General features: G+C 40.0%; 1 long non-coding RNA gene across 2 annotated transcripts; it reads left to right on the top strand.

Moving 5' to 3' along the window:
• Nucleotides 1-27,334: 27,334 nt before the first annotated feature.
• Nucleotides 27,335-54,741, top strand: LOC135180802 (uncharacterized). Of its 2 annotated transcripts, XR_010304564.1 has the most exons (5): nt 27,335-27,500; nt 35,609-35,708; nt 45,755-45,861; nt 51,062-51,103; nt 54,557-54,741. It is a non-coding gene; the product is annotated as an uncharacterized LOC135180802 (long non-coding RNA). The 2 variants fall into 2 exon arrangements; XR_010304563.1 differs by lacking the exon at nt 51,062-51,103.
• Nucleotides 54,742-72,089: the final 17,348 nt, after the last annotated feature.

The raw sequence follows: 72,089 nt of genomic DNA on the forward strand, positions 1-72,089 counted from the left end.
TAGAGCATCACAATTTAGATATAGTTCCATTTCATCACACTTCTCACCAAATTCTTTTAAAGCAACTTCACAACAGTACTGTCTGTTAAATAAAAGCAGTTCTAAAAAGGGTGTGTTTGTCAGAGTACAAGCATCTGAAATAAACTGGAAGTGTTTTCCAACATTTTGTTTTCCAGATAGCACAAATTGATGTGGTACCAAAAAAACTACCATCTGAAAGTCACTAGTCTGTATTGTCCCTACGGTGGTTTAAAAAGAATTCTGAGAAAAACTGCTTATTTTTCCTATTGATCTATTAGTCCAGGTAAAAGAACAGAGGTAATAGTGGGATTCAAATATTCTGAGCCTGCTTTTGTTGTCCTCCATGGGCTGTGATCATTAATGACTGCAATAAATTCTTATCCAGAAAGGAAGTGTTTTGTCAATGCTGTGATGCAAGTCCAACGTTCACAGGCACTGTTTGAACAGGATTGAGCAGAACTGAATAGTCTGAGAAAATAAGGAGAGTAGGCTGAGTAACTGAACAGACTTAGGTCATTCTGATAAGGAGGCACAGCTGCAGAAAAGTGGCCTTGGGAGGCTAGCAGAGAAGCTGCTACTTGTAGCTGAGCTGTGCGAGGAGGGCAGGCTGGTCAGCCCTGGGAACAAGCAATGTTGTGGCTAAGCTGCTGCAAAGGGGGATTAAGGGGGGTAGTTGGACAGCTCTGCCTCTGCGCATGCGGACAGCCCATTTCTGCCTATGTAAGCCTTTCAAAGTACACACCCCTGTACTGAACTCCACTATGGAGGTACCACGCTCAGCTTCAATACATGGATTGAGCATTACGCATCACATTGGTGTAAGCTCAGTGTCTCTCCCTCTCCCACATGGCCTAGAAGAGAGGCCAACTCGACAGGGAAGCTAACTTTTCTGTCTGGAACAAATACCCTTTTTGTTAAGTTCTTTCTGATGCTTCCTGAAAAAAAACTCTAGAGTATGTGTACAAGCTTATGGCCCCTAATAAAGATGAGAAATGTATTAGTAATAGTTGGAAATTACAAAAGGGAATTATTTACCAATTTATTATTATATTTTGGTACAAAACAGCACAAGTCTCTAGTTTTGAGCTCCCTCATTCAAGTGAGACAGGGATCTGCTGAAAAGTCCAACACAGAGCTACAAGGATGACTGTAGGACTGGAACATCTCTCCTGTGAAGGGAGACTGAGAGAGCTGAGGCTGTTTTCTCTGAAGAAAAGAATGACTGTAAATATTTGTGGGGTGGGTGTCAAGATGAAGGTGCCAGGCTCTTCTCAGCAGTGCCTTCTAACTCCTAACATTCTGTGTCTCTGTGAATAAGGTCAAAATCAGCACTTAAACCTGCAAGTATTGCTTAAAAGAAATTGATAAACACAGAATTTCTCAAGACTATTATGTCATTACCCATCTGTGCTAGTTTGAGCCTGGCTGGGACATTTTAGTGAGAGAAACAATGGTGATACCTACTTCACTCATAGGTTTGCTGAGATGTACAAAAACAAGAACACAAAGAGATTACAGAGTTGCTCTTTGGCTTTGGCTGCCTCCCTTCTCTCTCTAACCGGCTAACTAATCCGTCTGCTTCCTAACCCCCCTGGCCAATTCTCCAAACTCACCTTGAATGTAAGGCAAAGCCTGGGATAAGGTAGAGGGGTAGAAAGGAGGTGGAAGGGTGGTTGAGAGCCCCTCCTGAGGACTCTGGTTTGTGGGAGGGGTGGTGTGTTTCTGTATTACTTTTTAATTTGCATATTTCTGTATATATTGTAAATATCTGCTTGTATATCATGGTAAGCTGTAAATATAAAGATCCATTCTAATTTCCATCTCAGCTGAGTCTAGTCTGGGTGATATTCTTAAGGGGGGGGGGGGGTAACACCCAAACCATCACATCATCGCAACAAGTATAAAGTAGTTTATCTAGAAGTATGAAATACTGAAGTGCATCTTGCACTAATATAAACATAAAATACTGTATTATTTTTCTGAGCATTAACATGCAGCTTTACATTAAATATAGAGCTTTGTTGCATCTGAAGTGATAGGAGTGGGGACAAAATTTAGCTACTGATATCAGCGGCTATTGAGTGGCTCATAGTCCTATATCACATCCTATGTTTATGCTGTGAAGCATCCCCATGAAGGTTAGCATGTGAAGTATTTTGGACAGGTCAAGAAAATTGATTCACCCCCTCTACTCTGGTCTCTTAAAATCCCTGGAATATGCATCCAGTTATAGGGTTTCCAGCACAAAACAGACATGGACCTGTAAGAACAGGCCACAAAGATAATGAGAATGCTGGAAAATCTTTCCTATGACAAGAAGTTGAGAGTTTGCATTGTTTGGCCTGGAGAAGACTCAAATCAGACCTTATTGAAGACTTGCAATATACATAGGGGGCTCATAAGACAGAGAAAGACTTTTACCAAAACCTTTTGTGATGGTTTGGGCTCTCACCCGCCCCCACACACTTTTGGAATTGCCCCAGCTAACTCAGACAGCCTCTGGGAATATAAATGAAGCTATTTATTTTACAGCAGCAAATATACAGGCAGCTATTTACAATATATACAGTTATATACAGAAATATACAAAGGATAAACAATACAGAAGCACAACTCCCCTCCCAGAAACCTGAGTCCCCAGGAGGGGCTCTCAAACCACCCCAACACCTCCCCCCGGCCCTCTCAACCTTACCCCAGTTCTCAGAAAGAAGAGAGGTGCAGCCAAGAGGTTAGGGAGCAAGGTTAGTGGGAGCAGGGTTAATGAGATGTGACCAGGTCTGAAGGCAAAGGCAGAATGAAAGACAAAATGAAGAATGTTTACTTCTTCTTCCCAGAGCTCTCAGCGTGACTGTGAGTGAAGGAGACACAATTGTTTTCATTTCACTCCCCATTATCTAGTTCTTTTACCAAAACATTCTAGCTTGCTTCAAACTAGCACACCTTTAATGACAGGACAAGGGGTTACAATTTTGAAGTGAAAGAGAGCAGACTTATCAGATACAAGGAAGACATTTTTTTTACCATGAGGGTGTTGAGCCACTGGGATAGGTTGCCCAAAGAAGCTGTGCATGGCTCATCTCTTGAAGAGTTCAAGGTCAGGTTGGATGGGGATTTTACCTTACTTAGTGAAAGATCTTCCTGCCCACAGCAGGGAGGATTGGAATTAACAGACCTTTAAGGTCCCTTCCAACCCAAATCATTTTATGATTCTACAAATATTGTGTCTGTGTCCTCTGATTCTATGTTTTATTGAAGTGCTCACTGATACTATGATTATTAAAAATATTTTAGATATCATTTTAAAATTATGTTTATTTAAACAAAACAAACCTTAGCATTGCTTACTCATGAACAAAAGCAATAGGCTGGATAGGGCAAACATTGCTCCTTACTCAAATATTTACCTTCGTAAACCCACACATTTGCACTGGCAGTATTTTCAGTGTTATCTAGTCAATTTCTGCTGATAATGAAGTCATTAGCAAAAAATATTTGTACAGAAGAGAGAATAAGTATTGTTCAGAAGAAAATTACCTTTCATCCCCATCTCAATAACAAAATGTTCAAATATGCAATCAAAATTGAAGCACAGTATTATGTGAACAAAGTGCACAATGCAAGCTATGGAGCCACTTAGTTTCAGCATGCTGAAATCTCACTGGAACCTTTTCACTGAAGCTGCTTCTTGTTGGAACATTAGATTGGGGGTTGGGTTTTCTAAATAACTGTACCTGTTTATAATATCTTTTTTTTTTTTTAACATGCAAAACCTTTTTTGAGAAAGGCATTGAAAGTTGAATCAGAATGGAGTTTTGTCATCAGTGCTGTTACACTGTATTTTAGACATCTAATTAAATCCAGTCATCTGCTGGGTGAAGATCTGTATATCCAGTTCCTGAAAAAAAAAACAGAAATTATTACTACCTCACAGGAAATATAGGTAAAGAGAGGCTACTGCAACAGAGAATTGATCACAGAATCACATCATTAACCAGGTTGGAAAAGACCTTCAAGATCATCGAGTCAAATGTAACACCTAATTAACTAAACCATGGCACTAAGTGCCTCATCCAGCGATGGTGACTCCAACTCAGTGAGCAACCCACTCCAACTCAGTGAGCAACCCACTCCAACTCAGTGAGCAACCCACTCCAACTCAGTGAGCAACCCACTCCAACTCAGTGAGCAACCCACTCCAACTCAGTGAGCAACCCACTCCAACTCAGTGAGCAACCCACTCCAACTCAGTGAGCAACCCACTCCAACTCAGTGAGCAACCCACTCCAACTCAGTGAGCAACCCACTCCAACTCAGTGAGCAACCCACTCCAACTCAGTGAGCAACCCACTCCAACTCAGTGAGCAACCCACTCCAATCCCAACCACTCTTTCTGTGACAAACTACCTCCTAACATCCAGCCTAAATGTGCCCTGATGCAGCTTGAGACTGTGTCCTTTTGCTCTGTCACTGGTTGCCTGGAAGAAGAGACCAACCTCCGCCTGGCTACAATCTCCTTTGAGGTAGTTGTAGAGAGCAATATGGTCTGCCCTGATACAGGGGACAGATAAGCAGCGATTAGGAACTCTACTTAATTGCAGGCAATTTTAATCTGGCAAGAAATGCAGCTACTCAGATGAGTATAATGAGTTAAATAGAATTTTACTGTAAAACACAGACTAGGCAGGATTCTGTATTTTAACCCTTTATCCTAAGAATTCAGCTGTTAAGATTTTATTTGGAGAACATTTTTATCAGTTTCACTAACAGCAAATAACTTACTAGGAGGACTCCAGAAAGAAAATCTGAAGCTTTTTCTTCAGAGCAAATTAAGAAAGATAAACAAAGACTTCCAGTAATTAAAATCAGTGACAACAAAACTGATACCAGCATCTATGAACACTCAGCAAAATTTGTTTTCATAATATTAAAGTATAATGACACTAAATTCACTGAAAAGTTTACAACTCTGCCCTGATGAGACCACACCTGGATTACTGTGTCCAGTTTTGGGCACCCCAGGAGAGACAGGAATCTGATGGAGTGTTCAACACAGTTACAAGGATGATTGTGGGACTGGAACATATGTCCTGTGAAGGAAGACTGAGAGACCTGAGGCTGTTTAGTCTGGAGAAGGCAGAGAGGATCTTATCAATCTCTGCAAATATTTCACAGGTGTGTGCCAAGAAGAAATACTAAAGTTATGATCAAATCTATATACAGGAAGAAAAAGCAAGTGCTCCATCAGGAGCAGAGAGGTGATTGTCCCCTTGTACGCTGGTCTGGCCACAACTTGAGTACTGTTTTCAGCTTTGGGCACCTCATTACCGGAAGGATGTTGAGGTGCTGGACCAAGTGCAGAGGAGGACAAAAAGGCTAGAGAGTAAATCCTATAAAGGAGCAACTGAAGGAGGTAGGGATAGTTAGACTGAAACAGAGGCAGCTGAGGGGAGACCTCATTGCTGTCTACAGCTACCTGAAATCACATTGTGAAGATGATAGTGCTGGGCTCTTCTCACAGGTGAATAAAACGAGAGGGAATGGCCCCAAGCTGGGACTGGGTGGGGTTAAGAATGGGGAGTAGGAAAAGAATTTTCACAGCAAGAGCAGTCAGGCATTGGAATGGGCTGCGCAGAGGTGGTTGAGTCATCAACCCTGGATGTGTTTAGGAGGTCACTTGGATGTGGTGCTCAAGTACACAGCTTAAGGTGAACATTGTAGAGCAGGGATCTCGGTTGGACTTGGTGATACAGTGGGTCTTCTTCAACCACAATGTTTCTGTGATTCTTTCAGAATATTAAGTCATAATCCTCTGAATCTTACGGGGTGCATAGGAGTGCTGAAAGACAAAGATAAAGACTCTGGAATAACCTGTGTAGTAGCTTTATACCATCATACACCTGGAAACAAATCAATGTTTCCCAACGAACCCACAGAGCATCTGAAGAATTGCAGCTTGCAGTCACAGTTGTGTGAAATGAGATAGCCTAGGCAATGTGAAAATTGCTCAGTACAGTTTGGAGCAGAATAGCTTGACATAACAATGCCTAAAAACCTCTGGCTGTCAAGCAGCTTAATAAAGTAAAATCTTGAACTGCAGCACAGTCATCTGGTGCCCTGACCTGGCTTAACACAGTCAGGATTTCACCTCGTACTGAATAAAGCAAGTTTTAACTTACCTACAAAACAAGACAGAGCCTTAGCCACTCTGACATAAAAGAGTGTCAAGGAGATTTGAGTTTCAGTCCATTTTCCTTATTAGGGAGTCTCAGATGTTTCCTCCATGCTAATTCAGAGCTCCGCAAAACACTTCACAGATTCACTCCTGGCAATTTTAACATGTCTACAAGTCAGCAGAAAGAAGCAACCAAACAGAGAGGAGCTCAGCCAACACCCATAGGTGACATTAGAACAAGTGATCATGAAACCTAGTCCTATGGAACCGGGGGGCCACCAGGCCCCCCGGCCTTTTTGTCCCACTCCCATACACCCAGTGCACACCACTGCGGGGACTCACCAGAGTGACGAGAGAAGGATCCCTCTGCCCAGTTGGGCAAGCTTGAGGCTTCAGCCTTTCCTGGAGTGGCTTAAATAGGGGAGTGGGCAGGGAGGGTAAAGTGGTCACACCTGGGGTGGGAGGAGACTCCAATAGAACTCAGGTGCTCTGGGTTTGGGGGAAAAGGGATAAATGCTGTGTGGGGTGGGAAAGGGAGCAGGTATGGTAGAAAAGGGGAGGTGCTGCTGAAAGGATGAAGATGGGGAGGAAAAGAATGGTGATGGACATGAAAAGAGAAAGATGGGGTAAATAGGAGACGGAGAAAAAAAGGAGTGAGATGGGGGAGAAGGGTGATAGATAGTCAGTAATGAAAGCAATAACTAGCCTGTAGTGTTTGCATTGAAAACATTTTTTGCATGACCATCTTTTGTCATTTCTGCTTGGAGTGCTAACCAGATATCTTCACTGACTCGCTGAAGAAGAGAGAGTCACATCTAAGAGGAAAAAAATGAGGAGATAAAGTGGTCAATGGCATCCTGGGGTGCATCAAGAAAACTGTAGCTAGGAGGTCTAGGGAGGTTCTTCTCTCCCTCTGCTATGCTCTGCTGACACCATACCTGCAATACTGTGTCTAGTTTTGGGCTTCCCAATATGAAAGAGACAGTGACCTGCTGGAGAAAGTCCAATGGAGAGCTACAAGGATGATTATGAGTCTTGAGCATCTTCCCTATGAAGAGAGACTGAGAGTCCTAGGGCTCTTTGGAGAAGACTGAGAGGGGATCTCATTAATGTCTATAAATATCTGAAGGGTGAGTGTCAAGTGGATGGGGCCAATCTGTTTCCAGTGGTTTGCAGTAATAAGACAAGGAACAATGGATACAAACTCGGTCATAGAAAGTTTTACCTTAATATAAGGGGAAACTTCTTTCCAGTAAGAGTGATGAAGCACTGAAGCAGGCTACCCAGTGAGGTTGTGGATTCTCCTTCTTTGGGGACTTTCAAAACCCACCTGGATGCATTTCTGTGCAGACTTCCCTAGGTGATCCTGCTTTTGCTAGAGTGGGTTGGCCTCGATGATCTCTGGAGGTCCCTTCCGTTTTTGTGAGTTGTTCCATTCATCTAACAGGAAAGAAACTACTTCAAGCATTTGCATTATGCAAGAGGTAATAATAGCATATGTTAAGTAACATGCAAAAGTTAGTGAATAGACTTGGATATCAAAAGTACATGTCTCTAAAGTAGTACTGGAAAAAGTTTCCTTGCAAATCAAGTCAAGGTCAAAGCATGCCAGCTGTAGAAAATCAAAATGCACCAGCTGAGTGAACTCAAGTAATGCTTTCATTCTTGATCCTCTTTCACAGTGAAAGTAATGTAGTTATGGAAGTTTTTAAAAACACCTGTATGGTTTTAATTCCACAAAAAGCCAAAAGAATTTATATTTCTAATATTCATACATCACAAAAGCAAGATTTTGTGCAAGTATAGCTATTTTAGTAGAGAGTGATTCAGTGACATTTCTTTTTTGACTAAAACCATACAGCACTGGTGTAACTCTATTGTTCTAAGGTCACCTCTCACCACATAATTTTTATTCAGTCTCCACATACATGTTAGAGGAAGGCTGTCACCATTCTCACATCACACATATAACAGAAAAAAAGGCTCATCTGTGAATTATAGATAAGGTAGTTTGACTTTCTAAGTGTTTGTTACACTTGATAGTTTCATATGTAGTGAAAAACAACAAATTAAGGATGGTTCAACTGTCTGCTATTTCTTACCCACTTGTGCTAGTTTGAAGCAGGGTAGAATGTTTTGGTGAGAAAAATTAGATTATAGGCTGTGAAAGGAGAACAATGGTGATGTCTACTCCCCTCAGAGTCTTGCTGAAGAAGAAATGAAAACATTAGATAACACTCTTGCCATTTTGTCTCACTCTCTGCCTTGGGCTTCTGACTGAGCTACATCTCTCTAACACACCCTCCACTCACCTTTGCTTCTTAACCTCTTGGCTGAACCTCTTTTCTTTCCTTGGGACTGGGGTAAAGTTGAGAGGGGTAGGGGGAAGGTGCAGGGGTGGTTGAGAGCCCCTCCTGGGGACTCAGGTTTCTTGGAGGGGAGTTGTGCTTCTGTATTACCTTTTACCTTGTATATTTCTGTATATAACTGTATATACTGTAAATATCTGCTTGTATATTGTGCTAGCTGCAAATAAATAGCTTCATTTATATTCCCAGAGCTGGCTGAGCCTAGTCTGGGTAACTTCTAAAGTGTGGGGGGGTGGTGAACACTCAAACCATCACACCACTAAAAAAATAGCCTCTTCAAAGAACCATGATCTGTCATGGGACAGAAAAAAATATATTTCTAGCTATGGGCAAAGAACCAATAAGAAACAGAAAAGTAACACAGCAAATCTCACATGTTATTGTGGTAATTTGGAGGACTTAACTTCTGGGAGCCAATGAAAGGAAACAAAAAACAGAGCAGAATAATAACAAAGTAAAGGTGTCACTTCCTGCTAATTGGCTAAGATGATTAGAGAGGAAATAATTATCTAGCATTGTACCTACTGTCCTTTATATTCTATAGTAATACATTGAAAATATGCATTAGAACTGGTTAAAAAAAAAAGCAAGATAGAAAGTCAGTACAATGAGCTGTTGTTATAATAATGCAGGATTTCACTTCAAAATATTTGGTTTGTTGTGCATGGAATATTTCCATTAAAAAATAATTCATTAAAGGCAAGGTGATGGAACAGGTCATCTTGAGTGCCCTCACAAAGCACCTACAGGATGGCCAAGGGATCAGGCCCAGCCAGCATGGGTTTAGGAAGGGCAGGTCCTGCCTGACCAAACTGATCTCCTTTTATGATCAGGTTACCTGCCTGGTGAATGTGGGGCAGGCTGTGGATATAGTCTACCTGGACTTCAGCAAGGCCTTTGACACAGTCTGCTACAAGAAGAAGCTGGCAGCTCATGGCTTGTACAGATTCAGTCTGAAATGGGTCAAGGATTGAGGTCCAGGCCCAGACAATGGTGTTGAATGGTGCCACATCCAGTTGGCAGTCAGGCACTAGTGGTGTCATCCAAGGATATTACAGGCTGGAAGTATAGGCTGGATGTTAGGAGGAAGTTCTTCACAGAGAGAGTGATTTGCCATTGGAATGGGCTGCCCAGGGAGGTGGTGGAGTCTCTGTCCCTGGAAGTGTTCAAGATAGTGTTCCCATTTTGGACCATCCCCACTTTGGATGGCTCCCATTTTTGCATCATCCCTGCTTTTGGACAGTCCCCCACTTCTGCACCATTCTGTGCAAGTCTGCATGCTTGGCAAGTCCTTAGCTCCTGAGAGAGCTGCCAGTGGCACCAGGACCTGGCTTCTCTCAGATCAGCAACAGAACAAGGGGACACAGTCTCCAGTTGTGCCGGGATAGGTATAGGCTGGATGTTAGGAGGAAGTTCTTCACAGAGAGAGTGATTTCCCATTGGAATGGGCTGCCCAGGGAGGTGGTGGAGTCGCTGTCCCTGGAGGTGTTCAAGAAAAGACTGGATGAGACACTTAGTGCCATGGTCTAGTTGACTGGATAGGGCTGGGTGACAGGTTGGCCTGGATGATCTTGGAGGTCTCTTCCAACCTGGTTGATTCTATGATTCTATGAAAAAGCATTACTACAATTGAAAAATATTTTGTTTTCTTATTGCTATGAGATATTCCATCACTTATCTCACCCAGTGAAATATTCTATTAATTAATTTTAGAAGTTCATAAGTTCCAGAGAAAATATTTTGAAATACAGGATGTAGCAATAAATTCAGCCACTTAGCACAGAAATGCAAGAGCAAAAACAGCACAAAACTGTGTAAGAACTAAAATCACAAGACAGCTCAGGCCATGAAGTCTTCTTGAATAGGATAACTAGTACTAATCAGTATGAGTGAAAGTAGAATGGCTTAGCCAACATCAGAATTAAAAACTAATTAATTTTCATCTAACTGTGCTGCAAACATTTTGCACCTCTTAAAATTCTTTGTCAGCCACTCTTGATGCCATACATGCCACAGTGATCTACACCAAAGAATATTTGCTTTAGGGGAATACAAGGTTTTACATATTTGCTAGCCAATCATCAGGCAGATTTTACTTCCTTCACAAGAGTCTTTTTGTTAAAATCAAAGTTATCATTCCTGCTTCCCTACTCCTGCTTGCTGGTCAAGATGCACTTCTCTTATTAGCAAGGCATCCTCCAGTGATTTCACTGAGTCATGCTCACTTAGGTCTATGCTGAATTATTTCTGAACACCCCTTTTGTACACAGACTGAAAATAAAGCAAGATTGAACTCAGAGACGCATGAGCTGGCACTTCCAGTGAAATTAAGGATGAAAAACAACTTTACTGGGAAAAAAACAGCAGTGATGAAAGGACATTTAGAGTGTGACATGGGAAAGCAAGTTCAGGTGCAGGATGAAACACCAGATCAGAAATGGTGAGTGAAAATTGCCTATGGATATTAGAGTTTCTGTGTGGCAAGGTTTACCTCAGCCTGCAATCGTATTCCTGTCTGGAGCACCATGACACATTACTAGTATGCACAGAAAGAAAAGACAGAAGGAAATACTACTATTAGGTAATGGAAAAAACTAACTTTTGAGAGGAGAATAAATGAAATAAATTCTCATAGCTTTGATGAGTGATTACTAAGAAGGCAAAATACCATACCTACATATTGTAGATGGATATGAGCAGCTAAAGGAAAGGAACTATTTCAAGAGGCATGACAGATCATAATTACCTAAAGAAGTAATGGCTGACATTAAGGAAAAGATACTTCTGGATGTATATTAGAAAACACTTTCTGATCCATTAGACTCTAATTTATTCTTCTGGTGAAAATACTGAAATCCTGGTTAGTAAGGAATTTAGCAATTGGCCTGGAAGAAGTAACAGAAAATACACTGAGAGGACCAGGACAGTACCTGAAAGAAAACTAAAAGATGTTCTATCAGGTCATCTAATTCACCTTAATTTCTGTGAAAATTAATGCTTGCTCTTTTTCCTTGGTTTAAGCTTTGCTCACCTAGTCATGAAACCTCCTCAATCTCTGGGCTCAACAAATTTCTTTCATTCAGAGAGCAGTGCCTCAAAGCTATTCACACTAATTAGCCAAGGTCATTTAAATACATTTTGCATGAAGCCCCTCAGACTCAGTGTGTTATTTTATATATTTATCAAATTACTAATCAATATGCTGTACCACCGTTACTACTGGGCCTTGAGTTACACACAGAATGCTGCATGAATTCAAATCGTGCAAGCTGCTGTCTGCATAAATGAAATTAAAGTGTCTGCAGTGATCACTGCTCACAATAAAGAAGAAATGAAAAAGTGGCCTAAATGCAGTGTACACCATAAACCTGTATTTTAAGTCTTAACTGTGTTGTTGGTTTCTTCTTTCTTTTTATTTTTTCTTTAACAAACCTTGTATTAAACTAGCTTCAATTTCACTTTCTTTCTCCAGCATATTACCTCCACTGTATTGGTAAAGTAATTTATTCCATCCTCTGTGGAGAGCCTGGATCTCATTTGCCAGCATATTTATCTTTCCTGCCACTGCACTGTCATTCATCTGCAATCTCCACAGAATACCAGACCTGTGCAGAATTTCAATTAGGATTGATTCAACTAAATCCAGGCCACAGAACTGAGGCTGACAGGGTGACCCCCTGAGAATTTAATATGATGAATCTAAAAATAAAATTTAAAAGGTAAAATTACAGAACAGAAACAGCTCAAGTTTAACACCATAATTCATTAAGTCCTCTATACACTAAGTTTAATCTGGCTCGTGATAGTTTTATTTTCAGACTCTTTGTATTGTGTGGGTAAACTGCTCTATGGTAGCTTTGATAACCACAGGAAAGAAATTACCATAAAAATCTCTACTCTTCCTTTGAGGTCCAATCAACTTAAACTCAGACAACTTGTAATGAACAGAAAAATTATTTCCAGAGGCTCAGCTACCCTAAGCTTTCAATTCTGTCTATGTATGCATTCAAAAATCAGTCCAGTGTAGGTATACAGGTAAAATAGCTCTTTTATTGGATATCTGATCTGACAGACTTCCAGTAGTTTTCACTGTAATCATTGACAGACTTTATCTGCTTGTCAGTCAAATGTCCTAAAAGAAGTCCTTAAATAATTTGTGATAACTAGAATGGGTTTGTGAGTCTAAAGGCAGCTAAACTGCAGAAGAAACAGTGATCCTTTTGCCTGTAGTATGCAAGTATGTAGCATTCTACTCCTAATATTATATCATCTTCTGTACATAATTTGATGACTTTCATTATCACCAGAGGCAGAAGCAGGTGCAACTAGACACTCTGTTTTGCTCTGAAGTCTTACAGTAGAAAAGAGAAATAATATCAACTCCATATATTTAATTAGTGGGGTTTGTTCTCAGTGAAAGATTGTATTGAATATATTTTCCCTACAGACTGAATTTTAACCACTGTAAAAACATACATGTATGAACTCCCACATGATTTAACATCAAAGGTGACATAAAAACATGCACATAAAACATTTAACAAACATAAAACCAAACACAGGCATAAAAGAATACATATAGAGCAGGGAAATATTGGTGCCCACACATATTAACATTAAATAAAACATGAGACAGTTGGAACTGGATTAAATAATTCAATCAGTGTTTGTGCATACAGATACCACTTTGATGAGTGTGGCATAAGCAAATAAATGATTTGATATAGGGGGAAAGTTTATTATTTTAACTTGAGAATACCAGAAAATGTTTTACCTATGGAACATATTTTGTAATCCTTTATCCATCAGTTAGAAATATCTCAGTGTATTGTGGTTATTATGAAGTGGTACAGCTATCACCAATTAAAAATTGATGTCTACACATCTACACATAGCTGCAGTAATAGGGAAACTGCATTGACACATACTGCATTGCCACTTCAATCTGCTCTGCTGAGACCTCACCTGGAGTACTGTGTCCAGCTCTGGAGCCCTTAATACAAGAAGGGCATGGACCTGGTAGAATGGGTCCAAAGGAGGGACACAAAAACAACCAGAGGCTGGAGCACCTCTGCTACGATGACAGGATGGGGGATCTGGCACTGTTCAGCCTCTGGGGAGAAGACTCCAGGGAGACCTCACAGTACCTGATACAAGAAGGCTGGAGAGGGTCTGCTTACAAAGGCCTGTGGTGGTGCAATGGCTTCAAACTAGAGAAGAGTAGATTCAGATTGGGTGTTAGGAACAAGTTTAAAATGGCATTTCCAGTATAGGAATTAGAGTAGAAAAAGAGTAGGTTAAATAAAATGTAGGTAACTTGAAGAGAAAAGGCAAGGTGAAGCCTTCCTCTCATCAATGTTTCACAGAAATCTCCTCTGGAGACCTTCAAAGCCCTCCAGGACACGTTCCTGTGCAGCCTGGTCTAGCTGATCCTGCTTTGGCAGAGGTGTTGGACTCGATGTTCTCTGGAGGTCCCTTCCATCCCTGTGAAATTTTGGAACCACAAATGTTTTTTCATATGGATTCCAGAACCAGTGACAGCTAAGAACTAGAGTAGGTCAAGTATATCACTTGGTTTTAAAGGTGGGTAAGTGTAGGATCTGAGAAACAAGACCTAGGTGTCTGTGTCTTCCATAGAGACAAATGATTGAGCAGTTTATGAGATGCTACCTAAGAGGACTTTTGTGTTACAGTCAAAGGGAATAATAAACCAAAATACTAAACAAAATCTACTGCTGGTAGAAATTTCTACTGTTGTGTTTTTGTCTTGTGACACAGCACCAAACATGAAAAGGTTTTCCCACTTGTTATCAGCTCAGAATCAATCACCATGGATTTATTTACAGATAGTTGAGAGAAAGAACTTCATACATCTGTATTCACTGTGTCATCCACTATTTTCTCTACTTCCTGATGAGTAATGATTTTATTATTTAAATTTGATCATACAACTTTTTATTACTTTTTATTCCTTGAATCTATTTCGTGTGGCTACTCCTGTCTGACTGGTCCATTCTTAGAATCATAGAATCAAAGAATCAACCAGGTTGGAAGAGACCTCCAAGATCATCCAGGCCAGCCTAGCACCCAGCCCTATCCAGTCAACTAGACCATGGCACCAAGTGCCTCATCCAGGCTTTTCTTGAACACCTCAAGGGACGGTGCCTCCACCACCTCCCTGGGCAGCCCATTCCAATGGCAAATCACTCTCTCTGGGAAGAACTTCCTCCTAACATCCAGCCTATACCTATCCTGGCACAACTGGAGACTGTGTCCCCTTGTTCTTGTTCTGTTACCTTACATTCAAAGCATTTCCATTCCTCTGTAACTTCTTTTTGTTTTTCCAAGTCCTAAAAGGGATCTGATACAGTCACATAGAACTTTCATCATATTATCTATCTATACTTTTCACCAAGGAATTTTGCTGTTACCCTTTTAATAAAGTTGCTTACTTTGACTGACACTTCTACTGCACTATTTTACCACTAGAGGATGTTCCCAAGAGTCCTTGATTCATTTTCAATTATTTTATTGATTTTTTTTTTGTTTATAGCTTTAGTGGCATCACTTTATTTAAAATACTTAGAAGCTGCATTGCTGTCTTTACAGTTTAGAAACTAAAGTAAATAATCAAAGACAAAAAATGGAGCCTATACTTCTCACTTGCACCTGTACAGGCATAGCTAGTTACGATCATCTTCATGTTATATTTCAATCAGGTTGTGAGAACACATTTTATTCACAATAAATGTCACTTATATGTCAGGTTTATTTTTTTTTCAGTTACTGTTTGCTCAGAATGGGATTTTCAAAGGTTCATAGTCCCAGTTTATTTTTCTAATTGAAATGGTCTTTCTCTATTGCCTCTTTTTGTATTAAATATAGTCTTTTCAATATAGAGGAAATCCTTGCCTTATTAATGTCCATGGCAATTTTATATTGACTTCAGTTGGCCCTGGCTGACATAGAGAAGTTATGAACAGAGAAGTATGAAGCAAGGGTAATGACTCAGGCTGTAAACTAAGTATTTTTTCTACTAGAAGCTCTGCTCAGCCCTCACTGCAGTAATCCTATTAATGCAATACTCTTCTTTTGACTTCTAAATAGATAGAACAGTGATTCCATCAAACGTTCTAGAACACTTCCATGAATCCAGAATATGCTGAATAATAGAGTTACTGCAATACAGTGTTCCTGGAATGCATGTACAGTACAGACTTCCATTTCCTATAGGCAGCCAGGCAGATAGATACTCATGGCCCATTTTGTCTCTGGTTTCATTCTACAGCTTTAGTATCTGTAGCAACATTAGAAATAAAGACATACATAAATAAAAGGCACATTGTTCTCGAATGTTCCCACTCCCACAGTGAGAGTAGCATTAGGGAGAGAGAGGCCAGATATCATAGAAACATAAAATCACTAAGGCTGGAAAAGACCTTTAATATCATTGAGTCCAACTGTGACCCAGCTACTATGACCACTAAACTATATGCTGAAGCACCACATCTACAGCTTCTTGAACAGCTCCAGGGGCGGCAACTCCACCACCTCCCTGGGCAGCCTGTTCCAATGCCTCACCACTCCCTCAGCAAAGACACTTTTTCTATTATCCAATCTAAACCTTCCCTAGCACAGCTTACACCCATTTCCTCTCATCCTATTGTTAGTTGCTTGGGAGAAGAGACCAACACAACCCTCACTCCAATCTCCTTTCAAGTAGTTGTAGGGAGTAATAAGATCTCCCTTTAGCCTTCTCTTCTCCAGACTAAACAGCCCCAGCTCCCTCAGCTGCTCCTCATATGCCATGCCCTTCAAATCTCTCAGCGAGCCTCACTGCTCTTCTCTGGACACACTCCAGGATCAAAATGTGGTTTTTACACTGTGGCATCCAGAACTGAACACAGGACTCAAGCTGTTTCCTCACCAAGACTGAGCACAGGGGTTCAATCTCTTCCCTACTCCTGTTGGACATACTGTTTATGTTGCAGTGACAGACAATTAAGAACCTTCAAAATCTGTTGATTGTAACTCAACTTCATCACTTCTGTAGCTTACTGAATGGATTGGTGAAGATTGCTTTTATTTGGCCATGTATGTTTTAAAGGACAACATAATCACAGAAATAGCTGTATGATGGCACGGTCCCCCCAGTCACTCAAACCCTACAAAACACAGAAACCATTAGAGTTTCATAATTCCACAGTTCAGTAAGACTATTTCTTACAGAGTGTGTTCCTGAGTACAGTTTATTTCTTTCAGCTGAGCTCTGGAAACAAGATTCACCCATTCTCATCTAGCAATGCAGCCAGCAATAGGGAAACTCAAAACAGCCCAAAATGCCAATTAGACTAAATTACTGAGGCCATATCAGTTATCAGGGTCCACTCCACTTGTCAATATACCCACTATGAGGTAATCATGTCCTCCAGTCTCTAAACCTTATAATCATATACATCTTAATAGGCAGGAGGAGATGCTGCCTGAAGTATAAAAACTATAGCCAAAATTCCTTATTAAATCTACATGTATCACATGCTAAATCATATGTCTCTATATCCATAAAACACTGAGTTCAAGATGTGTACTTTTTAAAGGCTGAATGCTTCAGTACCATAATATTTTTTTTATTGGATACTACCTGCTAGTATATAGTGTGAGTTAATATAATAAAAAAAAATGGGGAGGAAACATATATATCCAGCCCAGTTAATTTTATAGCCAGCTTTTCCTTCCAATCATACCTAATTTGACAGTTAAACTGAAGCAAAGATCTGACAAAAAAACAGCAATTTTGAGCAGCCAGAGGAACCAGAAGGAATTTCCATGGTTTAAATTTAAAAGTTCTGTGGAAAAAAATATACATACTTACTGGGCTTTTGCCTCGAATGCATTACTGTAACTTAAAGCCAGGTGTGAATTTACAGCACACTAACTACATTACAGTGATTTCCCATGTGGATATTAGGAATGCATAATAACAGCATAATAAGAACAAATTGAACCAAAGTCTTTCCTTGGTAAAATAAAATTTAGTAGGAGGTGTCTTAGCTAAGGGAAAAGCCACAAACAGAAGGGGGGGGGAAATAAATTAATAGATTTACATAAACCACAGACAAAAGGGAGGGGGGGGGATCTAGATTAATGTATTTACATAAAATGATTTGAACTTTTTAAAAGTGCATTGAATAATATGTGTTGGTTAATAATGCATTTGATGACTCACTGGGAAAAATTATCTCATCTATTATTCACAAATATTATTCAAACATGTCTGAAAAATACCCTGCACAAAAGCTATGACTTCAAATCTCCACTACGGTCTGCAGTACCAAATTCATGTCTTTGTGAATCCTCACTGCCTCTGCCCCATCAGCTCCTTGGGAGCTCCTCAGAAGATGACACTTGGCAGTCAGATGGATTCTAATTAGTGAGGCTCCACTCTAATAGTACATTCTGTTAAAAAGTTCAGGGTTTAGCCCTCTATCTTTCAATGTTTTACACTCAGAAAAATGTTATGCTTAATACATTTCAGACAGTTCAATATATGTTCCATCTGGGTGCTGAAATCACATCAATTTCTTTCTTCCCTTCATTCCAACAGTAGCAAAGAAGAAAAAGCTCATTCAATAATTAGTTATAGTGGCCATATGCAAAAAAAAAAACCCAAAAAAAACCTTGATTTCAAATACTTATACCTTTGACAGAGCACAAATGCAAAATGCAGATTGTAGACAAGTATTTTGATGTTTATTGTTCCTACCTCGTACGATGTGAGTAGAATTCATACATTTAAACATGCTGGTATCTCTTTCATCATTTCTCTCCAGGCAAATGTAGCTAGAACTTACACTGTGTCAAGTATATCCCTCCCAAGCATATATTTTCATGGCTTATGTCAGCTCTAGGTAGAGTCACCTTGTTACAGCCATGTGCATGCAGACAGATTTTTGCTCTGAGGACTGCAGATTCTATTTTTCACATTATTCTGACTTCAAAATCACAGAGAGACCTTTGAGGCTGCAATGTAAAGTAAGATTATGCATAAATTGTCCCATATACACACATACTCAAGTCAAGTAGAGATTCAGTCTTTCAGGGGCTTAAAGGAAATGTGTGGTCCCACCCAGAACAGCTGAAGTCAGCTCTTCTTCTAACTAAAAATAATACATATTGGAAGCTTTGCATGTCTAGCCTTGTCAAACATGAATCAAATATGTAATTTATACATATATATATATATAGTCCAGAGAATGGTAAACTCTTTACATATAAGAAGGCCTCTATTCCAAGGGGTTTTCTAACCTTGGTCCTAGAACTGGGCTGCAACAATTCTCACTATCAATACAAACTGGGGGATGATGCGACAGAAAGAAGCCCTGCAGAAAAGGACTTGGGGGTGCTGATGGATGAGAAGCTGCATGAGCAGTGTGAGCTTGCAGCACAGAAGGCATATCACATCCTGGACTGCATCAAAAGATGCACTGCCAGCAGACTGAGAGAGGTAATTCTGCCACTTTGCTCTGGTGAGACCTCACCTGGAACACTGCATCCAGGTCTGGAGCTCTCAACACAGGAAGGACAGGGACCTGACAGAGCAGGTCCAGAGGAGGGCCACAAAAATGACTAGGGGGATGGAGCACCTCTGCTAGAAAGACAGACTGAGAGAGTTGGGGTTGTTCAGACTGGAGAAGAGAAGGCTCCAGGCATACCTAACAGTGGCCATCCAGTACCTGAAGGAGCCTACAAGAAGGATGGAGTGAGACTGTTTAAAAAGGCCTGTTGTGACAGGACAAAGGGCAGTGGCTGCAAATCAGAGAAGAGAAGATGTGGAGTGGATGTTAGGAACAAGTTCTTTACCATAGAAGTAGGGGAACACTCGAACAAGCTCTCCAGGGAGACAGCTAAGACCCCATTGCTGGAGATATTCAAGGTGAGGCTCAGGAGGGCTCGAGCAACCTGATCTAGTTGAAGATGTCCCTGCTGACTGCAGACGGACTTGGATTAGATGGCCTTTGGAGGTCCCTTTCAAGCATTCTATGATTCTATTCTCTGATTCTTACTACATGCATGCCAATCTTCCCAAACAGCAATGGTATGCTTCTACTCCTTGGCACTATTCACCTGCACTCACTGATTTTCTAGCAGAATACTTTAGAAGCTAGGTAAGGCACAAGCACATAAACACAGAAAAAGTGTGAATAACCTGGCACTAATGCTCAGAACAGGTCTGATCCTACTCTTCTGCACCCCATGGAAGTGTCAGCTGAACTAAATCCTTCTCCTTCTGAAGGTCCACGAGGTGAAAAGTGTTTTAAATCTTTTTCTCATTCTCATGACAAGGAATTCTCATGGTAAAGTGCTAAGGAAGAAAAAGAACAAGAAACTGAGGAAGTTGATGAAAATTAATTTTTAAACGATTGCTCAATCAGAGAGGAGAAAAGATATAACCAGCATAATTAATAGTCTTATCTTTTCAACAGTGTAATTAATAATTGCATGTGTTCTTCCTGAATACAGGAAATAAATATTACCAAGGCCCACAGCACTTAGTTATGGTGTATGTGGGTGCAACATCACAAATTTCTCAGGACATGCTCACTCACATCACGTCTGAATTCGTCCCCAGCAAGGTAAAACAGTTTCCATGTTCCAAATACCTAATGATTCTGAGAAGGCAAAGGAGACAAAAGGCATGTTCCAGAAAGTTCAAACTTTGATAGGAACTGCTGGGAGTTTTTTGCTTTGACTGAATGAATAGCTTCCACACAGATAAAATACATCCTAAGTTATTCACAGATAATTACTTCACTGTGCTGTTGCTAAAATATTAAGATATTGTTGTCCCACAGGAGAAATTGTGACAGACATTGGCACATCAGCTAATGAATAGCTGTAGGGCAGCAGAAGAGCTACCACAAGACCCTAGTGTTAGGAAGCAGAATGTCTGTAAGTAATCCACATGCAGATTAAAAAGCCACTTTATTTTTCCACCTCCCTTCTACTAACCACATACATAACAAATGTTCAGAATTTGGTAGATGTTGCTTGAAGGCAATTCTTTTTCTGGAAATAGTCTCAAGGCCTCCTCCATTACCTTTGCATTATAGGAAACTATGACCTAGAAATACTGAAAAATAACCTTCAATCAAAGCCAGTTTTAAACACTCACAAAAGACTGGACAGCAGTTTTGGAGACAAGGTGTGTCATTACCCACACTTCTCAGGTGGTTATTGAAGTTAGAGGAGGTTGTTTTTTTTCCACCACAGAGTGAAATAATAAAAGGAACAGTCCCAGAGCAGAGTCAGAATAAGAGCAGACAGAATTGAACAGCAAGTCTGCATTTTAAGCAAATATTTAAACATCAAAACTAGCTACCATCTGCCAACTTTCACCTTTCATTTAAGTCAATTGAAAGAACAGCACCAGGAATATTTATGATTAATAAATATTTGGCAATTTTTTAAAAGTAAGCATTTGCAAGACCTGTTTTCTAAACCATTAATCTCTTTTCAAGAAAAGAAACCTTTCCTTCAGCCTGGAATGATGAGATTGAATGCAGTACAAGATACCCTTTAAAATAGGTACCCACTTTCACAGTACATGGAAAGTGGAATGACACAGAGAATCATAGAGTCATAGAATGGTCTGGGCTGGAAGGGATCTCCAAAGATCATCTAGTCTAACCCCCTTTACAGCCACCAGGCACATCTTCAACTAGATCAGGTTGCCCAGAGCCTTGGTGAGCTTCACCTTGAGTATCTCCAGGGATGGGGCATCAACCACCTCCCTGAACAACTTCTTCCTAACATCTAATCTAAATATGCTCTTCTCAGATTTGAAGCCACTCATCCTAGCACTACTGGCCTTTTTAAACAGTCTCTCTCCATCCTTCTTGTAGACCCTGTTCAGGTACATCACTGATAAAAAACTAATCCTCATAAACTCTGGCTGCAGTTCTGCAGAATCACGTATATTAGTGATAATCCCAAGGATCTATATGGCCTCGACCTATCACAAGTGATAGAAATCTATCTTTAAGACACCATATTGTGCCAGTTATCTTACATAACAGTCACCTGCATCCCTCTAGTATTAGCACAACGATATTTCACAGAGGTCACCTGTTCAGCAGGCAGATAAGCACTCAACCAACAGTGAAGCAAATGAGAGATAAGTATATCCTTGAAGTACATTCTTATGTCCTTTTCTGAATAGAAGTTAAAGGCTTAGAAAGTTTAAATTTCTAATTTGGGGACATAACTAATATTTCCAAAGGAATGAATATACCAGACCATAAATGTGCAGTGAGGTTTATAATTCAGCCTGGGACTCAAAGTAAATCAGTTACCTAACATTCACCTATTCCTTCTAAAAAAGCCCATTTGTGTGGTATAGAGCTATACTGCAAAAGGTATCACTTACTGCTGTAAGTAAATTGAATTATATTATAAAGTTAATACTACTATGGTGAAACATACAGAATAAGTTGAAGTGTAATATATACTAGCAGAAAGTCATATGACATTCAATATGATTCAGATGTTGAGAGGAAGGCATACCTTATGTGAGAATATTTGGAGGCAATGTTTCTACCCTCATTCAAAGCCAAATGCCTCCTTACATTTGTTGCTGGATATGACATATTGCTTCAAATTGCATTTCACAGTTTTGTACTTTGTCTCTTATGTATGTCATAGTAAAATATGACATGGCTTAACAGTTTTAAGTCAACAGGAATTAATAAATGTTTATGTCATTTGAATATCTTTCTGGGTTTGATTCCTGGTGAATAGTAGCCTATTGGCATATCCCTCCATGAGCCGCAGACGTTTAGGCAGCAAAAAAATCCTGTTTGGAAACAATTCTGCTCAATACACAACAACATTTTTGTCCCTTGCCTAAGTTCAAAAGAATGATGCCTTTTTTTTTTTTGCCCTCAGCTAATAATTGTGACCCATCTTAGTGGTTTATGGTTTCACAGAGCCACAGAATTGTCCAGGCTGGAAAGGACCCGAAAGATTATCGAGTTCCAACCTCCCTGCCATGGGCAGGGACATCTCACACTAGACCAGGTCCCTCAGAGCCCCATCCAACCTGGCCTTAAAAACTTCCAGGGTTGGGGCTTCTAACACTTCCCTGGGCAACTTGTTCCACTGTCTCACCACCCTCATGGTGAAGAACATCTTCCTAACATCCAATCTGAACCTACCCACTTTTAGTTTTGCTCCATTCCCCCCAATCCTATCACTACTCAGCATCCTAAAAAAGTCCCTCACCAGCTTTCCTGTGGGCCACTTTCAGATACTGGAAGGCCACTATAAGGTCTCCTCAGCCTTGTCTTCTCCAGGCTGAACAGCCCCAACTCTCAGTCTGCCTTCATAGGAGAGGAGCTCCAGCCCTTTGATCATCCTCGTGGCCCTTCTCTGGACACAGTTCAGAACATCCAGATCCTTCTAGTAATAGAGGTTCCAGAACTGGACACAGTACTCTAGGTGGGGTCTCACCAGAGTGGAGTAGAGGGCAAGAATCACCTTCTGGCCACACTTCTCTTGATGCAGCAAGGTTTAAAAGAAAAATAAAAGGCTTGGACAAATCAAATTGTAATTTTTAATTAGTCTTATGTTATTTTTAGACTGTCTCAAGGCTTTGTAATTGAGCCTTGTACAGTAGTACAAACAAACAGCAGACTGGTATGAACCTGAAATTCATGATGTTTACTAATGAAGTCAGCCTGGAAATCTCTTCATTGAATACTGTGGTTTGATTGCCATCATATTCTGATTGGACCCTTGATATGCACTTTAACGAGCACACAGGATTTGGAATGCAAAGCAGGGTGTTAGAGGAGGCTCAGGGGTGACCTCATTGCTGGCTACAACTACCTGAAGGGACATTGTAGACAGGTGGGGGGTGGCCTCTTCTCCCAGGCAACCAGCAATAGAACAAGGGGACACAGTCTCAAGTTGTGCCAGGGGAGGTATAGACTGGATGTTAGGAGGAAGTTCTTCACAGAGAGAGTGATTGGCATTGGAATGGGCTGCCCAGGGAGGTGGTGGAGGCACCGTCCCTGGAGGTGTTCCAGAAAAGAATGGATGAGGCACTTAGTGCCATGGTCTGGTTGACTGGATAGGGCTAGAGGATAGGTTGGCCTGGATGATCTTGGAGGTCTCTTCCAACCTGGTTGATTCTGTGATTCTATGACAAGATTAAAATTTAAAAAAAAAAAAAAAGAAACCACCAAAACATTTAATGTTCTGTTTTATAAAAATATTTTAAAAGGAAGTGCAAGAAAGAATCATTTTAATTTACTAGAAGGAGCTTACAGTAACTCACATTAATTAATTATTTTTCATTTACAAGGAATGCCTATGAGAGGATGTATTTTAATCTCCTCATTAATATCATTGGGTTTAGAGTGGAGACCCAAACAGCTATCTCAGCTTTTTCATTCACATTGACCTTGCAATATTTATTTGTTATGACAAAAAAGAAATATTACAGGAAGAAAATCAAAATTCTTCAAAGCTTTTTTTTTCCTCTGGATACATATGAACCGCTAACTCCAATTTCTAAAGTTCATCAGTTTCATCAACTTTCTATTAGATTTATTCTTTTTATTTATTTTGGAACATTTTATTTAAATATTATTTGTTTCCCTATTTACTTTGTGAAGTGATTAAAAATATATTCCTTTTTAGAAAACCTTTTCCCTTCAGTCATTACATTTTTCTTCTTTTTACCAAACGTATTTTATGAATCTCTTGATACTACACTAAGGTGTAGGATCCACTTTGGTAGTGAAGGCTTCCATGCTTATTCTTGGCTATTTGTAATCATAGAATGGATTGGGTTGAAAAGGACCTCCAAAGGACATCTAATTCAATGCCCTTTGCAGTGAGCAGAGACATCTTCAACTAGATCAGGTTGTTCAGAGCCCTGTCAAGCCTCACCTTGAATATCTCCACAGATGGGACCTCGACCACTTCCCTGGACAACATTCCAGTGTTTTCTACCCTCATAGTAAAAAACTTGTTTCTAACATCCAACCTAAATCTCCTTGTCTCTAGTTTGAAACTGCAGGCCTTTGTAAACAGTCTCTCTCCATCCTTACTGTAGGTCTCTTTCAGGTGCTGAAAGGTGGTTTCCCCTCTTCTCTTCCCCAAGCTGAACAAACCCATCTCCCTCGGCCTGTCTGAGGAGTGGTGTTTCAACCCCTGACCATTTTTGTGGCTAAGATTTATTTTCTAAAATTACTGATCATTCTAGGTAGTTCTTATTCTACAGTCTATAGAAATACTTGGTAGGCAGCACTTCTTTTAATGCATTAAGAAGAGTTGAAGTTTTCTGTTTCTCTCTGCAGTTGTTTTTGCTCCACGTTGAAGTACTGAGAATGTGTTGATAAATACATCCATTCGGTAGGTGATCTAAGGATCTGGAGAGCTGCAACAGTGAAAGCTAAGGCTAGGAATAGACTGATATCTGAATCATGCACCACATCCATAGATAAGTGGTTGAGTTCAGATTTATTTTCATTTTATTATTCTGAAGAGAAAACCTCTGGTGACAAGGTACTGAAATCCATCAAGCCAGTCAATGACCTTTTTTGCTTCTTTCCAGCATGGCTCAGTTGCAGCCCTTCTCAAAAATGATTAAAACAAATCAACAACAGTTGTAAGGGGTTGAAGGTCCATTTATGGTGCTATGTCAGGCCTGGTGACATTGTTTTCACCTCATTCTGCACCAGAAAGCTTACATGATGCAGAAGTCAGTTCTTTAAAATGGCAGAGCTCAAATGCAACATCAGATTATGAAGGGAGAGTCTGAGGCATCTCAGACTTTCTTTTATAAACAAATAGTAATCAACAGAGCATCAGTTTGTGTTCTTAATAACAACAAATGCAACCAAGAAATACACTTTAAGTTCCTAGTGTAACTGCTATCCTACTAAAACAAAGCATTTCACTCATATGTAAGGTGTCAGAGTTCACCAGGGCTGAGAATTGAGCAAAAAGAGCCTGAAGGGCTCTAAGTTTTATCTGCCATTAAATCTTTATGTTCTTCATACATTGCAAATAAAGTGTGCCCATGAGGTGCCCAAGAGGAACTGATTTGACTAGTGCAGAAAGAAAACTGCTTCCTCATGTAAGGAGTAGCACTGAGGAGACAAATGCCATTTATTTTTTTAACCTCAGAACTGATGTGTATTGATCAACATTATGTAAGACAGGTCTGAATAGCAGGCTGTGTCAGAATCATTAGCAAAGGAAAGGGCAAAGATATCATCTAGAGAGCACTATTGGAATCTTCTTATAAAAGCTATGTAAGAGTTTGAAACAACTTGGTCAGGCAGAAGGCTGTTTTCAGACATAGAAAGTGTTTAAACAGAATTCAACGGTAAAGAGAACAATTTTCAGAGGCCCAGGTGACTTAGGCACTGGCATTCTACCTTGCAGGGGAAACTAACTACTCAAACACTAACAACAGAATTCATTTCCCTGAATACATGCACTTGAAATGTGGTCTCACAGTGTAAAAAAGGCTTCTAGGTCTCTTTCACAGTCAAAGGAGACAAATACCCCCAAAAAATGTTTTTGTCACCATTCAAACTACTAAACATTGGAATAAACTCCCAAGAGAGGTGATGGATTTCCCTGTGTTAGACAGCTTGACAGCGTGCTGGACCATCTCATTTAAATCATTTTCTTTGAATTAATTGCCCTGTATAGACTCTCATTTCCAGCTGCTGGTGAAAAAAAGTGCTAACAACATTTCAAAAGGCAGCTACTTTTTTACCTGGCTAAAGCTAGCTGAAGCCCATTCTCCTGCAAAAGATTTGGGAGGCACTACCATACTCTGTCAGTTGGGTTTTAGTTTTGGGATTGAGGAGGATCAGCAGTCTTGAGGTAGATTCACCAGCAACTATAAACACATAAGGGTTTTTCTTCTGTAGAGTATCACAAACACTTTGTCTGCTTTTTCCTTCCACGAAGAATTATTTTCAAGCTCAGCCCTACTCCAGCAATCTTTCCTTCACTTCCTTTGTTGAAATGGTTTGGCAGAATCCCCTTTAGGTTCCAAGAAGGAAAAAAAAAAAACCTGTCACTTACTTCTGAAAGGAAAATATTCTAAAGATTTCTTCTAAATTACAGATAGATCTGTTTTAAATTAACACTGTCTGACACGTGATAAGATAATAAATGCTTTTAAAAGCATCTCCAGAATGTTGGTTCTTTATCCCTGGGATAAACACAGCTTTGGTGTATCTTCACTACTGCAGGCATGAGCTATAAGAGCGTATCTTGCTGTTCTCACTTTATTTAGATATTCCTGAGAGCTACTGCAATCCAATAGGCAGGAAAGGCAAAACTCGTGAGGAAAAGAGGCTCCATTAAAACATGTGTTTAGTTTGATTTGGAATATGGATCAAGGCATTTAGTCCTAAATGCTTCCCTCTCAGTATAAAAATACTGCCACCAAACTAAAACATCATGAAAAATAAGAAGCTGCAATCATCTAATTGGACTGCAAGGCTATGCAGCACCAGGATGGTGATGAGCAAAGTAACCTCTGGCGATCATGTCCAACTGGAACAAAAGATGACCACTTAAAGCTCTCTTCCTTTTTTCTCCCATTTCCTCCCCCTCTCCTTTCCCCATCTTCCTCTAGTTATAGCCATCTCCATTCTTGTCCTCTCCATCTCACTCCTTTCAACACCACCTCCCCTCTTCCACCATATTTGTCCCTTACCCACCCCACACAGCATTTATCCCTTTTCCCCCAAACCCAGAGCACCTGAGTTCTATTGGAGTCTCCTCCCACCCCAGGTGTGACCACTTTACCCTCCCTGCCCACTCCCCTATTTAAGCCACTCCAGGAAAGGCAGAAGCCTCAACCTTGCCCAACTGGGCAGAGGGATCCTTCTCTCGTCACTCTGGTGAGTCCCCACAGTGGTGTGCACTGGGTGTATGGGAGTGGGACAAAAAGGCCGGGGGGCCTCTGGTGGCCCCCCGGTTCCATAGGAGTAGGCTTGATGATCACTCATTCTAATGTTATCTATGGGTGCTGGCTGAGCTCCTCTCTGTTTGGTTGCTTCTTTCTGCTGACTTGTAGACATGTTAAAATCACCAGGAGTGAATCTGTGAACTGTTTTGAGGAGCCCTGAATTAGCACGAAGGAAACATCTGAGACTCCCTAATAAGGAAAATGGACTAAAATTCAAATCTCCTTGACAATCTCTTATGTCAGGGTGGCTAAAGTTCTGTCTTGTTTTGTAAGTTAAAGCTTGTTTTATTCAGTACGAGGTGAAATCCTGACTGTGTTAAGCCAGGTCAGGGCACCAGATGACTGTGCTGCAGTTCATGATTTTACTTTATTAAGCTGCTTGACAGCCAGAGGTTTTTAGGCACTATTGTCTCAAACTATGTGTGTTTCTGCTCCAAACTCTACTATTTTCTCATGGTTTAGGCCATCTCATTAATCTCATTTCACACAACTGTGACTGCAAGCTGCAATTCTTCAGATGCTCTGTGGGTTGGTTGGGAAATGCATTGAGTTGTTTACCGGTGTATGAAGGTATTAAGCTACTGCACAGGTCTTTATGTTTATCTTTCAGCACTCCTATGCACCCCATAAGACTTAGAGGTTTATTGTGCTAGTTTGTGGCTAGCTTGAATGTTTTCATAAGAGTACCACCCAAGCCATCACATTTATGACTTAAAATTCTGAAAGAATCACAGAAACATTCTGGTTGGAAAAGACCCTCTGTGTCACCAAGTCCAACTGAGATCCCTGTTCTACAAGGTGCACTCTAAATCATATTCCCAAGCACCACATCCAAATGACTTTTAAACACATCCAGGGTTGGTGACTCAACCATCTCTCTGGGCAGCTCATTCCAGTGTCTGTCTACTCTTGTTAGGAAATATTTTTCTCCTAATGTCTAGTCTAAACCTACCCAGTTGCGGCTTGTAGCAACCATTCCCCAGCCTCGTTGCCCTTCTTTGCACTTGCTCCAGCAACACCTCATCAATGAGGTACCTAAAACTACACACAGTTCTCAAGGTTTGGCCTCACCAGAGCCAAGTACAAAGGGACAATCACCTTCCTACTCCTGCTGAAGCAGTTGATTATTCTTCTCATATATCAATTTGCTCTTAACTTTAGAAGTTAACGGTTATAGAATGTTAAGGTTGGGTAGAATGGAGGCTGGGGGGGTAATCTCTGTTAGAGAACGTTAGGGGCTACCCTGTGCCATTCAAAGTGAGCTTTATATGGGAGAACTGAGAGAGTGAACAGATGAGTGGGAGTTTTTCTGCTAGCCAAGTGCAACCACCAACATTTAGGAATAAGCCTAAGCAATTACTGACATTATTACAAATACAGATGCAAAAGGTAAGGATTAAGATTAGTGAGAACAAAGGGAATACATAGCACCTCTAAGCCAAAGCCTTCTCAATCATAAAATTTGGTAAATTCAAAAAGGATAGCATCTGTATAGATGTAAATAAAGTTACAGAGGAAACAAAGTAGCTATTTTCTCCCTTTGGGAATGATTATATAGCTTAAAGATTTTAAAAAATCAATCATTTGGCTGTGTTGTTCTGGCTTCATTACATCAGCAGAATGCAGATTCTTGCTTAAATCAATTATGATTTAAAAATAGGGAAGCTTTGCTTATTTCAAAAGAAAAGCTTTGGCTTTAAAAAAAACCCAAACAAACATACTCCTACCATTTTCAAATTCTAATAACTACTATGATGGTTGTATCTAGCTTTTCATGTTCCAAAGAAGTAACATTCAGAAAACACTTTCCCTTTTTGCCAAATTCCTCTACTTCTCCATGCATTACAGGAGTTATGAAATTAATATCTCAATTATTCACTTAAAGCCTTATTTCCAGAAGCAGACCTCCAAAGCAGCTGAAAGGACCTGTTATTTCTATTCATTTGTATTGTTATTTCTAAATCTGGTTATTATAAACAACCCTTGTCCCTGCACATAGAAAGGAGCAACATCAAGTTCATCTCAGCTTTTAATACTTAATTTCCTGAGATGTGTATGCAGTCAGTTAGCTGCTGGTTTCACACAGCTCAGTGGATGTAACATGGAAGCAATTCCTCTATTAGCACTGCCAAGTCATAGGGAGGACGTTGCTGGCTGCATATTTGCTCTCCTTCCTAATCCCTCCAAGTTGGCTGTGTATGACCCTTCCAGAGGCTGGCTTGGTTTGGTGTTTTCCTCCACTCTCTTCAGCACTAAAATACTACAGAATATACATAATTTTAGAGGTTGGAAGGGACTTCCAGAGATGGAGTCCAAGCTGCACCCCCCCACCCCCCCCAACAAAGCAGAGTCACCTAGTTCCCACAAGAAGGCATCCAGGCAGGTTTGGAAAGTCTCCAAAGAAGGAGACTCCACAACCTCTCTGGGCAGCCTGCTCCAGTGCTCTGTCACCCTCACTGTGAAGAAGTTTCTCCTCATTGAGATGAAACCTTCTATGTTCCCATTTGTACCTGTTGGTCTTCGTCTTATTGCTGCTGACCACCCAAAAGAGATTTGCCCCAGCCACTTGACACTCATCTCTCAGACATTTATAGACATTGATCAGATCTCCTTGCAGCTGTCTCTTCTCTAGACTAAACAGCACAGGCTTCTCAGTCTCTCTCCATAGGGAGATGCTCAAGTCTCCCAGTCAAGCTTGTGGCTTTCTGTTGGACCCTTTTCAGTGTGGGATGCTTACACATAGCCAATAAAACTGAGCAGTTGAGGACTGTGCATGACAGTCACAGCATTGAACTGAAGGAGAGGTTTTACTTTAACTTACTTTAATATTTTTTTGTTAATATATTTAGAGTAATTGTACCTTATTTATCTAACCAATGTATGAAAGACAGAAAACCAGGGACTAAACCTGTGTATGGAAGTCAGAATAATAGCAGCTAAATGAATGTATGGAAGCCACAAAATTTGAGGGACAGGAGGATCATGTATACCATGACATGCTCCTAATTTGTGAATTGAAATAGACGACATGAATCTTGGGCTTTGTATTTAGAAGGTATATCTATGGAATTCTTATCTAGGACAATCTACAGATAATAGTAAAACAGGCCAGGAACAGACTGGCTTGTTCTGCAGATGTGGGCAGAACAACAAGGAGCTGGAAAACCCCCCCATGCCCACTAGCAAAAGACATTGCCATGTATGGACAAGAGGAGCCAAATGTAAACTAATAGGAAATAGCAGGAATATGTAGTATCTAACTGTATATTAACTCTGCAGAACCTGTATGTGGGCACACACGTTAGGGGAAGTACTCCTCCATGCATCCAATACTGTTCACAAATGCTTAAAGAATACCGACTTAAGAGACTTGATTGTTGAATTTATCTCTCTGTATCAGAATGTGTTTTGACAAAATTGCAGCACAGTTCTAGTTATGATAAATCAATAAATCACTTTGATTATGATTCAATTTCAACTGCATGAACTGAGTAGTGTTTTCCTGAAACAGATGGATCTTCCTTTCTGTTTTAAGCAAGCAACTGTTGATGGTAACTCCTAATAAACAGAATATTAGTACATAAAATCCAATGTATACAATTGGAAAATGTTTTCCATTCATTATTAAGCCCTCATGATTTTTAACAAAAATATTGAAACTATTGTAGCATTAGCATCTTTACTAAAGGCCAGAAGCATAAGGATACTGTGAGGTCTCTTCCAACCCTGATGATACTGTGATATAATTAAAACAATGATATTTGCAATAAATTGTGAAATATTATAATCCTATTTATAATCCCACAGCAACTTCTAATCAGTGAATGATCTTCAAAGCCAGTAATTTACAATAAATCTACATTATCAAAGAGACATATTGCAAGTCAGCAATGTTTGTGCTTTGAGGTTTCTGCACCACTCAGCTTTCAAATCAACATTCCACAACCAAAGAGTGGCTGCCAATGGCTCCATGTCCAAGTGGAGGCCAATGCCAAGTGCAATCTCTCAGGGATCAGTTCTGGGACCAGTCTTGCTTAATATCTTTGTTGATGGCATTGAGTGCACCCTCAGCAAGTCTGCTGAGAACATCAAGCTGTGTGGTGTGGCTGACAGTGGAGGGAAGGGATCCATCCAGAGGGACCTTGTCAGGCTGAAGAGGTAGGCCCAAGCTAATCTCAGGAAGTTCAACAAGATTGCATGCAAGGTCCTGCATCTGGGTCAAGGCAATCCCAAGCACCAATATAGGCCAGGCAGTGACAGGCTTGAGAGCAGCCCTGAGGAGAGGGACTTGGGGGTGATGGTGGACGAAAAGCTCAATATGAGCTGTTAGTGTGCTCTCTCAGCCCAGAGAGACAACCAGATCCTGGGCTGCATCAGAAGTGTAGCCAGCAGGTCTGGGCTGAAGCTCCTCTCTTGTGAGGAGAGACTGGGGCAGTTGGGGCTGTTCAGCAGCTGGAGCTGGAGAGAAGGCTCTATGGTGACCTTATTGTGGTCTTTCAATATCTGAAGGGGGCCTACAAGAAATCTGGGGAAGGACTTTTTAAGATGTCAGGTAGTGATGATCCTTGTGGTTCATTCCAACCTGACTGATTCTCTCCAATTCTCAGACCATTATGGCAACTTCCTCAGCCTTCGGAGTGATGAAGTAGTCAATGATCATCCTCTTTACACAAGCAGCCAGAGATGATATAGAATGTGCGTGAATACACTGGATATAGTTTGGAATTATACTGTGAAGAGAATTGCTTCTCTTAATTGACAGCTAGGTAAAATCAATTATTCAGGTAGATCAGACACTTTTTAAATTTTTTTTTATTAAAGTTTAGTCTGTTTCAATATTAAGCGTAAATGAAGAACTGTATGTTCACAAAGCCTGAGATGAAAATCAGTATTTCACTTTAGAAGGTACTATTAGACATAAATGTTATGTTTGAGACTTGAATTAAAATCTCTTCTCTAATTTAGACAAAATGATTCTGCCAAAGTGATTTTGGTTAAAAGTTCTTCATATAAAGTTATTTAATGTAACTGCTTAAGTATCCATTGGACCAGAAAAAAAGTGTGTGATTCATACACTGGTATTTAGAAGGCTCACCTAAGGGGTAGGATCCCAAATTGGAACTTGTGCTGGTCATGGTTCTTCACCTCTGATGAAGAGATTATTAGAAAACAAATGTTTGTGCATGTTATTTGCACTATGCTGACAGTAGAGCTGCAAAACATTGTTCCTACAGAGACACAGTCTCAAGTTGTGCCAGGGAAAGTATAGGCTGGATGTCAGGAGGAAGTTCTTCACAGAGAGTGATTTGCCATTAGACCGGGCTGCCCAGGGAGGTGGTGGAGGCACCGTCCCTGGAGGTGTTGAAGAAAAGACTGGATGAGGCACTTAGTGCCATGGTCTAGCTGACTGGCTAGGGCTGGGGGATAGGTTGGACTGGATGATCTTGGAGGTCTCTTCCAACCTGGTTGAGTCTACGATTCTATGTTTATACACAATTTAATTTGCTTCTCTTGCAGGCATCATTACAGTTGATACATCATTTGAAAGTATTAATGCAGTAATATTGTACTGTGAATAAAGTATTTCTATTCTCCAAACCTACACTATGTAGAATCATAGAATAGTTTGGGTTGGAAGAGACCTCTAAAAGCCATCTAGCCCAACCCCTTCTGCAGTAACCAGGCACATTCTCAACTCTAGAATCACAGACTTGACAGGGTTGGAAGGGACCTCAAGGATCATCTAGCTCCAAACACCCCTGCCATAAGCAGGGACACCTCATGCTAGATTGAGCTGCTCAGAGCCCCATTCTGCCTGGCCTTAAAGGCCTCCAGGGATGGGGCTTCCACCAGACCTCCCTGGGCAACCTAGTTCAGTGTCTTGCCACCCTCACGGTGAAGAATTTCTTCCTAACATCCAAAGCAAAATTAATGAAGGTTCTTAAGACCACGAGGTACTGACTCCTTTCATAACTCCACCTTTATTGGAGAAAGGAAATAAAACTAGGATACTGGAAAGCTCACAGGAATTCTCCTTTATGCATCCTGTCATAGACTTGTTTAGGCAAATCTGCCACCACGTAAAGTCAGCAGGGTGCAAGCATATTAAAAGAACTACTCACAATGTTAGTCTAACTGTGTGTTTTTGGACAATCAGGCCACAGATAGTCAAGAGTAGATGGATAAGCATAGAATAGTTCTAAAACGTGAAATGACATTAAGCTGCTCCAGTATGGGCTGCAGTAAAATGAAATTCTGGATTCCAAAAGTATCCCACTAAACCTTATAAAAGGCTGAAGAAAAATGACTGCTGAGCTAGTCAAGATCACAAAGGACATTTCCTCTGCCTGATATTTCCTAATTGCCTGATACTGCACTGATATGATCCTGGAATAAGACATTAATTAATATAACTTAAGGCACACACAAAGAAAGAAATTACTTCATAAATGAACAGCATAGGAAAATTGGAGACTGAAATAGAAAATTACTCAGTTACATGGTAGATTAATTATACATTAAAGGCCACATCAAGGTCAGAAGCCACCTTACAAAGTACTGGAATTGTACCTATATAGATAAGACCAGAAGGACACTGTCTTGATGAAACCACTTAGTAGCCAAATAGATGAGATTTCGATCCAATATGTGGAGCTGCTCAGATAAATAATGGAATATTGTAATAAAAAGCTGGGAAGAATTCAGCTTCGTATTTCATCACATATTTATTCAGCTATATGCAGAAAGACTGATGTCTTTTTACAGTCTGTTTATCCATACTAGTAATCTTAGCATTGGTTTATGAAAGTTTTATCTATGCTTTATTAATTGCTGTTTGAAAGAGGCAGGGATGTAAATAAAAGGGTGATTGCTGTTGCAACAGCTACAGATAATCAGTTACCATGCACAAAGGTTGTCAGGATAAAATAAAACATCTAAATAAAATTATATTTAACATTGGTTGAGTCACGACACCTGGATGTGTTTAAAGGTTGTTTGGATGTGGTGCTTGGGGATATGGTTTAGGGTGAACCTTGTAGAGTAGGAATATTGGTTGGACGTGGTGATTCTGAGGGTCTCTTCCAACCAGAATGTTTCTGTGTGATTCTAGATGTCTTTCCTTGCTCACCACACCACTAACTCTAAAAGCCAAAGAACTTAAAAACACCTATTAAATAGGGCACTAGCATTCATTAAATTTTGAAATCAAGTTTGTAAGTACAAGTTGAGGAAATCAGGCAGAAAGGAACTTAATAAGATCATGATGATATACAGTCAGCAAAAGGATAAAATAACTTACTTTGCTGCAACTAAGCATGTGGTAAAAGTGCTTTGCACTTCTGCATTTTGTATAAAAGAATTTAGCTTTCTTAAAGTCTTTTTAAACTCAAGATTCTGTTATGGATTAAAATGTCAAATGAAGAATTCACAATTAGTCTAATTTAAAAAATTCTTGTAACATAATTCAAAAGCAACAAGCTATTACTTAGTCCAGCAGAGATAGGAAAACATTTCAAATGCAAAACAAAGTGATTAGCAATATCGCTTGTGCTATCCCTGCCCTGTCACTGCTCCTTTGGTCTCAAGGTCAGCATATTTGCTTAAGTGGGAAAAGGTTTTGGAAATCTGGCAGAAGCTGAAGCCTTCCACAAGAGGATTGCAATGCTAATGACAGAGGCACAGGATGTTGCTATTGACAAGGTTTCCTTCCTCCTAACTCCTGTGTCCACACTGGGCATACACTTCTAAGGAGTTTAAATGTATTTTTAGATCTTGCCTTTTTTTTTTTTTACTGGTCTGGAACTCCACATTACAGTTGACTTTGTTTTGTATGATGCATCTTACATGTTAGATTATTATTACTTATCATTTTAGTTACCAAAAAAAGCCTTTGTCCAGCTCCTAAGTTTGTGTCTCTGTAACTTGTCACTGGTGGATATTCATGGAGTCTGTTTTCCAGCCTGTGTCTACACCTACAAGTTCTCTGCTGTCAGTCATGCCTGTAGTCATCTACACTGCATCATCATTATACTCTTACAGGACAGAATTATGTGTTACGCCTACAAGCAACACAATTATTAATTACAGGGATTATTCACAGTATCACAAAGGTAAACAGAGCTGAAACAAATGGAAACAGGTAAGCTGATGCTCGTGCAAGACTTAATATAGAGCTAAGGCCCTGATAGCAGGGCAGTCAGTTCTGTATTTGCTGGACTGCAAGGACCACTTATTATTCTTTTAAAAGTTTTCCAGCAAAAGGTGAATTTGTTGTGAGAATTTTGTGCATCCCGAATTTGTTGCAAGAACATTTTGTGTTCCCAATCAGATATCTAAACACCACCTCAGTTTCTGCAAATCTTTTCAACTGTATGCTAATTCTTCATCATGGTTCGAGCTTTTTAATCTCCTTTAATAACTGAGAGCTAATCCTCGACCTTCCTAAACCATTGGGAACTTCTACATATTCACTGTTGAAGTGAATATAGCCCATGAGTTGCAAAAACACTTGTTTGATACATTTTAAAAGCTCTCTTTCCACTGTCCAAACCCTTGACTAGTCCTTGGTCAATGTTGCTACTGCAAGGAAAATCCTATCTTGATCTGGGATGTTGAAAAGTGGCAATAGAACGCTTCTCACTGTATGGGCTTCCACATGCACTATGTCCTTCCTGCAGTCTTCAGATTAAAAGGTAGAAAAGAGTTTTACTCATTTCTACTTCCCTGAGGAAACAGCAGATTTGCTACCCTGCAGACAGCAAGAAGGGATTTGAGATTTTGACTTCAAATTTAGTCAAGTTAAATCCTCAGTTCTGGTGCAGACACAATACACAACAAGAGCAAGTCACAGAAAAGGCGAGCAAAAAAAATAGTTCTGCGAATGCTCTGCAGTGGAGCACTGCCTCCTGTGTATGAACAGAATCTCACTGCCCTAAGGATGTACGAAGCAAGCTTGCAAGAATATTTGGGAAATTCATGCAGTCAATTAAATCCTCTTTAGGTAAAGATCTAGGCAGAATGTCCTGCAACTAACAGGACTTTTTCATTACTAACATTTTCAAGTGACAAAAAGAGAAACTTGCAGAATCAGAAATTCAATAACCCCCTCCATATGTCTGAACAGAAAAGAACTAGAAGCAGAAGGAAATTAAAATTCATAGTGTTTCCTGTCTTTACTTCAATATTTGCAACCAAAAAAAAGCATTACAAAACAGGGTACAAAACTTTTCCTACAGGCTGTTCTTGACATCTATGAAGTTTACATGAAATTGTGCAGGATGAGCCAAAAGACTGCAGATCCCTAAGTTCAAAGCAGATGCTAACTTAAGTATGGCAACCATGGATTGCCATACTGAGCCTTTTGGCTGGAATCTCTGTATGCAGCAGGTTCATTAAGAATGAATATGGAATATTAAGGAATGAATATGAGTCTAGCAGGAACTGTAATAATAAAAGTAGTAATGGATGCTGGGGATGTTAGCCAAGATGGTATACATTATAGTAGACAAATAAGGTACAAAAGCAACAAATTAATTCATTTCCTAACTGCACCAAGGAAATTTTTTTTTTTTTTGCTACAGCATTTTTAATACACTGACAAATAAGGAATTTATTTTAGTTAGGACAGGCAGTTTTCACTTCTCTTCAAAATTTATATCAACAAGAGGAAGAACTGGTGTACCTTTAGTAATCATTGAGTGGCTGACACCGCATCAGGGCTGAGCTGCCATTCAGTGAGACTTAGGTTGTAGATGTGGGGAGGGAGAAACTTAATAAAATGCAACAAGGACAACTGTAGAGTCTGGGAAAGAAAAAACCCATAGGCCAGTATAGATTGGAAACTGGCCTGTCGGAGAGCAGAATAGAGGAAATGAACATCTCTCTTATGAGGAAAGGCTGAGGGAGCTGGGACTCTTTAGCTTGGAGAAGAGGAGAATGAGGGGGTGACCTCATTCATGTTTATAAAGATGTGAAGGGCAATGTCAGGAGGACAGAGCCAGACTCTGTTCAGTGATGTCCAACCACAGGACAAAGGGTAATGGGCACAAGTTGGAGCGTAAGAGGCTCCAAGTAAACATAAGGAAAAACACAACACTTGAACCAGTTTCCCAGAGAGGTTCTGAAGCCTCTTTCTTTGGAGACAAATCCCTCCTGGATGCATTCCTTGCATCTTTGGAGACAAATCCCTCCTGGATGCATTCCTTGCATCTTTGGAGACAAATCCCTCCTGGATGCATTCCTTGCATCTTTGGAGACAAATCCCTCCTGGATGCATTCCTTGCATCTTTGGAGACAAATCCCTCCTGGATGCATTCCTTGCATCTTTGGAGACAAATCCCTCCTGGATGCATTCCTTGCATCTTTGGAGACAAATCCCTCCTGGATGCATTCCTTGCATCTTTGGAGACAAATCCCTCCTGGATGCATTCCTTGCATCTTTGGAGACAAATCCCTCCTGGATGCATTCCTTGCATCTTTGGAGACAAATCCCTCCTGGATGCATTCCTTGCATCTTTGGAGACAAATCCCTCCTGGATGCATTCCTTGCATCTTTGGAGACAAATCCCTCCTGGATGCATTCCTTGCATCTTTGGAGACAAATCCCTCCTGGATGCATTCCTTGCATCTTTGGAGACAAATCCCTCCTGGATGCATTCCTTGCATCTTTGGAGACAAATCCCTCCTGGATGCATTCCTTGCATCTTTGGAGACATTCAAATCCCTCCTGGATGCATGATTTGCTCTAGGTAATCCTGCTCTAGCAGAGGGGTTGGATTCAATCTTCTGAGGTCCCTTCCACTCCGTAACTTTGTGTGATTCTATGAATTCACAATCACCACTACCTCATTGTTGAGGATGTCTAAGTTTAGCAGAGCTGTACAGTTTGCATGCTATCAGTAGAATATCATCACATATATTCCCAACTTTAATTCGCATTTGAAATACTCAATGCTAATTATCCACAAGTAAGCACACTTTATGTTCTCATTAAAAAGGATGAATTTTAGAAAGTAGCCTCTGATTCAGCTGTTCTCAGTCATACATTACCACACACTTAGCAGTCACACACATATGTACTCATAACAAATTTGCATCTTAAGGAAAAAATTCCCATGCAACCTTTCTTTAGGAAGTGATACTTAATATACATAATACTGAAAGCATCCTAACACCTTTTCAAAGCCATTATTTCAGGCTGTTTATCTATATATACACATATATAAAATAAACATCATCATCGTGCTCAAAACTTTCATTTGAGCTAGGGATCCTGCCAATGTTCTAATTAAACAGTTCTGAAGCCACTAATAATAACTCATTAAAACGATGCTATAAAAGATGAGTCTGATGGGGATTAAGATACAGTTGGATAATGTATAATCACATTTTTCTGTCTATTTGCCAAGACTTTAGGAGATTTTGTAGTGCTCATGAAGCATGAAAACAAGTTTCTATACTTGACATTAAACAGATGTCATTGTTTTGTAACAGCACAAAAAGTTCAAGGTAAATCTTTCACAGTGATCGCTTCCTTGATAACACTCATAAAAAAATCTGACTATATCTAAGAAAAATTGGTAACATTTTTCAAATCACTCAATAGCAGCAGAATCCTTGGGGTTTGTGCATCTGTCTTGGAAGCAGCTCTCGGAATCAATTCTCTCTATTTCCTCAATTGAGATTTCTGGAAGATCATTAACATGTTTAAATTCAAATTGAAGAAGACTACTTCCTTTTGAAAAATCTCAGAAAAGCAAGGGACGTGCATCCACATAGATTATTTTATTGGTTTCCGTCTTATTCTGCCCTTATTCCAAAATTTCAGAGTCTGGTCCAGGTACACTGTGTCCAGCTGTGTTAGTATAAATACGGAAAGTGAGCTTACTCATTACAAAGCCAGCAAAGTACACCAGGTTGGATATTCTTGGCATATACTCATAGTAATCCTCAAATAAAGATTCAACTGAAGAAAAACACTGGCTGTTCATAACAAAAGCAGAACTTCAGTCCTTTGCCAGTGAGTAACAAGTGAGTAAAACAGTATATATGTTTTAGTATAACATGATCTTCTTTTGTGTTCTTAAGATTTCTTCATGTATCAGTTAAGTCACAGGTGAGTCAAAGAGAGCACAGCTTTATTACACAAGCTGGAGAAAGTAGCTTTGATATAAGACATGAGAAATGCTCTTCAAAAATCAGTATGTTCTCAGGATGACAATTGGCTCAAGCAGTTTTTAAAACCAGAAATAAATGCTTTATTTAACAGTAGAGGGGAAGTAAATCTTAGTGGCTTGAACTTTTAGCTACTTCTTTTAATAATCTCTTTCATTATTCTCCAGTCCATTTCTTAACTGAACTAAGAAAAATAATGCCAGCCTCAGCCCTTAAATTAGAGCTTTGGTTTAAGAGTTTTCCTTTAACCTCAAAATAGAATCTACCTAATTATTACCACTTCTTCCTTTAAAAGAAAATATTGACCCTTGCTCTAGACAACATGGGAAGAGCCTGAGTACCTGTAGTGCCAGTTCTGCAGTACCTAGCTTTTAAAGAACCACAGGTTAGAAATCACTGAGGGGGGGGGGGGGGGGGGGGGGGGGGGGGGGAAGAGAGAGCAAAACTAAACATGAAAAGCAGAGATCTGCCCCTAGTCTTCACAATACTGTATTCACACTGCGACGTGGGAGACCCAGACACAGGTGATAGAAGCTAACCTTGGTCCCCGACAGTAGCTGGTTTATAATAGGGGTGATGCCCTCAATCTCTGAGGAAGGGATTTGTGTGATATCACTCACAAGCACTCTCTGGGGGCAAGCGCATAGTACTACTCTGGTCTTAAAGAAAACTGAAAACTCCTGCAAAGGTAAGACTAGCCTGAACAATCCAGTTAAATGATTGTGAGAATAAGAAGCAGGACTAAGTGAGGATGGCAGCTCAAAAACGCAGCATACAGGAAGTGAACGATGCTACAGAGATCAGTAAAAGGCTCCAGGTGTCCAAAAGAGACTTGCTCATGTATCCCTTCCAAACTCTCCTGTTACCAGAAACATCACTACCAGAAAAAAAGCCTGGGAGACAGCAACACCATCAGATGTGCTTCTGTTTTCTTTTAATGTTGCCTACAATCTGCTGGAGGCTTTTTTCTAAATCAGTTTCCCAGAGAAGACATACACACAGATACTAACGTTAACTAATGCAATTCCCACTTCCTCTTTTCCTCTAAAACAGAGTTTTAGGCATTTTATCAGAGGAAAAGATCTTTCTATGCCAACAATCTCCAAAATTTTTAGCTGACCACTTTTTACCTTGTGCTGGGCTCTTAGCCACTGGACTATCCACAGAAAATTAAAATAAAAAGCCTAATGGTGAGAATATGAACAGACAGTTATCCAGAGATAAATCCAAATATTTAAGAGGGAAATTGATTTTATTCCACAATGGACATGTGGGTTTGAGCATTTCAGAAGAACAGGACAAACAGTTCAATGACTCTGTAAGTCTGTCATAAAACAAATGATGCAAGGCTTCAGAAGCAGTGGTACTGAAGATATTCTCGGCTATGTTTGTCTACGATTTTTAAACCAAATCAGCTCCTTTGTTTAAACCCTGACCACCTTATTGCTGTCTACAACTACCTGAGGGGTGGTTGTGGCCAGGAGGAGGTTGCTCTCTTCTCTCAGGTGGCCAGTGCCAGAACAAGAGGACACAGCCTCAGGCTGCACCAGGGGAGATTTAGGCTCGAGGTGAGGAGAAAGTTCTTCACTGAGAGAGTCATTGGACACTGGAATGGGCTGCCCGGGGAGGTGGTGGAGTCGCTGTCCCTGGGGCAGTTCAAGGCAAGGTTGGACGTGGCACTTGGTGCCATGGTCTAGCCTTGAGCTCTGTGGTAAAGGGTTGGACTTGATGATCTGTGAGGTCTCTTCCAACCCTGATGATACTGTGATACTGTGACTTTTCACACTACAGGAGCAGGAATGATCACCAGGATATGGTGGAACATAGTCTTAATAAGCTAGTATTAGTGCCAGCTGCTTTCTACAATGGAAAATAGAAAGCTGTATGAAACTAGCAGACAATTTACAACACAGAACAGCTTCATCCTAAGTAAATAGATCTAGCCTCAGCCACTAAAGGTTTCAAGTAATTTTGTAGCAGATGTGAAGCTGGTAGAGTTCATTCTGATACATAAACTAATAGTTGATTTTGAGAGCTCACTCTGCTAGAACTGAAATTTGATAGAGGACAGGGAAATACTACTGGACTGAGAGCTCAGCCAGCTCTGATCTGGTCACATCACAGATCAGAGACAGGACACACAGAACATCTTTAAGTTATAACATTCTAAAATAAATTCTTCAACTCCTAATATTTTTAGAGACTTTTCATGTAGAAATAACATTAATTCTTTTGAGTCATTTTTAGGATGATATAAACCAAGAGCATCTCTATTATTAATTACAGTACAAATCCTAGGTTAAAATAAGGCACAGCTATCCTGCTTATTCCATACCTGTTCCTCATTTCCATATTAGCATTTAAAGTGCATTAATGTTGGGGGTTTTTTTAAGACAAAATTTTCTTTAACAAAATTATTACAGGATGTCCAAATCTTCTATTGTTCTTCTTTTCAATCTCAAAACCTCTAAGACATTTTCACTACCATCATAGGCTATGCTTCCTTTACATAAAGACAGGTTTAAATTAAATACTCACAATATTTGCCATTAAAATGTTCCATCATTTCTGTGGTGGCTAAAATAAGATCACAGTCATCCAACCTGTACTTCAGTGAAATGCTTAATTATCCCTCTATAAAACAGGCAAAATCATAAAACCTACTTTCTAAAGGAGATAACAAGCTTTAATTCAGGATGTTTACAACCAAGGGGAATCATATTAACTGCAGATGTTAATTTACCATAACAAGACAGGTCTACTGCTAACTACTCCTTCTTTTAAAAAGGAAAACATTTGAAATAATTATTTTAACTGCAGGTGTTGGTAATGGCTCAGCAGGAACAAAAGTATTTAAAATCCATCCTGTCTGTTGGCTGTGTTTACGACAACAGCTTTATTCATTCTAACAACAGCTAAAACATTACTAAAAGTAGCATGTTGGCCTACTTGTCAATAGCAGAAAAGGCATCAGTTTGGGGCCACAGTCCTGCAGTGTGGTTATTGTTCAGCCTGCCAGCTGTTCAGACTGCAATTATCATAGCCCATTTTTTTCCCCTTTTCTAGCTTTTTATATCATCTACTCATTTACAGAGTATTCTGAAGCTACAAATAATCAATTCTAATTCATTAATTTCTACACTAGGATTTGGTTTCATTACAGTTAACATGAAAATTAATTTGGCAGTCTCATGCTTCTCCCACATAACATTAGCTGAAAATGCATAGAACAACTGAGTCCAGACCATTACAACTGAAAGTTTATTCTAAGTAGAGGAAGAGAACTTGAATATTTTTTGTTTCAGCTTGCAATGATTATCAGAAAAATAGTATCAACCTTTAATAACATTTGTTAATTATTTATCTACTATCTGTTCACCATCGGTAATGTGAAGATTAATTGTGGATATGAAACTATAGTTTTGTTCTGAAAGGTGTTTTCTGAATAGAAAATGTATTCCTCTACAATTTCATGTTGCCATGCCAATGAAAGGAGTACTCTATCAACAATTAACTATTACACTCAGTAATGGAAAGATGCTTATAATTCTAAATGTAAATGCTTGTGATCATTAAGAAATAGACTGTCATAGAATCAACCAGGTTAGAAGAGACCTCCAAGATCATCCAGTCCAACCTAGCACCCAGCCCTATCCAGTCAACTAGACCATGGCACCAAGTGCCTCATTCAGTCTTTTCTTGAACACTTCCAGGGATGGTGACTCCACACCACTGTCAATATTAGCTACACTTTGTCCTACTTCCCAAGAAATTTGATTATTCCTTAAAATAAGGCTCAAGATTTAAGAATCATGCAATAATTACATAAAAGTTTGAGATTAAAAGCATTTTTTCTTTACAAGATCATTCTTGCTTACAATAGCCTTCAGAGAATTGGGTTGGTAATTGCTCAAAGATGCTAATCCCTCTTGAGAAGACATGTAGCTTATTTGAGCATACTATCAACCATGCTAAAAAGTGGCCACAATGGGACAAGCTGAAATCACCAATTTTAATGCCAGAACTATTATTTTTTTTCCTAACTTTGATTCATAGAAAACTGAGGAAGCTCTACATGAAGACAGTTTAAGACAAGTGATTGGATACACTGTGATCCTGGCAGTCAAAGATTGGCCTCTGATAACATATTCTTTTACCAGCTATCAAAAACAGAAAGGTAGAAGTATCGTCTCATGCTAAATAATATACTGAAAAGTGACCAAAGAATTCCTTGTAAAAAGACCTATATAGAGAAACAGAGTAAGGTTTTTTCCCAGCTCCAGTTAAAGAGACATGATCTTAGAGCATCTCTCTCATACACATTGCTTTTGTTTTGTGTACTTTCACATGTTGATCTGACCTCTTGCTGTGCTCGCTTAGTCCCAAAGTAATAAATATAGTAGATTTGAATGTTCCCTTCATCCAACAATTGCTGTAACTTTGAGAATCCAAAGAATTGTATCTCTGATCCTCCACGCCAGGTCTGCCACAGTCACACAGCATTTCACAGGATGTTAGGGGTTGGAAGGGACCTCTGGAAACCATCGAGTCCAACCCCTCGGCCAAAGCAAAACCATAGAATCTAATGCAGGTTGCACAGGGATGCATCCAGACAAGGCATGAACATCTCTAGAGGAGACTCCACAATCTCTCTGGGGACCCTGTTTCAGTGCTCTGGGACCCTTACAGTAAAGAAGTTCTTCTTCATGTTGAGATGGAACTTCTTGTGCTGTAGTTCACATTCACTGCCCCATGTCCTATCCCAGGACACAAGTAAGCAGCTGTCTCTGTCCCTTCCTTCTTGACACCCAGCCCTCAGATAATTTAAAAAATGTTAAATGTTAAAGTCTTCTCTTCTCCAGACTGAACAGCCCCAGGTCTCCCAGCCTTTTTTCATAAGGAAGTGCTCCAGTCCCCTAATCACCCTTGTAGCTCTCCACTGGACTCTGTCAAGTAGGTCCCTGTCCATCTTGAACTAGGGAACCCAGAACTTGATGCAATATTCCAGGTGAGGTCTCACCAGAGAAGATGTGGAGGAGAACCTCCCTCTACCTTCTGGACACACTGCTCTTAATGCACGCTGGGATCTCATGGGCCTTCTTGGCCACAAGGGCATATTGCTGTCCCATGGATAGCTTCTTGTCCACCAGTCAAAGTACTTTCCTCCTTCAAAGTCTGAGGAATTCTGGCATTAGAGATACTTTCATAGTTAACTTTCATTGTCTGTTTATAGATATGAGACTGATACCTGTAGGCATTCAAATATCACATCTCAGTTTGGACTTCTGCAGATGAATAACACACAAGGAAATATTTAAATAGTAAGAGCAATTGAATTAAAAATGTGTGGGCACATGTATTCTTCCTCATTCATATCTACGTGAAATTTATTTCAACTTAGTAAATCAAAATTGGACTTACATTATTAGCATCTCTATCCTTCACCCAGCATTTGAAATGCAACTCGTGTCAGCTCTGCTTCACACCTTACCATCGGCAATGTCACCAAATCAGACCTTCATTTGAAAACTCAAAGGTTGACAAATCTGCAGTTTATTTTTCTGAACATTTATCTGCCTACAAGGTGAAAGAGTACTCAGAGCATGAAGTAATCAGGAGTACTCAGAAGATACAAGATGGCAACACAGATGTAGTAAGACTCCACCTTACTGACATAGTTTTTGGCAACAAAAAGTAAACCATTCTTTCCCCAAGAAAATATAACCCCACCACTATATCTATCTCCTTTTTGCATTTTACTGCCTAAAATCTGACTTTGATCTGTATATCTTCTATGGTACACCTCTGTTCTTTATTAAGAAATAAATAAAAGCAGAAATAATTTCCAATCTTGGCTGAACAAAATTCACATTAAAATGAATGTGATGTGCTGTGCTTTGGGTATGCTTTTGGGTGATTATTCTCACAGCTTATTGAAGTGGCTCAAAGAGAAATTAATCAGTTACTAACACTGCTATGGTAGCTGAATCAATAACTTTGCTTGCTTTTCAGGATGTCAAATTCAAACAGAATGAATAAAGATTGTTGGAGTCCACAGTATTCTGCAGTCCCTGTGGAACCTTCTGTTCTCTGCTTCTTTCATCATTACTGAAATGCAGGTATAATTTTTGCACTGCTTTCACATAGTGGAGGAGGACATTCATCCCTGCTTCAGTGGTCCTGGGTGTACTATTCAGTTTGCCCAATCCAACTCACTGGTCGCTTTGGGGGAAAGCAGAATGATACAGTAATCAGAATCTCTGCTACCTCCTGCTAACCTGGATGCATTCCTAAGTAGCTCCCATTATAGGCTTCAATCACATCTTGCATCCCTGGTGCTGATAGCCAAGTCTCTTAACAGGTGGACACATCTGTTCTACCCTGCCAAATCCAACTTAACGGTGATTCTGCTTTGAAATATTTGCATAGTTTGTTCCAAATACTATGAACAGCTGTTCAGATTTAATATTACCTTGAAGTTAGGGGTTACTTAAATAAAAAGAGGCATTTGTAATTTATTCAACGGTGGTACAAATGTATACACTTTAAAACATCCTTGGAATTTTGTTAAGACTTCTGGGCTTCACAGGCTTTGGGTTTGGTTTTTTTTTCAGTGAGATGGTTAACCTTTTTATTTTAAGAAACTAGTAAGCACAAGTAGAAATAATAACAGAGAAGGAGTCACCTGCTAACAAACAGAAAAATCACTCAATGTATGAGAACGTTCATACTCTTCTACAAAGAGTATTTCCAATTACTATTTTAAGACATCACTTCAAATTAGAGCTCTGAAAATCCAATGCGTGTTCACTATCCTACACTGTAGTCTGACAGTGAGCTATATCACTTCCATCTAATTCATATCTTTAATTTTCTGAAAATCTAATAAATTTCAGACTCTTCTTTCATACTGACAGAATAAGTTGTTCACAGATGAAAGAATGAAATAAATTCTGGTTTCAGAATCTGATCCAAATCCTTCTCTCTACATTGTCCATCTGTATCCAGAGACTTCTCAATATGAACTAAACTTGCTCACACTTCCTGCCAAAATCACACCAAAGATTAGAGAGTATGTGTCCACACATAAGATACAGAACAAGAAAAGCACTTAAAATCAGGCTTACATCCAGTTTATCAAGAAAGCAAATTCTTTTCTCTGTATGTAAAATCACAGAATCAGTCAGGGTTGGGAGTACAACAATCATCTATTTCCAACCCCCCTACCATGGGCAGGGACACCCTAACTTAGATCAGGCTGGCCAGAGCCCCATCCAGCCTGGCTTTAAACACCTTCAGGGATGGGGCCTCAATCACCTCCCTGGGCAACACATTCCAGCCTCTCACCACTCTCATGCTGAACAACTTCCTCCTCGTGTCCACCCTGAACCTACTCATCTCCAGCTTCGCTCCACTCCCCCTAGTCCTGTCACTCCCTGACATCCTGAACAGTCCCTCCCCAGCTTTTTTGTAGGCCCTCTTCAGATACTGAAAGGCCACAATAAGGTCACCTCAAAGCCTCCTCTTCTCCAAACCGACCAGCCCCAACTCTTTCAGTCTGTCCTCATAGGAGAGGTGCTCCAGCCCTCTCCTCATCCCAGTAGCCCTTCTCTGGACACACTCCAGCATGTCCACATCCTTCTTGTAATGGGGGCTCCAGAACTGGATGCAGTACTCCAGGTGGGATCTCAGCAGAGCGGAGTAGAGGGGGAGAATCACCACTCTCGACCTGCTGGCCACACTTCTCCTGATGCATCCCAGGGTCTGGTTGGCTCTCTGGGCTGCGAGTGCACACTTCTGGCTCATGTTGAGTTTCTCATCTACCATCACCTCCTCAAGGCTGCTCTCCAGCCAGTCACTGCCCAGCCTGTATTTGTGCTTGGGATTGCCCCAACCCAGCTGCAGGACCTTGCACTTGCTCTTGTTGAACCTCATGAGGTTGGCTTGTGCTCACCTCTCCAGCATGTCCAGGTCTCTCTGGATGGATCCCTTCCCTCCAGTGTGTCTGCTGCACCACACAGCTTGGTGTCATCAGCAAACTTGCTGAGGGTGCACTCAGTGCCGCTGTCCATGTCACCAACTGACTGATTTCTGGGAGGGGGGCTGTATTTCTATATTACTTTTAACTTATATATTTTTATATATATAGCTGCATATATTTGTGATATATTGTAAATATCTGCTTGTATATTGTGCTAAGCTGTAAATATAGCTTCATTCCTTAACTTCCAGCTTGGCTGAGTCTAGTCTGGGTGATTTCATAAGAATGGGGGGCAGGTAACATCCAAACCATCACAATATTTCTTGGACCAGATTAGAAAAGCCTGATTACCTTTCTAACACTAGAGATGCTCTTGGTACTCCTTCCATGGATGGCTTTTGATAATAAAGGACGAAAGAGGTTCACAGTGCAGATGAGCTCTCCCATCTGCATCACTTTCATAAAGTCAGACTGAAGATTAATCAGCATTAAGATGGCTTTTACTTTTCAGTACCAGAGAAGTCACTACTTTCCAATTCTGAATCTTAAGCTATTTCACTTCTATCCAGCTGGGCATTAGAAAACAAGTAAACAGAAGAGAAAGGGTTAGCTGGCCACTGCTTACTCACATCTTCAGACCTTACATCTCAAACACGTCAGGGAATAACCTCGGAGCAGCAGAAATCTAAACTGGCTCATCACGCCGTATCTGTTCTATCTTTACTGTCTTCAAATCTTGGAAACTATTTGCTAATTTAATTTGTTGTGATTAATATATTGTTCCCGTGTTTCCTGCTGATATAGTCTGCAGGAGAATTTAGTTATAATGATGGCTAAACTCAACAGCAAATTGTAACAACAGGAATTACAGCACCATTATGCTGAAATGTCTAGCAAATTATGCAATTGTATCTACCACAATATAAATCTCAAATATATTAAACCTCTCTTTGTTTCTTTGAAACTGTTAGCCTGGGTGTCAGCCAAAGTGTAAAATTAACAAAGGCATTTTTTTCCTTAATCCTATGGGCTTCTCAAAAGACTCTTAGCTGAAGCTCTAAGTCTGTATTAGCTCTATCAATGGAAAAAGGTATTTGCTTACACAAACCAGATGCTCATTGCATACTATAAAGTAACATCCAAAATATTATTCAAATGCCTTAGAAACCAGCACTGATAGGGACACATTCCAAAGTGACTTTTGAATACACAACAATGTCAGGTTAGGAAATGTGAGGGCATTTACAAATTCATCAGACACTGAAAGGCACTGTCTTCCAACAAAAATTCACTAGAAATGCACACAAATCCAGGGAAAAAAAAAAAAAAAGGGTAATGAAAGGGATTTGTGTCTTTAATTTGAGAACATTGAAAACACTTTACAGTGCTCTAAATAATTTCCAAGCAAGTGACGCATGTTGCAAATAGCAAGAGACAAAGTGCAAAAGCTTTTCTAGCCTTCTGCACACAAAGCAAAGTCTTTAATCGACTCCTTTCTCCCCACTTTCCAAAATTTTACTATTCCCCGCAGCTTGAATTCCCTGGGGTTTTTTTCAAGCCCAAGGTCCTTCCACTGCCCTATTCCTTTTCAAATTTTAGCGCTCCTTTCATCTTTTATATTCTTACTATACAGAGATCTTCAGCAAAGTCTGAGATGACATTTCATAGGCACAAAGTAACAGTTTTAGGAAGTTAAACTTTATGGGGTTCTCAGCCTGCCACCCTCAAAATGCACTACATATCTCAGAGCATGGCAGAGAACGAGTCTAGAGGAAGGATGGTTGTCTTTGATCAATCAGATCCACTAAGTCAGTTTCTTTCCCTTCTACTTCGTGTTTTATCACCATCTGCTGGCAGAACCTCAAAACACTGATCTGAAACATTCTGGGCCCTGCAGAGCTCTGTGAATCCATCGGGAAAACATCAACTGCATATCATCCCTGTCTAACTTGCTCTGTTGCTGGCATGTATTGCAGACACAAACGTCACCTTCCAGAAGAGCTATCAACATGTAATTCTGTATTGAATCTAGTCTATCTGTTTGAGCACTGGGTGCCACAGTGTGAGAAAGACACTGAGGTCCTGGAGCATGTCCAGGAAAGAGCAATGAAGCTGATGAAAGGGTTGGAGGGTGTCATATAAGGAGTGGCTGAGGGAGCTGGGGTTGTTTAGTCTGGAGAAGAGAAGGCTAAGGTAAGTTCTTATTGCTCTCCACAACTATCTGAATGCTGTCTACAACCTGAAAGGAGGTTGTAGTCAGGTAGGGGTTGGTCTCTTCTCCCAGGCAACCAGCAACAGAACAAGGGGACAGAGGTTCAAGTTGTGCCAGGGGTGGTATAGGCTTGACATTACGAGGAAGTTCTTCACAGAGAGAGTGATTTCCCATTGGAATGGGTTGCCCAGGGAGGTGGTGGAGTCACCATCCCTGGAGGTGCTCAAGAAAAGACTGGATGAGGCACTTAGTGCCGCGTCTAGTTGATTGGGCTGGGTGCGAGGTTGACCTGGATGATCTTGGAGGTTTCTTCCAATCTGGTTGACTCTATGATTCTATGAACTACCAGAAAGGAGGTTGTACTGAGGCTAGTGTTGGTCTCTTCTCCCATGTAGCTAGAGATAGTACAAGAAGAAATGGGTTTAAACTGTGCCAGGGAAGGTTTAGACTGGACATTAGGAAAAACTTATTTACTGAAAGAGTAGTGAGGCATTGGAACAGGCTGCCCAGGATGATGGTGGAGCTGCCTTCTCTGGAGGTGTTCAAGAAGCTGTAGATGTGCTGTTTCAGGACATAGTTTAGCGATCATGGTAGTCAGATTGAGGTTGGACTCAATGATCTTTAAAGTCTTTCCCAACCTTAATGATTCTAAATCTAACTCCAGTGGGGATCAATTCTCTTACCTGAAAACAAAGCAGAATTAAATGAATAACACTACATAACATACAATACAGCTTTCGTTCTGCCCTCCCCAGTTTTCCACATTGCCAGTGCATGTTTGATGACAGGCTGAACAAGACTTGACTACTCTGGTCTCTTCCTCCAATCTCATTTTTATCAAGCACAGTAAGAAATATATGCAGAGAGGCAAAAGTAGGAAAAAAGAAAAGTAAGTATATTGTTTGTAGGATGGGACACTTGTGGCAGAAATAAAATGTATATTGTTGAAGAGAGATATGTGAAGAAAAGGTAATTAGTAGCTACTAAACAAAAGCTGCTTGAATATCTTGCTTTTATGGGCTTGTGTCAGGCATGACGTGTGCTAAAGTATTTACTCAGATCACATATTTTAACAAAATGGTCTGTGTCTGAGCATTGAGTGTCTGGTTTCAATTCCACATTTCAGGTGGAACCACCTTTCAGATGGCTTTCTAATATGAAGATCAAGGTAGGCTGCTAAATTCAGTCCACTTCCATGGTAGCATTTCGACACAACTTTCTTATGCTCGAGTCAGCTAGAAAAGAACATGTACAAAAGCCTCTCTCAATAGCCGAAATTCAAACCTGTGGAACTATTTTGTCACAAATTTATGTAATTTAACATTTCAGGGGAAGAAAAAACAAAACCAGCTGATTTTATTCATCTATTCCCTAAGTCACATATTACTATTATCTCCAAAGACTTATTATGGACTCTTGTGCCCACGTGTCTGCACTCAAAATAAACCCAAACACATTTTCCTACACAAATGCCATGCTTCTACAGGCTCCCGCAGAGACAATGTTACAAACTGCCACCATGACCTATTGTAACAGTTGTCATTTCTAATTTAAATTATAACTGTTCTAATTTATTACAAATATTAAACAATTATAAAGATAACTCAAACTCCTAAACTGGCAAAGATTCTGTTGCCTGAATTTATGAGTAAACCTTAGAGATAGAGGTTTTTGTTTGTGCCTTTAGATCTGCCTTCTAAAGAACTTTAACTCTCTGGAAATGAATAGGGTTTGGCAACAGCTACAGAAGCCATAACATTCTCATTGCAAGAAATTTCATTTAAATCTATATACAGAGTGCACCAGACACTTAATAGCCTATCTGTGGCTATAAAGGCTTGGTTCGTGTCCCAGAGAGTTTCTGCTCACATCTGAAGACTTGATAAACTGAATGAGTGTAGAGGATAAAGAAAGATGAGTTCTATAGGATAGCAACTATACAGTTAACAACATAAGTAAAGGGCAATATTTATTATAGATTTGGAAGATGTATTTGGAAAGGAAATCCACATGACTCAACATGAAAGTATCTCCTAATAGGCTAGCTTGTATGTCAAATTAAAATTGAAACTTATGTAAGGTCTCTATTAGATGAGAGACTTATTAAAATTGTAATCCTCTGGTTTCTCTTGACTGTTGCTGGATTATTGTTTTTTTTTCCAAAGAGGAGGTCATGTAATTATTGTACATGGCTCTTCATTGCCCCTTTGAGATTTCCTAGATGTGAATAAATTATTATTATTATTTAAAATTTCAAGTCATTGACACATTACTTCTGAGGAATCATTCCAGCTCTTCACTGTCATCTGGCTTTTTACAAATTACAAAAATTGCCATTTAAACAAATTGCATTATTGTTTATCTATTTCTCTATTTTTAACCAGAGGAAAATGAATGTATTTTCAGAAACATGAAAAAAATCCAACCTCACTAGGCTGATGAAACTAGCACTTCATGAAGACCTCTTACAGATAATATATAAAGGCAGGAAAATAAAACAATATGAAAGACCCAACAAAACAACATAATTTTGTACAGTGTTGAAAAGCAAAGGCCTCCAAGCAGGGAAGGGTAAGATCACAATCTATAAATATTTTAAAGGCTTTCAAAGTGTATGAAGGAAAGGCATTAATTTCTATAGCTGTAAAGAATAATTCTCCCCACTGAAGAAATCACTGGATGAAATTCCATGGTCTCTTTTACTTATGAGGTCAGACTAAAAGACTGTCATAAAGCCTTTTGGGCCTGAAGCCTGTGAATTACACTACCCAAGGATGGCATTTTCATACTGAAATTATAAATCTTAAGAGTACAAGTCTGGATATCCATGTTTTTAATGATCCCTAGCCTTTCTCTTTACCTCCGTTCACAGCATCACAGAGTGTTAGGGGTTAGAAGGGACCTCCAGAGATCACCCAGCCCAACCTCACTGTCAAAGCATGATCACCTAGGGCAATCCACACAGGAATACATCCAGGTTGGTTTTGAAAATCTCAAGAAAAGGAGCCTCTAAAACCTCTCTGGGAAGCCTGCTTTGATGATCCAGAACCCTTCACATAAAGAAATGTCTCCTCAAGTTAAGGTGGAACCTCCTGTGTTCCAGCTTGTACCCATTATTCCTTGTCTTGTCTCTGGGCACCACCAAAAAAAGAGCCTGGCACCTTCATCTTGACACATGGCCCTCGGATATATACACACATAGATAAGATCCCCTTGCAGCCTTCTCTTCTCCAGACTAAATGGCTTCACAAAAATAAGTACTATTGTTACTCGGCACTGGAAGTAACATAGAAACAGATCATGTCTTAAGAACACAAAATAATTACAGCAACTCCTGTTTGCAATAAAGAGTGCTTTGTTATATCACAGATACTTTATCATATCCATGCTATCCTACATAATTTTCTAGGAACCTTATTCTGTCCAGAGACTCTGTAAGATTTCTCTACCAACAAAAAATAAGCACCTGGCCATACTGCATCCAAAGTAGTATCCTCACGTTGTCAAACTACATTGTAACTTCTGTATTGCTAATCAAAAGCAAATGTTTAAAACAGCACAGTGACAACTTCTAAGCTGAACTTACAAACTTTTCCATACCTATTTCTTCTTGCTAAAATTTAAGTTGAAAGTAGCTGCTTGTCCCATCTCCAGCAACTTAGAATTTGGAACCATCAAAACAAGGTTAGATTGAGAGGTTAGCAAGTATATTGTATGAGTAACACTGCAGAATGCAAAGGTCAGAGCAAGTGACCCAAAGGACTTTCTTCTCTGCTTCTAATAACTGTGATTTACTGACCTGCTGGTCCTAAAAGGCATTTCAACAATTATTGTTTCTTTGCTTCCATACATGTAACCCAAAGGGAAAGTAGTGATGTGAGTCCAAAATACAAGAAAGAGAAAAGTCAGCAATGTTGTGTATGGACAATACGTGTCTCAGATATAAATGAAGGGCCAGATCTACAAAAGCACTTATCTGCCAAAAATGCAAATATGTGTTGCTGAGATTTAAGGAAGAAAAAAAAAGAAAGGGAAAAAAAAAAGTAAGATAATTGACAAGTGGATAGTACTGAAATACTCTTAATGTATATAAATACTCTTGTAATACTTTACCAATGACAGGACAAGGGGCAATGGGTGGAAGTTGAGGCATAAGAAGTTCCACGGAAACACGAAGAGGAATTTTTCCACTGTAAGTGTGACAGAACACTGGAACAGGCTGCCCAGGGAGGTTGTGGAGTCTCCCTCTCTGGAGATATTCATTACATGCCTGGATGTGCTCCTGTGTGATCTGGTACAGATGATCCTGCTCTGCCAGGGCGGTTTTCGAGGTCTGTGCCAGCCCCTAACATTCTGTAATTCTGTAAATTCACCAGTTAACATGTGGGGTTGTATTTTCACTGTATAAAGAATTGAGCTACTCTGGATGGTTTTCAGGTAAAATAAAGGAAAACCCAAATGGATTGGTGCATGCATGCATGCACACACAACTCTTGATTTGAGGAAAGAGCATTATAGTGAGATTACATAAATAATAGCTGTACTCAAAGTATTATTTTCAGTTTATGGATGTAACAGTGACAGTTCAGCAAGGAAACTAAATTCTGCTCTTATTCCACAGAAACACGGTGTAACTGATCTGAACACCGAACAGTTTGCTGAAGGGGAACAGAGGAGTGACTTTGAAAGGGATGGAAAAGAACTGCCAACATTCAACAAAGTTGTGAGATGAAGCTCACAAATATGTTTCCTTGGTCCTAAGAAGTGCTGGTGTAACACAAAAATACAGCTGCCCGGTTTTCAAGAGCGGCATGTCTTTGTCATTTTGTTGTCTCAGTCTTAAGGTCTCACCGTCTCACCTTTTTAGTTTTGATTGAGTACTTCATATACGAAGCAAGGTAAACGGAGGCATGTCCACACCTTCTCATTTTCAGCAAGGTAATCTTACATTTATCAATGAGTTTTTTTTAAGTCTTGTTTTCAGGTTTCCTAAAAGATATTCTCCACCCCTCACAGTTTCTTCTTAGTCTTATGCTCAGTTTGCAATTTGCCCGTTCCCAGACTGCCTGCATGAGCTGTCGCTACCCTTTCCCCTAAAAATCAGATCTTAGTGGATGAATTTTTACCCAAGGATACTGTATATGCTTTCCTTTAGGTAACCTGCAATGCAGTGGAACACACTGCAGCCTGTACTTTCTCTGCTAGAACAGATTATTTCATTCTTTTCCCCTTCTTCACGCAACTCTACCTGTACCAGAGAATAAAACTTGATAGGAGGCATCTAGTTTGATATTTTGCTTTTGCTTGGCTGCTTGCAATAGTCTGTCAAACAGTATATGATAGAGGAAACATTCTTAAAGGTTACTAGATGTTTTTCATAGTGGGGTATATTTTTATTATGCAAATTCAGTCTTCTTTGAGGTGTCAATCTTTATAAAACTGCTCAATTACTGCAAAGCATCATGTTATTTTGAGTTTAAATTTCTTTAGACGTCAAGAACTACACTTCTAGCTGGGAACAAAATTGCTATAATTTGACCAATATGCATAAGTCCATTTAAAGATCAGTAACTAGGTTTCTTTCAGCTAAGTTCTCTAAAAGGTCTCATCTCATACATATTTCAAGAGCTTCCCTACCAAATACTAACTCCAGACAAAATGCAATAATCAGTTTCTTTAGGATTTTTTTTTCCAAACAGCTGGGAATGATACCAACTTTCACAAAGTAGGATTGCTGTAGAGAGCTTGTTTAGAAAGGAGGTAAATGGCTCCCTTGCACCCTGGGGAAAAAGTCTTGCAACCACATTTCTCACTTTCCAAGGGAAGGCTTTGTAGGTTATAGTTCACCTTTGTGAATACACTGACAATCCCCTACCCCTCTTGCTGAAGCTGTGCCAAAACAAAGATAAAAAGCTGCATATATCATGGTGATAGAATGAAATAAAAGGAAGTCAGAATGCATGTTTCTGAAATGTAATGTTTAGCCTATTGATCAGCAGTAGAAGAATAAGAACTACAGTCTCAAGGTGCATTACTCATGAAACATAAAACAGCTGTGCTAGGAGCCAGAATCAGGATAAAGGCTTCTCTGCTCCAGCATAAACAAGATCTTAGCTTATTGAGTCCTGACTCTCCTTCTTGCTTTCCACTGCAGCTTTCCTTTCCCAAAGTACAAAGATAACATAACATCTGAGAGCAAGTAAACTGATCATGAGGATCAGTCTTTATGTGGGACAGGTTAAAAATCAAAATGCTGCCATATCAAAAGAATAAGCATCTCATTTGTCCAAATGACCCATGAGTATTCCATGTTGAACTGCAGAGAATTACTGGCCACTGCATCTGATCTTGATTTCCCCAAATGGGAGATTCTAACTGTGATTTTAATGCTTTTCCCTTGTGATTGAGTGGCCACAGATGATTTCTACCACACCTGCTGTGGAGGTCCCATCTCCAACACTGAACAGGAAAACACCACCAAGTTTTCCCACTAAGGGTGAATGTGCTGTGGGAGGACATCTTTATCACTGTCATTCTGCCACAACATTATTTCCTGTATTATTTAAGTTCTGAGTGTATCAGGTCATCAGCTGTGCCATCGTTTGTCAGAAAGTTGGCTTAAACTCATCAAATACAAAAGATTACAGCCTCGACACTAGGGGATATCAATGCAGGGAATCTGCTCAGTGCCACCTGTTCTCCTGCAACCATGTAGCTCTGTAGTATGCTGTTATCATTGCTAGCAGCAAGCCATAAGCTTTGTACTTAATTTACACAGCCTTAGGAGTGAGGTTTGCCAAGCCTCCTCTGTCTGAGCTTTCCTGGCCTGACTATAGCTTAGCTGCAACAGCAATGTTTTTGTCTGGGTCTCTGTGGCTAAGTTGTTTCACTTTATCTTTCTGTGATATCACCATCATTTTACAAATCTAGCATAATAATGTAGCATGGAAAATATAAGCCTAACGTGCAAGTAGAGGTCTTAAGAGGTGAAGACAGAGGATATGCTGTGGGAGAGTAGAGGCACTGGATGACAAAAGGTAAGGACTGGCTCTGAAGGCCCCACAGCATAAACAACATCTCTGTAATTCATTAAAGAAATGCAGCCCTGGAGATGATAAAACTGAGCTTAGTGGAAACAAGAAGTACAAAGAAATACTATCTGAAGCACTTAAAAGGTACCAAGCATAGTACATTAATACGGACCTGCAGACCAACAGAGAACAAGCCAAGTCATACAAGCCTGTTAGTTAACATACAAAAAGATTCAAGTGGATTGCACAGAGAAGAAGAAATCATCAGCATGAGTGTCATATTCCTCTCAGTGAAGGAATCCAGGTGCTGACAACTCGTTACAGCACTCCCCACTCACTCCCACTAGCATAAAAACACTGTCATTAGAGCCAGAGGAAAGGTATTACATCAAGAGCAGGAGTAAAATCTAAGTGCACAAATAAAAATTTAAACTTATTATTCCCACTTTATATTTGCTTTTGCTGTAATAACTACCTCTGTACTAATAATGATTCATTTTTTAAATTTCTGTTATCTTACAATAAATGTTCAGCTTTATATACATGTACACATATGCATTACTCAGGTACACTTCCTTTGTGCCTATGACACAAAATTTTGAGCACAATGTGTTGGGTTCTGAAAGTTCAGTTCCACTGAGAGCAGCCCCAGGGACTACACTAGATCTCTGCTGCTAAGGCTCTGGTAAGGAATTTGGTTGTTAGAAACAAGTTTTTTACCATGAGTGCACTGGAACAGGTTGCCCAGCGAGGTGGCTGAGGTCCCATCCCTGGAGATATTCAAGGTGAGGCTCAATAAGGCTCTCGGCAACCTATCTAGTTGAGCATGCCCCTACTGACTGCAGAGGGAGTTGGACTAGATGAACTTTGGAGGTCACTTCCAACCCAAACCATTCTGTGATTCCGTGAATTCAAGTAAAACCAAGAAAATAAAACTAAAAATTGTCCAAAATAATTTCCTATTGCACAAATAGAAAGCACAGATAAGTATTACAATTCAAGCACACCAATCCAACACTACTGAACTTGCACAGTAGCTATTTTACTTGCTGTACTTTATTAAAATCCACTCATCCTCTTTGCAGCAGATATTTAAGCTTAAAAAAAAAACTGCAATAAAACAATGCCATCTAAACCAGCTGAGCTTATTTTACTGCATGAGACTATCCATAACTGGATGGCAGACCCATAAAAAGCGGGTTTGATGCAGAACCAAGAAGGACTGCAGTTCTGAGAATTCTTCTGCAAGTGTCAATGATGATATAGTTGGAAATACTTTATTCTGGGCCTAATGTTCTGGCAAAAAAAAATCCCCTCAGTACTCTGGTAACATTTATGTCACAGCATGCGTGGCAGGGCTGATGGAATGAAACAATCCATGGTCTAGTTTTATCCTGCTGGGCAAATTTTTGTCTCTGTGTGCTGAAATCCAAAAGTGATTAGCATACCAGAAAGACATGTGGTGCCATCCCTATTTCTCTGTCAGAAAATAGAAGCTTCATTTTACTTAGCATTTCATAAATTTTGGAAGAAGGAAGGCTGCTGAAAACCCCTGCAGCAGTTAAGTCCAATGTCAGCCCTGAAACCAGTATGGGAGCCTCAGATTTCTCAGTCCCTTGTTAACAGAGGAGAGAAAAAGAACACAAATCACAGCTTTAAAAAAATCACAACTGTAGAAGAAAATAAGCCAGGGTTTTTTTTATCGTCTTTGCACCTTCTGTAGTCATTTGCATGAACATAACATGGTGTAAAATCACCCCAACAGCTAAGGAAAAAGAGAGTTTTGAATTGTAGCCTTGTTTATTGATTTTGAATAAAATAGATGTACGTGGCTGTCTCTAGACAAGAGGTCAAAAGCTTTGAAAGCACAAACATGCATACATTGAGAGGTGTTACCTATAACTTTAAGACTCCAAGTGCATGACTCACATATAATGAGTAAAAATAAAACCACAAACAAGTGCTTCTGAAGCTTGATTGAGCACATTCAAATAGAGCATAGCTGTTGACTTATTTGGGTACCTTTGATCATCCACTGGATCCTGGAGCACAGCCTTATGGGGAACAGCTGAGGGAGCTGAGGTTGTTTAGCCTGGAGAAGAGGAGACTCAGGGGGACTTTATCACTGTCTACAACTACCTGAAAGGAGGTTGTAGTCAGGTGAAGGTTGGTCTCTTCTCCCAGGCAACCAGTGACAGAACAGGAGGTCACAGCCTCAGGCTGCAACTGGGAAGGTTTAGGCTGGATGCTAAGAGAAGTTCTTCAGAGAAAGAGATTGGCATTGGAATGGGCTGCCCAGGGAAGTGGTGGAGTCACCATCCCCAATAGTGTTTAAAAAGAGACTGCGTGTGGCGCTTGGTGCCATGGTTTAGTTGATTAGATGGTGTTGGGTGATAGGTGAGACTTAATGATCTCAAAGGCTTTTTCCAACCCAATTAATTCTGTGATTCTGTGATTTATCCCTTTTCTCAACAGAGGATACAGGGAACTGAGGTATCTGTTGTAGCACTTGCACTTTTTTTGTTCTTTAACCGCACAAGCTGGAGATGGAAAATGTTTATACATTCCCATTTTGTATTACTTAACGAGTGGTTAGCTATTTCAAGCAGAAGACATGTACTCTTTCCTTTGGAACTTGTTTTACAACACAAAGGTTCTTGCAGAAAAGATTTTTGTTTCTGTTTTCTTGTTTAATGTAACTGCACAAGATATTCCTTTTTACCATGAGAAGTGATTCCAGCAATTTTTGTTGTGTCTGCATCTTCAGAAATATATTTGTACCATTTATTGTTAAGGGTTAGGACTGTACCAGCCACCAAGCAACTGACAGATGCTCTCTATTAGCCCCTTTCCCTTCCCAAAGGGGAATGAGGGAGAGAAAAAAAAAGAAAACTAGAACTCAGTGAAAATAATAATAAAGTACATACAAATATATAGAAACCAAATATCAAACCAAACCTTTCTGATGGCAATTAGTCACTGTCAACACTGATGCTTTGGCAGAAGTCCCAGACTGGACTCAGCAGCAGATGGGAACCAGATTCAGGAGCTGGATTCTGGAACTCATGTATTGGGATCAAAGGCAGAATGGGCACAGTCCTCCTCAGACACCAACCACTGCAGAAGAGTTTTACCCTTGTGATCTCTAAGCTCTATACTGAATATGATGCATATGGAATGGAATACCTCACTAGTCAGTTTGGGGTCACCTGTCATGTCTGCTCCTCCCTACAAGTGCAGCTTTTTACTCTGCACCCCCATCTTGGCACACAAGGTTTAAAAGTGACCTTGGTCTGCACGCTAATTCTTGGTACTAACCAGAAACATTAAGTCTTGTCACTGCTAGAAGCAGACACTGAGGAATCATGCTGTTAATGTCAGAGAGTGCAGTTACTTAGAGACTGAACTGAAAAATAAAACCACTGAACAGAATTAGTTCTGTTCTGACTCAAACCAGAGCACTCATCACTTACAAAAATAAAGTTTGTATAATTTGTCCTCATAAATCCATTCCTTCTACCCATCAAATAACCTATTTCTTATCTTTCCACACCTCTTGATACAGGACAGTTTTTCCTTCTGTTACAGCATGTCAGTCATTTGCCACTTGCTTAAAACATAGCATTGCTATGAGCATTGCTTGGATTCCTCTCCTTTTAGCTTATTTATATATATTAAAAATTTAACTGCCTCTAAAATGGAGTAGTACCTGGAGTAAGCTACACATGGTGTAGTGCCTTTCTGTGGTACCTGTTACAGGCCACATCAGATCTACAAAGTCCGACTAAAATCCCTTCAAAAGAGTAAAAGTGCACTTGAAGCCATCTCCCCATTACTTCAGCTACCTTGATATGCACGATCAAATGAACCTCCAGGTCTGTTGCTTCATACTGGGAGCACTGGCTGTCTTCCAAATATTTAGGATTTGCATGGCTACCAGAGCAGTGTCCCTTTCATCCTTTATCTTATAGGATATGTTTAATTTCTCCCTCCCTAATGAATGCAATTTATAAAGGTACACCTATGCTACCTAGTTAAGGACTAGTAGGTAACTTAAAGGGTATAATCAGGACTTCAGTCTACTGTTAGAGGGTACCAGATGAAGAGCATCTCAAGAATTACACTGAAGAATACTAGAGAAAACACTAAATTCTCAAAGAAACCTTCTTATACTCTTATCAGTGTCACTATATCCAGGATATTAACTTAGCTTTCTTTTTCATCATTCCATGGCTATGTTATGGATGATCAAATGCCTGCAGTATGATACTGAATGATGTGATGCAATATGGTGAGATTACTGACACAACTATTTCCAAGTCAGGATTGGGACATTCCTTTCTCTGCTGTTAACATTCACTTTAAAAAAAAAAAAAAAAAAAAAAGTAATAATAATCCAAGTCTTTTATCAACTCAGTTTTCACAGTAACTGAAATTAGCAGCATTAATCTTCTCTTCTACAATAAAAAACATGTATAAAAATTGCACAGCGATTGCCTTAATACCATCCATTTTCCAATTCAAATGCTAAAGTAGACTCTCACACTGCTGCTTGGACACATTAGTCTGGCGTGGCAGATATGTCACTATAGCAGAAAAATGTTTTTCTTTTGTGCATTGCTTCATTTTAAGTCAGTTAAGATCACATTATTTCTTCCCATTTTGAAGGCTGGGAGGTGAAGGAAATGTAGAGCATGGGGAGTAGCGGGGGGGAATTCTTTTTTCTGAAGGGTGCATTAAAAGATTAGCAGCACACAGGAGGAAAAGCATAATGATGCTGTAAAATAACCCAGCATCCTGTATTTTAAAATGAAAAAGATTAATACTAAATCATTCCATTAAGTTAGCTTGCTTCTCTTTCCACAGATACCAACAGCTAGGATTTGCATAAAGCAGAACTTAGGGTTTGCTTTGCCGTATTCTTACATTCGGAGCCTAACAAAGGCTGCCTACCATTTCCAGGTCTTTTTGCCCTTCAAGTAAACTGTGCTAAGCAAAGGGAGGATGCACACAAGGGCCACTGCATTAAAAACCTGGTCTTCCTGTAACAGGAGGAGATTGCCATCTACTGGTCTCTGGCCTCTACATGAAGGCAGGCAAAAGGTATTGAGTGAGGATCTCTGAAGTCAATTTCTTTAAAGCAAATTGCATTTTTCCTCTCCTCATCGTTCCTCATAAGCGTATTTAAAGCACAGATTTATATAAATAAGTATTTATTTGAAAATAAAGCCAAGCTATGTGGTCATCTGTCCAACTCTAGCTGTTAAGGGAGTAACCGTGATAGGCGGCAAGTAGCACCTGTATAGTGGAGTAATTTTAAGTGGGAAGCAGCAGTACAATAGAACAGAGGTTCTAATACTTGTGTGGACCACATCATACATCTCTGCCAAATTGTGAATTCTTCTGAATGGCAACAGAGTGCAGTTTTGTCAGAAAAGTGTGAGCCTGAGGACATGCACAGCAGCATGTGGAAGTCTTGCAAGTTTCTCAATCACTTTGGTATCCTCACTACAGCAGTGTGGCTTTTGGCACAGCGTCATGTGTGCTGTAGAGTACACCCATCCCTGCCACTGCAGCTGACAGGCAGCCTCACATTCTTGGGCAGTGATGCATAAAAACACTTAGGACAATATGCTCCTGCATAAGACAGCCCTACTCACAACTGCCCAGCTCACCCCTCTTTGAAGCACCGTGTCTTTCTTGCAATGCTGACAGAAAAAGCATGGACACCCATTCACTGCCTGGTTAAACTGCCCATTAAATTAGGATAGTGCTAAAATACCACACTGCAAACAGAAGCAGCTGACACAGGCGCACGCTCATCTCGCCAGCTCTACCCAGGGCCACTCACCTCTCACGGGATAGATAGAGTACAGCAACACTTAAATTGTGACATGACAGTTGGCCACTGGATACCTTCAGAGTCCTGGGAGTGAAATGAGCAGCAGTATTGTGGTCCTGCTTCATACCCCACAGAGCTCCACACAGCCTGCACAAACACAGGCAAACACACATGCTGCCCTGTGTTGATGTATTGCACTTCTCTGTTTTCTAGTCCAATATAAAAAGCCTTGAGCAGCACAAAAGGCTTTCAATCAGTGTAGTTATAGATTGTATGGTGTCACAAAAAGAAATATTTTACCTTGGAAGAGTCTAAGGGAGCAGGATACATGAACTGCAGCACTTGGTTGTATTCTGCAGCATTACCAATAAATGAGTCTTGAAATGCCTAATATTCAGGAGTATTGCCCAAAGGTGCCTTAGAGCTTCACTCAGCACCCCCTGCCATCCAGCCTGCCTTCTTGGTTATCTGTCATCTTCATGAAGAAGCTGCTGGGCAGAGAAGCCATTTGAGAAAATGAAAACTAGAAATGATTTCTTGAACATTTTTAATTTAGATGTAAGGCTGTCGGTCACTAAGTTCAGTACTCTCTGCATTGGGTTTAAGTCTAATAGGAGCATAAGTGTTAAGACAGTATCAAATATCCATGTGTGTGTTGACATGTATAGCTTTGAATTTTCTGGTTTAGCATTTTTCTACCTAGAGCAGTACTTTTTGAGAGAGCAGACTGCCAAAAAATGGGCATTTCTGTGCAAAAGTTAAAAGGAAATATTTCATTGTTACAAAAAAAATGCTTTGAGTAATTATTATCCTCATTTTTCAACCACTGAGGAAAAATCAAGAAACTGAAATCATGTTTTAAATGAAAATTTCTATCCAGCTTCTGTGATAGCTACGCTGCCTTCTCTGCCTTAATATATTGTTCAAAATTATTGATGCTACACTGCACTGGAACTCATATTTGCAGTCATTGCTCTATAACTATTCCATCTCTTTCCTAATCAGTATGCTGGATGACTGCGTATTTCCTACATATCCCTTAGACTGATTCCTTCCTCCCGGATGAATTGTTTAACATTTTTCTACATTAAACTGCATTTTCTACCTTGCTTAACTGATCCAGAATCTTCTGTGATTTGGTTTGTTTCTCAGCACCTGTTTTCTTTCTTTTAGAAGGAAAAAAAAACCAAATAAATAAATGTAGCACAAACAAAAAAAATTACAAAATCCAGTTTTTTAAAAGGTTTACAACAGCTTCTGTTTGTTATGCTCTCTTTTCCCTAGGACACAGTCAGAATGCTGCTTTTCATTAGAAACTAAAAGGGATACCTTCAATTAAATGTGTCTGTAATAATGTCAAAGACAATTCTGAAATAATGCAGTCAGACATAAACTGAGCAAATGCATTTCTCTTGGGTTTGCAAGCATACATTTACAATCTATAAATAAAGAGTAAAATCATCGAGGACCCATCTTTATGCAAATGATTTCTAGTTTTAAAGCCTGCTTAGAAGAGGAATTAAGCATTATTTTGAAAATGTGCATCTGACCATTACTTACCTATTACAGTACAGCATCTTTCTGCTCAAAAGATACAGGCACAATAAATCTAAGTCCTGCCCTGTGTTGATCCCATATGAAGTATATTTTAAACCTGCTTTCACAGGCATTTTTATTCTAGAGGAAAGCAATTTGTATTGTGGTGCCTATTATCTGATTAGGCTGAGGTTTTATTAACCCATCTAATGCACTGCTCCTCTATCTGACTTTCATTTGCAGCACTGCAAGTCTTGTTTCCACTACCCTATCAATTTGTAACAATCGGGAAGCTTTCTTTTACTTCGAATTTATTACAGGGCAGAAACAGAGAAAATTATCTCTGTAACAGTCACCCAATGAACTAAGTAGTAAATTGCTTTATGCAACATGCATAGCTCCACCAACCAGACCACGACCTCTGCTGCCCTGTTTTGAAATGGCCCTCCAAATCTGTTTAACTGGCTGTGTTACTGCTTTTTACAAGGTGAGTGGCACTCCTTTCTGTGCACCAAAGGAGTTATTTGCCTTCTTAAGACTTAATACAAATATTAAATGAACATTATTCTAGACTCCCTCGTGCCCCTAAAAAGCCTGTAGCATGTTGTAATGACCCAATTTCCTTCAAGCTTTTACAAAGGTGTCCAGGTTTGAATCTTGCTGGATTTACTTTTTTTATCAGAAAGCCTTCCCTATGGACATTCTATAACTGCTAAGTGTTGCAGGATGAAGCAAGTTGCGATTTCTTACATTTGAGCTCCCTGCTTTAATCAGAATGGCATCTATATAACCTCCTCCTGCTAGAATTTATCCTGCCTTTCCAAAGCTCTCAGATCTCTAGGCTGAATGACCTTGAATATGTGTGTGCTGCACATTCCCCTTCCTCCTGTGCAGCCTTGCAGAAAGATCATAGTATGAATCCATGCCCACACTGTGCTCCATGTAAACAGGGCAAACCCTACTGTGCACAGAAGCCCAACCACACATGACCCTTCTTTGTACAGTAGTACAGCAGCTGAGCAATTTGCAGGTTGCTGCTTCCCAGTCAGCTGCATTTTTCAGTTCGTGCTATATGACAGAGGCATCACTGGGTGCTCCACTCAGACCACTGCCAGCCTTTTTTGGAAATGCTACCTACTGCAGTTCCTGCTGCTGCAGTACCTTGATATTTACTGGGCTTTATCCCCACACTTCTGTAAGACTGGAAAATAAAACGGGAGAAGCATGGGCACAAAGAGAAATAATCATGCTGCCAGATCTTGGGCAGAGTAAGACAGGGTTCCAGGTGTCCAGCATTTTAAATCAGCATCCATCTCACTTCATCCTGTTTCTCAGCACTGTTTGCAGCACAAATCATGTAATTCTACAAAGGACACACAAGGATCAGAAAAAGAGTGGGAAATATATACCTCCGTGTGAATGGCATGGAGATCAGAAGCTGACTTGCATCTAAAGGGACAGAGTTTCAGCTGGTATAAAATGGCCTGATTTTGATATTGACATCAGTGAAGATGCAGTATTTACATTAGCTTAGGATCTAGCTCAGAAGCTTCAACAGATGAATATTTCCATCCAAATAAAAAGGAGGCTGCCAGAAGACTTGTTTATGGCTTAAAAATAATGAGAGGAATGCCACAAGGATCTAGGTAACAATTTATTAAGCTGTGAGGGCAAGACCTAGGGGCAAATTTGGGGTTGAAAAGTATTTCCATCCAAAGACCGCTGCCACACCAGATGAGCTACCTAGCAACACAAACAGACTCCCTAGTGCTAATGAATTTAAACATAGCATAGACACATTACCACCTATGGCTTCTTCCCTCCAAACCACCCAGATGAGCTCCATCTCAATAAAGTAAAGACAACAAATGTTCCTGAATCCAAAGCTGCATCCAGTGTTGAGTGTTTTATCATTTTTACCCTGAAGTTCTTTGCAAAACTGTGCCTACTGACTCACACAATTTCTTTCTCTCAGAACAAGATCCACTTGTCGGTCTTTTCACCTCACTCCTGCTCTGCTCTGCATCACCAGCTTTGACATGCAGTGGCATGTTGGTGGAAAGAAAGAAAAAAGGAGGAGACCGAACAAGAAATCATTTCTCTTTTGACCTGAGACTGTAAAACTTTGGGAGCATTCTGGCACCGTGTAAGGTTAATATTACAGCAAATACCCTATCAGAGCAGCAAATATGAAGCATGCTCTTTTTTTTTTTTTTCTGTCTGTGCACTGAGTGGGCTGAGAGTTTTTATTTAATACTTCATTTACACCTTGCTGAATGATGTTATAGAAATGGCAGAAGTTTCATCTCCTCCCACTTCTGCAGCAGTACAATATGTGTAACAGCAGCAGCACCCACACGGCTCACTGGAAGCTCACTCTGCTGCCGATCATAGGTTCATATCTACTTATCCTCTGTGACATTCTCAGATGCTAGAAAACATCTTTTGTTTTCTTATTAAAGCTTGTTACAGAACTAACAGCTGACTGGAAAGCTGCATGCGAATTTTAATGACAAACTAAAAACACTGACGTTTCCCTCAAAGGCTCTTCATAAAGAAAAATAGGAGAGGAAATTAACATAAAATCTGTTTAGAAGAACGAAGAGGACTGGCATTTGGATGTGAGACAGACACTCTCACACAAGCAGAAAGGGGTAAAGTTGTCTACTCTTTGCTTACTGATTCACTGAAAATGAGGAAAACACCACATAAAAAAGCCTAGACACTTTGCAGCAGACTCAGAGAAACTCCTGTCAAACAAGGCCAGACAACTGATAAGAACAGCAAGAATCACTCACAAAATGCAAGTATAGAGGACTCAAGTCCTGAGCAAGCCTAAGAGTCCTGCAAAGTGCTCAAGGCCATCTCTTTGGCTGACAGAGGTGGCCAATAAATCAAAGGTAATGAAAGCCCATTGCTCTTAGGCCAAACTGTTCTTCAGCATGAAACCTTCAAAAAGCAGGCCAGACGACCTACTAAATTAATAATGAGCTCAGAATTCTTTTCATTCAAATAATCTGTTTGAAATCACCTCATGTTGGTAGTGACTGAGTACTGCTACTTTTACTAGCTCCAAAGTGTTCCAGATTTGCTCATGTTCTGGTTTGTCCATCACTACAGCTACATTTCTCACAAGCTGCCAGGGCACATTTCGAGTAACACTCTGGTATCAGGTGCACTGAAAAGACCAAGAGCTCCAATTACACATTATTTTAATAACTTACTCCCATATCCCCTCCACGTGTGTGTGAGCGTGAAGCTAGCTAGAATGTTTTGGTGAGAAGGACTAGATTACAGGCTGTGAAAGGAAAACAATGGTGATGTCTACTTCCCTCATAGGCTTGCTGAGATGTACAAGAACAAGAATCAAAACATAGATAAGGCACTCACTTCTCCTACTGGGGAGCTCCAAGCTGCAACTCTCTCTCTCCAACCTCACCCTCCATTTCTCTGACTAATCCACTTTGCTTCCTAACCCCCTGGCTGAACCTCCATTCTTCCTTGGGACTGGGGTAAGGTTGAGAGGGGTAGGGGGAAGGTGAAGAGGCAGTTGGGAGCCCCTCCTGGGGACTCAGGTTTCTGGGAGGGCTGTTGTGTTTCTGTATTATATTTTACCTTGTATATCTCTGTATATAACTGTATATACTGTAAATATCTGTTTGTACATTGTGCTAAGCTGTAAATATAAGCTTCATTCAATTTCCAGAGCCGACAGTCTAGTCCAGGCGATTTCTACAGTGGGGGGGGGAGGTAACACCCAAACCATCACAACGTGAAATATTTTGCAGTAAAGCATTCTACTATGGCAGAGAGAAGCAGAAAAGGACCACTATTTCAAACACAAATGTCAGTGAACCATTTCTGTTGTGAGCAAGAGGACTAACATATCAGTCTGTGTACATGTCAAGAGTTTGGGCTGGGCTGACCACTAAATGACTGACAGGCACTCTTAAACCCTCCCCTTCCCAAAGGGGAAAAGAAAGGAATAAGGAAGAGAGACCTATGGATTGGAAAACTAAAACTGCTTTAGTGACAATAGTAATGTTAGTAGTAGTAGTGGTAGTAGTAATAATTCAAAACCAATATTGAATCCAACCCTCTGGTGACAATTAGTCACTATCACCACCTGTGAAGTCCCACACTGGGCTCAGCAAACTGGACTCCTAGCAGAGAGGAACCATATTGAGGAGCTCAAGAATTCAGAAATTCATGGACCAGGATCAAAGTCAGAAGGAGCAGAATGCTCGTCGGTTGCAAGGCTTCAAAGAGCAAGAAAAAAAAGCTTGACCTTCATGATCCTACCAAATACAACATGAAAGGAATGGAATGGAATGGTATGAATATAGTACACAACATTTAGCAGTGACCTTGGTCTGCCTACCAATTCTTAGCACTAACTAGAAACATTTAGTGTTATCACTACTAGAAGCAGGCACTGTCTGACACAACATGACATTAACTGCTGAAAGTGTAGTTAATTAGAAGAGACTGAGCTGAAAAATAAAATAACTGAACAGAACTGATTCTAACTTAAACCAGAGCAGCAGATTACAGTGAAATGGTGTTTGCAGAGATAAGTAACAGAGATAGAAGCTCTGTGAGTATTTGGAGAACTCTAAAGAAATGTCAATGCCATAAATAGAATAACAATAAAAATCTTGGTGTCTGCATAAGTGGATTATCCATCCACATAAAAAAAGTATTCTCTAAGTATAATTGTTAGGGGTTTGACATATTTTTGCTCTTTTCAACTTTTATTTAGTCTAAATTAACTTTAAAGGAGGGGGGGAAATAATTAAACCCCTAAAATTTCCTCAGTTAAAAAAAATTACTGGTATTTTGACTACTAAAAAAAAAATTCTAACAATTCCTTGTCTTGGGAAATTTGTCAAAACTGATTCTGGACATTAGGTTCTGAGTTCAGCCAATAGTAATCTGGGGCAAAAAGAAAAGTCAACTGTTTGTGAAAATACTATCTCAGTATAGATATTAGCCAAATTTTGTTGCCCTTGCAAATTACAGTTGAGGTATATCTGCAAGATAAGGCAAATGACTGCATTTAATAAATCACCAAATGAAGAAGACAGAGGATTTGTTCCCAGGTAAACACGCTACAGATTTAGGAGTCTTACATCCTAAAATTCAACAAGACCAAGTGCAAGGTCCTGCAACTCAGTCAAGGCAATCCCAAGCACCAATATGGGCTGGGCAGTGACAGACAGCCCTGAGGAGGGGGACTTGGGCATGCTGGTGGACAAGAAGCTCAATATGAGCTGTCAGGTGCTCTTGCAGTCCAGAGAGACAACCTGATCCTGGGACGCACCAAGAGAAGTGTGGCCAGCAGGTCAATGGAAGTGATCCTGCCCCTCTACTCCACACTGGTGAGACCCCACCTGAAGTACTGCATCCAGTTCTGGAGGCCCTATTACAAGAGGGATATGAATGTTCTGGAACATGTCCAGCAAAGGGGCACAAGGATGATCAGAGGGCTGGAGCTCCTCTCCTACGAGGAGGGACTGCAGGAGTTGGAGCTGTTCAGTATGGAGAAAAGAAGGCTCTGAGGTGACCTTATTGTGGTCTTTCAGTATCTGAAGGGAGCCTACAAGAAAACTGGGGAGGGATTTTTTAGGGTGTCAGGTTGTGATGGGACTAGGGGGAATGGAACAAGTCTAGAAATGATTAGATTCAGACTGGATGTTAGGAAGAAGTTCTTCACCATGAGGGTGGTGAGATCCTGGAATGCGTTGCCCAGGGAGCTGGTGGAAGCTCCTTCCCTCGAGGTGTTTAAGGCCGGGTTGGATGAGGCTCTAGACAGCCTGATCTAGTGTGAGTCATTCCTGCCCATGGCAGGGGGGTTGGAACTGGATCATTCTAGTACTCCCTTCAAACCCTGACTGATTGTATGATTCTATGATAAAAGAACCCTGAATTTAGTTTTCAGAATCAGACACTTTAAATGACTCCATGACATTTATATAATTTCTCTTTCTTTCAGAATATAATTGCATAGTTTGCAAGTAGTGTTCCTTCTTGTAGAGCGTCAGGACCTACACGTGCACAGCAATGCTCCTGCCCTCAGCATGCTGCAGGGGTAGCCACATTTCTTTCATGTTTGCAGTGAGACATTTCTCACAGATCTCATCACTGCTGTCCAAAAGAGCCTAGGAGCTGCTTTGATAAACAGAGCTTAAGTCTCTTGCCTCTTAAGAGCACTGCTGCACTTTAAGGCACAGCAATGCCCTGAAACTTGAACTGCCTAAATCAAAGCCAAACCGCTGACAAATCTAGCAGAGAACCTGCAAAAGTGGATTTCATAGTAGTGAAAATGTGAGAGGCTGATATTTTGTGCCTAGATTCAATCCAGCTCTAAAGCCTGAAAGGAGTCGTCAGAATTCACAGGGCCAAGATCAGAGAAATTCTACTGTACATACCCCATGGATTTGAAAGTGGAAGCTGCTACTCAGGAAACAGGATCTTTGCCTCCAGGACAGTTAGTAATTCCACCCTAACTGTGGGTGGGACCCATTGCTCCACCAAATCCCACCTGCAATGGCTCATACACAGGAGCACACAGAATATCTGACAATTGAAGAATCAGCTACCCCATAACAGTAAATGGCAGCTGATTATGTTCCCACTGCCAGAGAAGAGTAGGAAAATAATTGCAGAGACTGACCAGATAGATAGAAGAATTCAAGGGCACCTCAGATGAGGAGGCTGGCAAGGATAATATACTTAGACCACGGTGTGAATCAAAACAGAAGAATACATGTGAAGTGGTAAAGAGTACTTATGGATAACACCATTTAAATGGCTAGCTGATGTGGAAAACCTCTGTTATACTCCTACGAACCTTTAGTCTTGATAGAAATACTGATCACAGGAAGCTGTTTGTAGTTTGGTATTTCTGTGCAAAAAGAGTATACCAAAAAAAATCTCATAAAATAGCAGCTTATGCACCTGAATGTGATGCACTGAATGCAGAGTTCCATAACTCTGTGGGATGCTAAGGCCACAGTAAATTGATGAGTTTAATGGCCAAAGATTTAGGCTACTGAATTTAGATAAAAATTGAAAGCTAGCATGACAAAGTTGCTTTTAACTTTCAAGTCCTCTTCAATCTATGAGTTATAAAAAAGAACTTGACTTTGTGGACATTTTCAGACTACCATAAAAGCATTTGAAAAGGTATTGTTTGATATTCCTGATGCTCCAAGATCCAAAACCTTTCAGAATTCTTCTCCTTTCAACATGAGATCAATGGCAGCATAAAGGATAGGCTTACATTACAACACACTAACAACCACCAAATTAATTTATTAGGCAAGGTAGCAGGAAAGCTGCAAAGTCACTGAAGGGCTAAGAAAGTTTGAGAAATTCAGATCAAATACCATGGGCAAGAAGAATCACACAAATTAGAATTAATCACATGTGAGATTTGACATCAGCTTCAACATTCAGACTTTCATTTTATTGCACTTGTAATCTCTTCTGGTCTTTCTGTGTGTTTGTACCTTCTCCAACATGAATGACCCTTATCCAATTTTAAAAACCCTAAAATGCAGAAGTAGCAAAACTCTGTTTGCACATATCCTTTCCTAACCTAAGCTCAGTGAGCAAGTAAAAGAATACTTTGTAAATGGACTGAAACACAAACCATCCACTTAATAGCAAAATGGGAAATCATAGAATCAGTCAGGTTGGAAGAGACCTCCAAGATCATCCAGTCCAACCTATCACCCAGC

This window comes from Pogoniulus pusillus, chromosome 1 (assembly GCF_015220805.1).
Source record: "Pogoniulus pusillus isolate bPogPus1 chromosome 1, bPogPus1.pri, whole genome shotgun sequence".
Classification (NCBI taxonomy): domain Eukaryota; kingdom Metazoa; phylum Chordata; class Aves; order Piciformes; family Lybiidae; genus Pogoniulus; species Pogoniulus pusillus.